Here is a 72,089-nt window from a genome sequence, read left to right as displayed (position 1 = left end):
GGAAGTGAGAGCTGGACCATAAAGAAGGCTGATCCCTGAAGAAATAATGCTTTTGAATTATGGTGAGGAGGCAAACTCTTGAGAGTCCCATGGACTGCAAGAAGATCAAACCTATCCATTCTGAAGGAATGCAGCCCTGAGTGCTCACTGGAAGGACAGACCTGAAGCTGAGGCTCCAATACTTTGGCCACCTCATGAGAAGACTCCCTGGAAAAGACCCTGATGTTGGGAAAGATGGAGGGCACAAGGAGAAGGGGACGACAGAGGACGAGATGGTTGGACAGTGTTCTCGAAGCTATGAACATGAGTTTGACCAAACTGCGGGAGGCAGTGGAAGACAGGAGTGCCTGGCGTGCTATGGTCCATGGGGTCACGAAGAGTCAGACATGACTAAACAACAAAACAACAACAACAATTACTGTTTCAAGTGGTATGACTCTGTGTGCCCTCCAACATTTCTCAGACAAAAATAGGGACGTCTCATTCCATAATAACTACTACTACCATACTACCAGTAGTAATTTGAAAGTGAGATGGCTTCTGTAAATCCATACCCACCAACATTTCTCTGATGAAAATATTTCTGATCTATTTACAGTGTCCTCCCCCCCCCCATCCGTCTGTAGATCCACCTTCAGTGTAAGGTAGCATTTTATGTTGTATGCTTACAACAATCCTAAGAGGGTGTTTAGGCTGATATATATTGATTGACCGAGGATCTACTCCCTGAGCTTCATGACAGCATGGATTAGAACTCAGGATTTCCTTGTCCAACATTCTGGAAATGAAACTAGTTAGAAGAAGAGTTGTTTTTGTCTCTAACAATATTATATATAGCAGCGTTAAATCAGGCTCTTCAAGGCTTTCGAACGCCTCAGTGCACCAGTAAGTAAGATAATCGGTTTGTGGAGAAAAATAGGTTTGAACAACACAAAAAATGAGGTTAGCATTAATTAAAATTACTCTTAAGACACAGAGCGTGCCCTAGCCTTGCATGATAATAAATAGCATATTAACAGGATTAACTGAACATTGTAATTACCAAGCATTTTCTGCTCTAATGATCAAAGGGGGGTGGTGGCCCAGAGTTCTACATTTAATGAACTTTAAATGTCACAGAGAGAACATGATAAACATAGGGAGGCAATAATGCTTCCACTTCATGGTTTGGGAAAAGAAATAAGAACCCTAGAATGCAAAACATGTACCCTCAGATTGTCCCCATGTTTTTGATAACATTCAAAGATGCAGAATGGAAAGGGGTATATAATTCTGAATGGAACAATGCCAAGGCTCCCCTCATTTCCCGCTTGTGAAGCATTGTGCTGTGCTGTATATGGAAGAGATTGGTCTTCAGTGGAAGAAAGGCACCACAAAGAAGGATGCTCAGACCAGCTGAGTTGGTAGAGAACAAGACTCTTAACCCCAGGGTAGGGGCTTCAAGTCCCACATTGGGGAAAAGATTTCTGCATCACAGGGGATTGGATTGGATGATTCTCGTGGCCCCTTCCAACTCTATAATTCTATGATTCTAGTCTAACAACAGTCACCCAAACAACCAGCTTGGGAAAGGAAAATAGTTTGGTGATACAGCCCATGTTTTCTATGCAGAAGAAGGCCACAGAATCAACCCTCGGCATTGCTCCACAATAACTAACTAATTGCAGGTTGCAGAGTTGGGAAGGAGCCCTGCCTAAGCTCCTCAAGTGTTGTGTGGGGCAACCCAGCCAGAAGAGTGGGGTATAAATAATATAAACCACAGAGCCTGGGGTTTGCTGATCAGAAGGTCAGCGGTTCGAATCCCCGCGATGGGGTGAGCTCCCGTTGCTCGGTCCCTGCTACTGCCAACCTAGCAGTTCAAAAGCATGTCAAAGTGCAAGTAGATAAATAGGTACTGCTCCAGCGGGAAGGTAAACGGCATTTCCGTGCACTGCTCTGGTTCACCAGAAGCGGCTTTGTCATGCTGGCCACATGACCTGGAAGCTGTATGCCGGCTCCCTCGGCCAATAAAGCGAGATGAGCGCCGCAACCCCAGAGTCAGTCACAGCTGGACCTAATGGTCAGGGGTCCCTTTACATATACATATACATATATTCTGTTTTACAATTTAGAATGCTCACTTAAACATCCCGAAAATATCAATGACTGCCCTCCTTCTCTTTCCATGGTTCATTTTGCATATCATAAATTCCTGCATATTTTACACAAACCAAACCATTCAGTATTCCATTTTTACATCCATCAAAACTTGTTTACACTGTTGAATTTAACTTAATCCTGCCATTGTTTTCAGGTGTACACAATCCCCCCCATATATTCAATAAACACTTTCCAATCTTCTTTAAATGTATATTTTTTCTTGTTCTCTTGTTCTATAAGTTAAATCTACGAGCTGTGCATATTCCATCAGTTTAAGTTGCCATTCTTCTTTGGTTGGGACCTCGCTCATTTTCCATTTTGGGGCTAACAAAACACAGGCCGCAGCAGTGGCACCTTTTTTTCACATCTGGGAATTTCCATCTGAATTATCCCCAACAAAAATGACTGGGTTTTTTTATAAAAGTACTTTAAAACATTTTTTTTTCAATTCACTATGGATTATTTCCCAATACTCTTTTACAGGTCCATCACATATGAAGAACGTTCCCTCAACCTCTTTGCATCTCCAGCACTTATCTGATTCAGTCTTATACATCTTAGCATGCCTACTCAGAGTTAAATACCATCTGAAAACCATTTTCAAGTAGTTCTCCTTCAAAGAATAGCATGCTGTAAACTTCAAATTGCTTTTCTTAAGTTTCTCCCAGTTGTTTGTTTGTTATGTGAAACAAGTAAATAAATTCAATGGGGTAGCCATCTTAGTACAGTGGTAACTTCGTTCTCAAACTTAATCCATTCCAGAAGTTTGTTCCAAAACCTAGGCATGCTTTCCCATAGAAAATAATGCAAAATGGATTAATCCATTCCAGACTTTTAAAAACAACCCCTAAAACAGCAATTTAATATGAATTTTGCTATCTAACGAGACCATTGATCCATAAAATGAAAACAATAATCAATGTACTGTACTATAAAAGATATAAGACAGCATTGCAGATGATAAAAAGTAAAATTATTATTTTTTCTTACCTGCACTGATGATAGTCATTATTTGGATGGGCTTTTATCCATTTCCACAGTTACACAATGAATCAATCAATCAATCAGTAGCTGAACTGGGTTCCACACAGTCACAAAAACAAATTAACTGAAAAAGCCTCAAAAACAAAAATGCAAAATAAATAGCAAAAACAAAAGTGCCAAACTTAAACCGTTCCGGAAGTCCATTTGACTTCTGAAATGTTCGAAAAGTAAGGCGCAACTTCCGATTGGTGCAGGTGCCCCGGAAACAATAGCCGACAGCCGCATTGGATGTTTGGCTTCTGAAATCGTTCGAAAACTGGAACACTTACTTCTGGGTTTTCGTCATTTGAGTACCAAGGCTTTTGAGAACCAAGGTACCACAGTATGCAGAAAAATATAAATCTTGTGGCACACTTGGGAAAACACCCCAGAGATCTGATGAAGTGAACTCTGGTTGACAAAAGTTTATGCCATTGGTGGGTATCCTATGGCACTCTAGGATGCTGTTGGACTCCAGCTACCATCACCTCTAGCCAGCATGGCCAATGGTTAAGGATGATGGGAGTTGTAGTTGAGCAACCATCTGGTAGGACCTCTGCTCTATAATCTCTGTATCTAAATCTCCATCTCAAGGAAAATCAGCCTTTTTCTGCTGTTGTTCCTAGAAGATGAGAGAAATATGCTAGATGACGTTGGATCACTTTATTTCACTCGTATAAATTCTCTCCTCTGACACCAGAAATAGGTCTTTATTTCATATTGTTGTTGCGGTTAACGTTTGTTAGATTTGCTAGTCACTTTCTGTGCAAAGGTCTCCAAGCGACTCAGGAGGCAACTTTTCTTTCCCTGACACCAAACGATTGTTTGAGAGTCAATACTGTATTCCACATTTCTAATTCGAGATTTAAAAATGGAATGCAGAATTGGTTGCCTGGGAAACAGGATTTTGTGTAGGTTTAAATCCAAAACAGTCTAACCTGAAGTAGTGAACTGATTTGTGCCTCATTCTCTGGATACATTCTGCACTCTAAAGTAACATATTCACATTTCATTCATCTGTAATCCCGAGGTCAAACTCTGATTTCTTGAATTCTGAAAATTGAGAGATTTCAATTAATTGAGGCTATTATTAGCACGATTGCTCTGAGTGACTGAGCACTGGTCTTTTGGAGCAAGACTAAATCATTACCCATAGCTTTTGTTGCATACATAATTGATCTCGATATTACTCATCACTCCAAAAGTGTCTTTAGTTTCAAAATAGAAATGATCCTTAATGCCTACTACATCTCAGAGATATAAAATGAGCAGCGTTTCTTTGCAATGAAGTAGTTTACTCAACAGATCAAAGTAGGCAGTCCTTCTGATTGTTTGGCAGGATGGATCTGAAATATTAAACGATAACGGCTCCGGAGGGTATCTTGGATCCTGAATGGTAGGGATGGAATTTTGTCATGTGAGTTATGCCCTGTGCAAAGCCAAGATTTGGGGACATCCTATACAGTGGTACCTCTAGTTAAGAACTTAATTTGTTCCAGAGGTCTGTTCTTAACCTGAAACTGTTCTTAACTAGAGGCGTGCTTTCGCTAATGGGGCCTCTTGCTGCCGTTGCGCCATCGGCACACAATTTCCATTCAAATCTCAACTCGAGGTAACTCTTCCAGGTTAGCGGAGTTTGTAACCTGAAGCATTTGTAACCTGAGGTGTTTGTAACTCGAGGTACCACTGTACCATTTTAATATGTGGCTCTTTTTTTGGGAGGGAGGGGGGTGTTATTGGATTATTGTTTTTATTTTGATCTTATATATTGTGATCTTTTCTGTGAACCACCCTGAGACCTCTGGGTATAGGGTGGTATATAAATTCTAATAATAATAATAATAATAATAATAATAATAATAATAATAATAATAATAATTTGGGGGTACTCTGCATCTCTCACCCACTATTCTGCTCAATTCACTATTTCTAGGGCTGCCATATGTCCAGGTTTTCCCAGACACATCCAAGCTAAAAGGCGTCCGGGCAGATTTTTGCCAGGGAAACCTCAACCATTTCGCCCTGCCCCACCCCAAAAGAAGGCTCGACAACTTTTTTTCACTTTTGGAAATATGGCAGCCCTAACTATTTCATAGTTGTGATACCCTATGGCTTGGTGCCCAGTGCGGTGGAACCAGTCACGGTGCTCTAAATCGGCATTTAACCCAGGCAACCAGCCTGCAGAAGCTGGAGCAGAAGGTAAGTCAAACCAGCTTTTCACCTCTCCTAGGTTGCACTGATATATATAGTAATGATAGATATACAACAGGTGTGATCCTATGCTGTGTTTTTGCTACTATTACTTCAACGGGGCAGCTGTGGACCTCCATACTTGTTATATATATAATTTTTATTAAATTTTCTGTTTTACAATTTTGAATACTCACTTAAGCATCCTTAAATTATCAATGACTTCCCTTCTTCTCTTTCCATGGTTCATTTTGTATAACATACACCCTTGCTTATTTTACATAAACTAAACCCTTCAGTATTCCATTATTATATCCAACAAAACTTCTTCACTGTTGAACTTACCTTAATGCTGCCAACGTTTTCAAGTGAACACAATCACCCCCATATATTCAATAAACGTTTTCCAGTCTTCTTTAAACATATGTTCTTCTTGTTCTCTTATTCTATATGCTAAGCCTGCAAGTTGTGCATATTCCGTCAATTTAAGTTGCCATTCTTCTTTAGCTGGGACCTTGCTCGTGTTCCATTTTGGGGCTAACAAAATATGGGGTGCAGTAGTAGCATACATAAATAATCTTTTTTTGACACCTGGGAATTTCCGTCTGAATGACTGGTGGTTTTTTTTTTTTTTTGAAAAGTACTTTTAAACATTTTTCCCCCAATTCATTATGGATTATTTCTCAATACTCTTTTGTGTGTTTAGACCTTTTTGGCAGAATTTAGGCCACAACTTTACTGATTACATCAGGTGAGCGGTTGCATAGGCTCTGGTTCGACTAGCTCCCTGCACCGTTGCAGGTAGCGCTGACCCACGGCACTAGCATAGGTCAGCCTAGGGTGAACACCTGAAATGGCGGAAAGCCAGGGACATGCTATGTCCACTACCCAGATGTCCCCCTGGACTCAGGCACGGGCACAACCACTCTCAGGGTTACCAAACCATTGAGTCCCTGGATTCCTTAACGGAAAATCCTTCACATAGGGATGGCGAGAACGTTTCCCCATCCCTATCACCTGAAGCAGAGCCTATCCGCAGCCTTACAAGTTGTGACTATTTGCTACCCGGCAGGCAAAACCCAAGTGGCACCAGCCAACCAGCCAAGTGGGGAAAATTCCTGCCGTGCCCCTGTCCCAATGACAGATGACGGCATAGCAAGGTCAAGCGCACAAGCCCTGAAAATAGGGAGAGGTGGGCAGGTGTTCCGATGCACTGACCAAAAGAGGAAGCTCTGAGTCACATGCAGGGGCATATATAGGTCCCTTGATTGGTTTGGCTAGCGTCCTATTGGTCTGATTCAACCCAGCGTCAAAAGACCTACCAACAGGGTGTTGTGGCTATCCAATTGTACCTACCCACAACACAGGCTTCAGTTGTCAGGTCGCACCGCAACACATGCCCTCTTTGAGGGAGGACACAATTTACCCTTTTACAGGTCCACCACATATGAAAAAATGTTCCCTCAACCTCCTTGCATCTCCAGCACTTATCCGATTCACTCTTATACATCTTAGCTAGCCCACTTGGAGTTAAGTACCACCTATAAATCATTTTCGATGAGTTCTCCTTCAAAGAATAACATGCTGTGAACTTCAAAACGCTTTTCCAAAGCTTTCCCCAGAGATTCAGATCTGTATTATGTCCTATATCTGTTGCCCGGTGCGTCATGGAGGCTTTGACAAGCCTTGACTTTTGTTTCCCACGGCCCTCTATACTTTTAAGACTCCAAGCTGCATCAGTGGTCAGGGATGATGGGAGTTGTAGTTCAGCAGCATCTGGAGTGCCACAAACTCTCTACCCCTCCTGGGGTATATTGTGTAACCCACGTTTTGCAGCCTCTTCCCACTCCTAATGTCTGAGCAATTTGTTGAGAGCCTAGTTGTTGCTCGGCTAAGTTACTGGTGCCTGCTGACACCACACATAGCGTCGATTATACATTAGTTAACATTTGATATAGAGCAAGATTATTAATTTCAATATAAAACAAATGCAAAAAAGGTGTGATTCTTATTTTCTTTGGGGCATCCTTATCTCACAAGTTATAGATGCTATCTGGCATTCTTTATAGAATGCTTTCAAAATGATTCACGACAAAAGTTACTTTATATTCAAATGTCTCAGCCTTTTTATCACCTTCCTGGCTTATTTTGTTTCCTTCCAGAAGTGCTGATATAACACTTAAAAGAGACAGACCAGAAACTGCAGCTCCAAACTTTCCAAGGGATTCAGACTGTACCCTTTTTAAAAAGCAATAGATCTGAAGTAAACAGCCAAACTTCTAAAAACTCCTCCCAAGCAAGATATAAACATGTCAATGTTAATTAACCTTTCTGCCATTAATTTCATGTGGGCAGACTGAGGAGTTTCTATTAAGAAATAATTTTGGTGGGGAAAAGGACACTCAATTATAAACAGAAAAAACTTGTGAGTAAGGAAAGGATTTTCTGTACTCTACCATTTTCTGTACTCTGCATTTCCAATCTTAAATTCAGTTCTCCACATCTCTGCAGCAATTTATGGGTCTATCGACCTATCTACCTATCATCTATTTATTTATAAAATCCTCATGTAAGCTCATCAGCATTTTAATGCAAAAGTCTCCTAATACACTGGTGTCTGCAGTTTTGACTATTGTGCATATTTTTGCAAGCAATTTCCCCTAAATATGCAATTCTTGCCCCCATAAAGAATGATTTCTCAGTATATTTCATCTGAAAATGTTATGTCAGTGGAGCACACTACCATTCATAAACATAGCAGTTTAAATTCCTGCGTAACTGCGGGTTCTTTTTATCTTTTCCAAATAGCCATGCTTCCAAATAAAAAGAACCTGCAAATGTGTGTGTGTGTGTGTGTGTGTGTGTGTGTGTGTGTGTGTGTGTGTCCCATGGGTCCTTTAACAGTTTGTGTAACATCTTAGTATAAGCCTCTGTCATTCAGTCATTCAGTCTCATATCAGGTTGATAGAGCAACTAACTGTTTATAGGCTGGTAAAACAACTCCAGTATTCATGTGATCTACCTCTATGTGACAAATAATTATTTGACATTGAACAGCCATTTGGGCAGGTGGTATTCCCGGAGAATGTTTTCATACGTGCAAGAAAATGCAAGCCCAAAAGCAACTAGAGGCTAGGAGATTAGCCAACCTGCACTTTCATTCATCTCCGAGTACATCAACAGGTTAAGTTGCCATTATCTAGAATTAGTTGAAATAAATGGAGATACAGTATCTGATCCTGTCACACCAGCTTGCATTTGAATAATGGGCTACTAACTGGAAATAGCAGAAAGAAAAACAGCTCACTGAGTTGCTGCAGTCTCGCCAAACCCTGTTACCTCTTCAGGGTTCCCCCGCTGGTACCTCCCACCATTTTTCTGCTTCCAACCAGTCCAAAATATATGGTGACCAATGTGTAGGATCAGTATAATATGTGCAGACTAGCATGCTCTGTCAGCATCCCGGTAGCCCAGTGATGTATCAGTTGCAGTTCCCAGAGCATCCTGAAGGGCAGCCCCAAACATGGAGAACATGGCAATAATACCGTCCGGATGAAACGAATGCATGAGTCTCTTGAGAGGCATCTTATATAGTAGTAATAGTAGAAGTAGTAGTAGTGGTAGTAGTAGTAGATCTGTCTGGATTTCCCCAGCCACTCTGGGCAGCTCCCAACAGAATATTAAAAACATGATAAAACATAAAACCTTCCCTAAACAGGGTTGCCTTCAGATGTCTTCTAAAAGTCAAATAGTTTTTTTTATTTCCATGATATCTGATGACGGTGTTACACAGGGTGGGTGCCACTACCAAGAAGGCCCTCTTCCTGGTTTCCTGTAACCTCATTTCTCAAAGTGAAGGAACTGCCAGAAGGCCCTCAGAGCTGGACCTCAGTGTCCGGGCTGAAAGATGGGGGTTGAGATGCTCCTTCGAGTATATCACCCACCTTTATCTTGGGGGAAAGGCAGGGGAAATAGAACCAGTTTTTAGAACGTGGCTTTGATTTTATAGCTTCTTCCCAGCATTTGACTTGAAGATCCAGAAATAAACTTAGCAGGGGCTATGTCGCACATTTTTGCCTGTTAGGTATAGTGCAGGTAAACAACTTTCAAATGGGAAAGGCTCCAGTGAGAGAGATCTCTATTTGTTTGTGACTTTGTATATGAGAGCGAAAGAAACCTGGAGAGAGCTTAAATCAATTTGCTGAAACATGCTCGCCACTAATGCTGTTGCAAAGCAGTGCTTTAATCAGTACAAGACTCTACCAATTTCAGATAATTGCTGTTAATCTTCTTCTAACAGAAAAAAAAGAATTGGAGCATGGGCTTTTATCAGTGTGTATGTAGCTTGATAGATGAACCTTTTCTGTTCTTTATCTTGATACCCCATGCACATTGACATGCACCTTCGAAGGAGAGGCACTCATGTTTAATTGCCTGTTCAGACCTTTAAAGCTCCCCCTTAAATAAATTCAGACAAGACTCAAATTTTGGTTTGGTTTTTGGCAGAATTTCGGCCAGAACTATTGATTACAGAAAGTGAGTGGTTGCATAGGCTCTAGTTCGACTAGCTCCTTGCACCCTTGCAGGCAGCGCTGACCCAGGGCACCAGCCTAGGTCAGCCTAGGGTGAACACCCGGAATGGCGGAAAGCTGGGGACATGCTATGTCCACCACCCAGATGTCCCCCTGGACTCAGGCACGGGCACAACCCCCTCACAGGGTTGACCAAACCACTGAGTCCCTGGATTCCTTTAATAGAGTACCCTTCACATAGGGATGGCGAGAGAGTTCCCCCATCCCTATCACCTGAACCAGAACCTATCCGCAACCTTACAAGTTGTGACGATTTGCTACGCGGCAGGCGGAACCCAAATGGCACCAGCCAATCAGCCAATTGGGGAAAATTCCTTCCGTGCCCCTGTCCCAACGACAGATGACACATTTCGGCATAGCAAGGTCAAGAGCACAAGCCCTGAAAATAGGGAGAAGTGGGCAGATGTTCCGATGCACGCACCAAAAGAGGAAGCTCTGGGTCATGTGCATGGGCATATATAGGTCCCTTGAAACGTTTAGCCTGCATCCCATCGGCCTGATTAAACCCTGCATCAAGGGACCTACCAATTGGGTGTTGTGGCTATCCAATCTTACCCACCCACAACACAGGGTTTGGTTGCCAGGTCTCACAGCAACACGTGCCCTCTTTAAGGGAGGACCCGATGAATCAGCCCATTAATTTACTCACACACTCAACATTAGGAAAACTTCCTTTCTTTCACATTGCCCTGTGGTTACATCTAGATTTTTTGAATGCATCTATTCAGTGCACCTAACATCCCCATGCCATTGAACACCCACGTGCCATTGATGGTTTGTTCCCATGAGAGACGCAAGGAATCCTATGCATCCCAATTAGTTGCCCCTATTTATTACCAGAGATAGACTGCATTTTCCTCATGTCTACTGTACCTAGTATATCTTTGCCCATATTCTGGCCTTTGGGGAGCATTTGGGTGTGCTGTTTTTAATGTGGGTTACTAGTTGCTATTCTTCAGGTTCCAGCTTCTCCTCCGGGGCTTTACATATTCATAAGATAGATAAAAAGAAAGATTTCAGCTATGAGACCTCAAGAGTTGAAAAAGACCCCACAGAGGCCTGGGACTTGTCGGTCCATTCCCAACAGGCTGACGGACTGGTGGCTGGTTCCCTCACCTGCTTGCTTGCTTACTTACTCCGAGGCCGCTTCAATTCCTGGCAGCCAGCACCCTCTGGCCAGCCACAGAGGCACCATTCACCTGAGGAGCTTGTAGCCAGGGCTGCTGCAACAAACAGCCGTGCAAACCTTTGGGAGGCAGAGACACGAGAGTTGTTGCCCACGGCACCCCTGACCACCCTTCAAGGCAAGCCAGGGTGCCATGGCACACTGGTTTAAAACCACTGCCCTAATCCCTACAGTCCTGAGACAAGGCGAGGCTGCCAATTTCCTCAGTTGCAAGTGATGATGGAAGGTACGGCATATTTCAAAATTTAAATGGATTATGTTGTACAGGCAGACAGGCTCCTAACTGCAATTCTCCTTGGACAGTTAATTGCCCAGGATTACGACACGAAATCCATGACAATCCCAGCCGATTCAGGAAAGCTGGAAGGTAAAGCAGTTAGCAAATAGCAATTAACCGTTAACCAGCCCGATTAAGAGATTTCCAAACTGATTAAGAGATCAGGAACAATTTCGGCTGGCCTGGCCAAAGCTATTTATTTCAGAATACTGTTCTGTTTTTGCTCCTGGAAAATGGCCACCCAGCTCCAAGTCCCCAACCATTGAATGCATCCTATTTGCCACAGTTATTGGATCATGTATCAGGGATGGGTAATTTGTGGCGCTAGGGATGTTATTGCATTCCAGCAACCATCACTCTCATCCAGCCCAGCTAAGGGATGATGGGAGCTGTGGTTCAACAAAATCAGGGGGGCATAGGGTTCCCATTCTTGATATAGAATGCTAAAAGTAGGCCTATATATATATATATATATATATATATATATATATATATATATATATATAATTTCATATTAAAAGCAACAACAAGAAAACTAAATTCAGCCTCCTGTTTTAGGAACCCACAGCTTCCCTCTGGATCATCAAGATGATTGACAACTTGAAGGCTGGAAGCTGATGTCAAGTTTTCATCTGTTCATAACCACATCTGAATAGCACCAACATAATAAGGTTGCTTTCCACCCCCCGTCTCTTTAATCTGTCTCCCAAACAGCAACAACCTTCCCTCCATTTTGACTACAGCAAGAGTTATAAGGTCCATTTTGTGCCTATTTTAAATTAGCCATAAAATCTGCCTGGGCAACAAAACCGAGTGCAGAGAAGCAGGCATGCAGCCAGAAATACAGTGCTAATTCTTTAAAGCACTACCAGTTCCTCACAGCAAACAGTGCGCTCTTGCAGCTTTCCTGCTTATAAGGCAGAGGAAAACAAAACCCCAGACTTCTGTCTCCAGCCTGTCTCTTTAGTCCTGCTTGAGTCTGCAAGTGTGTGCCCAATTTTCAAATAGCTAGTGAAACCAAGATTCACGAATGCCCATGGAGGAAAGTGTCAGTTTGCATTTCTTGGTGCAGAAAGTATTGATCGGATGTGTAGAGATCTTTCCTATTCTACTGAATTCAAGAGGGTTCTGGAAGCTTCTCTGTGTGAAAGAAACAACCAGAAGGTTCATGATATTTGGGTTATTCCTTCAGAGAATCTGAGTACAGCTGGCTTAAACTGGTTGCGTGTCAAGGTACTAAGACATTCCCCCCCCCCCAATAACTCACACATCACTCAGAATTTAAGTTCAAGGTTTTTGGCATTAATTTGGCCACAACTTTATTTAAATACAACTAAATGTGAGTGGTTGCTTAGGCATTGGTTCCTGCCATCTGCCCCCCCCCCGGGACAGATCTGACTCCCGCTAGCGAACTAGGGAAGCCAGTAGGTGAGAGCACCCCCTGAGAGAGGACGGGGCAGGGAGCTATGCCCTTCACCTCTCCCTCAGATGCTCCCTGAGGCTCATGCGCGGTCCTAGCCCCTAAACATGTGGAGCCCCAGGATTCCTTTAACGGAATACCCCTAAAGGCAGCAGCAATTTTGAGGGGCAGGCCCAGCCAAATCCTTACCCCTCCCCATCCAATTTGAACCAATGCCTAACCGCAACCTTACAAGTTGTGACCATTTGCTACGCAGTAGGCAAAAACCACAGGGCACCAGCCAATCAGCCAAGTAGACAAAATTCCTACCAGGCCCCTGCTCCAAAACAGGCGACCCCATGACAGGCATAGCAATGTCAAGCGCAAAGAACCCCTAAATAAAGGGAGGGAGGGTGGGAGATCCGTTGTAAGCAGCGAAAGTGAAACGCAAACTGCTTCCTAAGAATATATACTGCTATGGCTGTCATAAAAAATCACTTGCAACATAACAATTTCCCCAGCAACAGCAAAACCCACCAATCACTCATGTGGCCATCCAAACTGACCCGCCCAACAACCCGGGGATGTCTTGTTAACCCTTCTGCAACCCGAGCTCTCCTGAAGGGGAGAACTCACTTTCTCATATTTCTTTCCATCAAGGTCATGATAACCATAATAATAAGGCCAGAAGGAGTCTGGGTTTCTCTTTCTATCTCATAGTATGCTCAGTGTGAAGGGTTTAGACTTATATGTTATTGTAAGTTTAAGTTAAGTCTGCTGCAACTGGATTTCTTATGGAAGGTGCCAATCCTGAATGTATTGGATTTGTGGCCATTATGCTCATTTGCCTTCAGTAGCAGTAAAGCTCTGCTGGATGAAATACAATTGTCTCTGGTCTATTTTTTGGGAATCCTGCAACGTGTTTCAGTTTTTACTCTGCTAACTATATGTTGGAATGTGCTCTGGGTCAATATTGAGTAGAATTAAATGACAGAAAGATCCTCCGCTTGGTCTAGAAGCATTAATTGCCGAACACTGAACACAGGCAAGCAAGTTGTACAAAGAACAACACCTAGCTCTTCATTTGGCACCTTGCAAATAAGACGGTTACAAAAGTTGGGTGGCTCCCCTCCTTTCTGCCAAGCAATAGCAAGATCTTGAGGGGTTCCAGGCACTCACCCTGTGTCTGTGTTCTCTTCGAGAATTGAGACATGGTGGAGACTGACAGAGCTTTAAGAAACAGAGTTTATTCACCTATCTACACCTTCAGTCTAAATGGAGGGAGTCCAGATCTTGCACCATGGTCATTTCAAGAGGGGCTTGTTCCCCACAGCAGTGCAGCCCTAGAGTCCAAGGCATCTCTCCCAGCCAGCCTTCAGCCAGCCTGTCCAAGATGGATCCCAGTCTTTTCTCTCCCCTTCTTCTTCTGCGAATACCTTGCTAAAAAAAATTTCTTTCCCTGTCACTTCAAACATACACCTCATCACATTGGCAACATCTGTCTCCCCAGGTCAAAAGATTATTCTCAGATGGCCCATCAACCCCTTTTGTAATGTTCATTTGCTCTTTGCTAGGCTAACCAGGCTGGTTTGCATAAGCCAGCCCAGGGATTCCTGGTCTGACACAGTTCTGCGGCTCGTACTTTCATAATTCCTGTCTCAGTTGTACCTTGGTTCTTGAACGGAATCTGTTCCGGAAGTTCGTTCGACTTCCGAAAACGTTCAAAAACCAAGGCACGGCTTCCGATTGGCTGTAGGAGATTCCTGCACTCAATCAGAAGCTGCGTAAGCCGCATTGGACGTTTGGGAGCCAAAACATTTGAGTCGCAAGGCATTCACGAACTAAGGTACGACTGTATATTAAAGTGCTGTTCTTTAATAGATGCAGTTCCAGTTTTCAGCTAGAATGACCACTCCCCAAACTAAATGGGGAGAGACTTTTGCGTGGCAATACTTTAACTCCATAGCCATTGTTCCTAAGGATGGGTGGGTGTGCCAGTTTTGGTTTCCCTCATTTTCTCAATCTTCAGTTTCCCACATTTCCTTATCAACATGCTTTTTTAAAAAATGAGGAGAAGAAGTTCTCATGGAAATTCACCAGCTATTTAGTTCACATTTCTCCAAATAGATGCATCTTCCATGAAACAATGGTTTTTAATAAGTTATTTTCACTAATATAAACATACCTATCCTGAGATCTTAGTCTGAGGCCCTTCTCCAGGTCCCCACCCTCTGAGGAAGAGGAGAGGGTCTTTCCAGTTGTGGCTCCCCCATCTGTGGAATTTTCTTCCTCGTGAGGTTCACCTGATGCCTTCACTGATACCTGGTCAGCATCAGGTAAATACTTCTCCCTAGCTTTTGATAGACTATCAGGGCAATTCTATGCAGGTCTGCTCAAAAGTAAGTCCCACTGAGTTCCATGAGATCTACTCCCAAGTAAGTGTGGATAGGATTGCAGCCCAAAATGATGGTGTTTTGTTACCAGCGTGCTAATAACCATCTTTAAGCTTTAAGCGTGTTGAAAATTGCTTGGAGACCTTCAGGAAGCTAAGTGACTGACAAGTATAATAAAATGCATATTTTATGCACATTTCCTTTTAATCTACATATTTTGGGATACATTTTTGTATACATATGATATACATTTTGTATACATATGATATACATGTTTTGGATTGGAGAACTGCATCACAAAATTCAGGTAAGTGCAATTCTGAGGGACAGCTGTGTTTCAGTCCATATGGTGTTTTAGTGAGAAATAGATTGGTTTAATTTCTCCCTTTTCCCTATTCAACTATGTCTTCTGAAACACCCTACTCAAAGCTTCCAGAAAGATCTCCCTGGGGAAATGTGGGGTACATCTATACTAACAATAATAAAGTAGGGTCTGTGCACTGCTGCTAAGGAGAAAGTGATCTACGAAATCCGTAATTTTTGATCTCCTGCCATGTAAAATTGTTTTTTATATTTTTAAATGTCAGCCTCCGAAAAAGACATACATTTACTCAGTGCGTTGTCGATTATCTCGGTAATATATCCAAAATGGAGGGCACATTTGTAGCCATATGTTGCCCGTTCAATTCCTTTGTATGACTTCTGTAGGGCTGCGTCCAATACTTTATCCAAGTCTTTTCGATGCGCCTCTGGTAGTACTCTGGAGCACCATAACTAAGAATAATTAAATGGGAAGCCGAATTGGTCTGAAATAATGACAGATTGTGTAGTGACATTTAAGGTATCATTTGAGATGTAGCAAAGGGGAGGGGATAAATATAGGTCCCTGCAATCAGCAGAACATTGTGTGTTGGTAGAATAGCTATTAGAGGCATGAAGAACTACAGTTTGATTGAATGGCAAGATTTCTATTAAGCAGCAAGAAAACCTCCTAGGCCACAAAATGGGTAACAATTAAACCCCTCATTCCAAATTGCAGGTATGCATTTCTTGTTTGAGTTGAAATAGCATAGGGGAAGGTTTGGGCAGTCTTCGGCTGACTTGACATTACAGCATATTCTCAGCACCCGAGTTTCTGTGCTCTGGTCCAGCTTCTGCCAACCTAGCAGTTCAAAAGCACACCAGCGCAAGTAGATAAATAGGTACCACTGCGGTGGGAAGGTAAATGGCATTTCCATGCGCTCCTGCTTAAGCCGCGGTGTCCCATCACACCAGAAGCAGTTTAGTCATGCTGGCCACATGGCCTGGAAATCTCTCTGTGGACAAAATGCCAACTCTCTTGGCCTGAAAAGAGAGATGAGCGCCACAACCCCATAGTCACCTTTGACTGGACTTAACCGTCAAGGGGCCCTTTACCTTTACCTTTTAATTCAAATCTCAACACCTGAGTTCCTGTGCTCTTGTTTTTTGTTGACAGGATTCGGCTGAACAGTGTTACATTTAGTGTAATGAATCCAGGGATGTCATGGAACCTTCTTATTCATGACGGAATCCTGATGAATCTGCTGCCCTGGTGCTTCTAAACAGATTTGGACCAGACAGCCCTTCCAATGAAGAACACTTTCAGATAGAGGACTGTCTGGGGGAGGGCAGGGAGGGGCAGCTGCCCCCCCCATCAATAAAATTCAATAAAAATACACAGCAAAATGAGGTTCTGCTCCCCCTAACAAAAATCCTGGCTACACCCATGGGACTGTCCCCGTTAAACTGCCTAAGAAGCAATTGATCCAATGAAACAGGTAGCAGATCTTTGTGGTGTGCCCGGAACCAAGAAAATAAATAGAGCAGGGTATTCACAGATCTTACGAACGACAGATGAAAAAAAATGCTTCTTTCTTATTTATTATCTGGCCACAAACTGGTGCTAAAAATTACATGCTGCCTTTGCTAAAATGTCATGGGTGAAGTATGGCTTCACTCCCTAATGTTCAGAACAAATGTCTGCAATGTGGCAAAAAGTTAACAGTTCTGAGCGCTATGAATGCTGTCATCTGAATAAAGGCACTTGGTGCTCCTTGTGTCAAAAACTGTGCTTTATTCCAGCACCCTGTCAGTCCTATGGGTCGTACTGAATTTCCTTAATTTCAAATAGAAAGGCTGTGAATTGTCCTTTCATCACCAGAATTCTGATATAAGAAGTCTACAGGCAATCTTTATTAGCATATACAGCTTGTGTATTTGTTTTTTGTTCAATTTATATTCGGTCCATCTTCCTTTAGTGTTCTTTCTTCCTCTCTGATTTTCATTTCATGGATCATTGTGCATTTATTTATTTGTTCTTTTCTTTTTTAAAAAAATTCTCTGTTTGGATTTTCAAATTAAAATTTTAAAGAGATACAGGTAAAGGTAAAGGGGCCCCTTACCATCAGGTCCAGTCGTGTCCGACTCTGGGGTTGCGGCGATCATCTCGCTCTATAGGCCGAGGGAGCCGGCATTTGGCTGCAGACAGCTTCCGGGTCATGTGGCCAGCACGACAAAGCTGCTTCTGGCAAACCAAAGCAGCGCACGGAAACGCGTTTACCTTCCCGCTGGAGCGGTCCCTATTTATCTACTTGCACTTTGATGTGCTTTCGAACTGCTAGGTGGGCAGGAGCTGGGACTGATCAACAGGAGCTCACCCCGTTGCAGGGATTCGAACCGCTGACCTTCTGATCAGCAAGCCCTAGACTCTGTGGTTAAACCCACAGCACCACCATAAATCATAAAAACAAGATTCCAAGGAATCTCTTGGACTTCCATCCTCCCCTTTGTGGGTCCTATTATTAATCATTTCCTCCTGCATCTTTTATGATAATCCAAATCTTTTACATCTCCATTGTGTCCAGAATTCAACCTTAAACTACAAGTGATATTTCAATTCTACTAATGATTTTAACTGTTTACAATGGTCTTTAAGATAATTTATTTGTTATTTTCATTTTTAAAAATAAAATAATGGACCCCTTGGGGTAAACAGTGCATTATCTAATATAGGGCACCATTTAGGACTCAGCTATATAGCTGCAAATAAAACATTTTAGATGTGTTGTAAAGTGCCATATACAAATGTGGCACTAGTTAGCGACATTTAGCTATGCCCAAGGATTGTTTGAGCGCTTGAACCAATTTAACATCTTTGCGTGATGACAGTCCATGTTCCAATAGGGTGTGCAATGGCCAAAGGAGACATAAAATAACTGTGGTTCAGATTCGTTCCTCTCTAGCGGGAGTCTGCACAATGAGTCTCTGTTTGCACAATGGTGGGGTATCCACAGGGCCGGTGCTAGGGTTTTTTGCACCCTAGGCAAGATCACCTTCTGCCCCCCCCCCCCATTTCCCAGAAAAAAATAAAAGTGGAATAAAAAATAAAATAAAAATAAAATATAGAAAATAGAAAAATAGAAAATAGAAAAAAATAAAAAGTAGAAAAAATTAAAACCAGCAGATGGGGGCGAGAACCATCAGGCAAGCCAAAATGCTTGTGCTGATGGATTTCTCATCTTAGCATGATGTTGAATTCCACCCTATGTAGATGTTGAAGGGGGACATGCACAAACCAGCTAGATTTTAAAAATCAATTTCCCTAAAGCTATTCAGCTGCAAAATGACTGCACAAATGTGCTTTTAAATATGTACGATGGAACATGCATTGAAACTACAACTAATCCAGAATGCAGCAGCTAGACTGGTGACTGGGAGCAGGCGCCGAGACCACATAACACCGGTCTTGAAAGATCTACATTGGCTCCCAGTACATTTCTGAGCACAATTCAAAGTGTTGGTGCTGACCTTGAAAGCCCTAAATGGCCTCGGTCCAGTATACCTGAAGGAGCGTCTCCACCCCCATCATTCTGCCCGGACACTGAGGTCCAGTACCGAGGGCCTTCTGGCGGTTCCCTCATTGCGAGAAGCCAAGGTGCAGGGAACCAGGCAGAGGGCCTTCTCGGTAGTGGCGCCCACCTGTGGAATGCCCTCCCATCAGATGTCAAAGAGAAAAACAGCTACCAGATTTTTAGAAGACATCTGAAGGCAGCCCTGTTTAGGGAGGCTTTTAATGTTTAATAGATTATTGCATTTTATTTTTCTGTTGGAAGCCGCCCAGAGTGGCTGGGGAAACCCAGCCAGATGGGCGGGGTATAAATAATAAATTTTTATTATTATCATCAATGGATTGCGTTAATAGATGCTGTTTTGGAGATCTCGGATGAAGATTTTATAATTTTATTTATTGAATTTATATACTGCCCTATACCCGGAGGGCTCAGAGTAGTTCACAGAGAAGATCACAGTATATAAAATCAAAATAAAAACAATAAACCAATAACACTCCTGCAAAAAGGGCCACATTTTAAAAGGGTATAGGATGTCAATCAGATCAACCAAAGGCCTGGTTTTTGCGTGGCGCCTAAAGGTGTTTAATGAAGGCGCCAGGCGAATGTCTCTGGGGAGAGCATTCCACAGACGGGGAGCCACTGCAGAAAAGGCTCCTTCTCGTGTTGCCACCCTCTGGACATCTTGAGAAGGAGGCACATGAAGAAGGGCCTCAGAAGATGATCTCGGGGACCGGATAGGTTCATATGGAAAGGGGCGGTCCTTGAGGTGTTGTGGTCCTGAGCCGTTTAAAGCTTTACAGGTCAAAACCAGCACTTTGAATTGGGCCCGGTAACTAATTGGTAGCCAGTGCAGTCAGACCAGGATCAGTGCAATATGCTCAAACCGTCTTGCCTGGCTGCTGAATTCTGTACTAGCTGACGTTTCCGAACCGTTTTCAGAGGCAGCCCAACGCATCTTGGCTAAACAGATTGGTCTTTTCAAAAAACAAAAAAGCAAATGACCATGCGTTTGCCTAAGGCATCTGCTTGACAGTTGCTTTTCATGGGAGGCATGTAATCCCAAACCTTCTCATTTGACCAGTACTGTACCAAGGAGGAAGGTGGCAGTGCAGGAGGAAGGCTGCAGACACATTCAGAGTTAAATAATTGCTCCAATGCTGCGGCAGAGCTATTCTGCAGAGAAGGCAGACAGGGAACAAGCTGCAGTGCATACAGATGAAGGAGCAGGGATGCGAACACTGCAGCAGGAGCCTTGCATGGGGAAGTGCAGGAGCTCTCAGGCGCTGAGAAAAAATGTGTCGCCTTGAACTGTACCTCCAGCTTCAGAAGTCATGTGCAGGGGGCAAGGACAAGATTTCAGAACAACAGCAAGCGAGCAAAAGCAGAGAGCCCCAAGGCAGATTGTCTTGTGCATACATGCATGGACTAAATAAACCGGACAGATTATTATTATTATTATTATTATTATTATTATTATTATTACTCATCTGCAGATCTCAGGGCAGTTCGCAACATGATAAAAGCAAAAAATGGTCCTACAGGATGTTAGTTCTCATCTTGTGCGTCTCCAGATGACTCCTCTGCTTCTCTCTATCCTGGGACTGCCATTCCTCCTACAAATTTCTCTGCCATCTGCAAATGCCGCACAATGTCCCACTTCTGGTGCTCTGTGCATTGTTGAGCTATGACACCCTTTGCCAGCCTCGGTGCCCTTTGGATTCCTGATTGGGGAGGGGGGTTGTGTGTCATTGAATTCTACTCAATATTAATCCAGAGTAGATTCCAATGTATAGTTAGCAGTGTGAAAACTTAAACACGTTGCAGGATTCCCAAAAAAATAGACCAGGGGCAATGGTATTCCATCCATCAGATCTTTACTGCTGTTGAAGGCAAATGAGCATAATGGTCACAAATCCAATACATTCAGGATTGACACTGTCCATAAGAAATCCTGTTGCAGCAGACTTAACTTAAACTTACAATAAGTCTAAACTTCAACACGAAGCATACTTATGTACGGAACACTACACCAGAAGGAAAAGAGATACAGTACAGAAAAAGTGAAACCTGGGCTCCTTCTGGCCCTACTTTTATAGTCAGCATGACCTTGACAGAAAGAGATAAGAGAACCAGTTTAAACCAGCTGTAATCAGCTTCTCTGAAGGAATAACCCAAACATCATACGATACAATATGATACAATAATCTTTATTGTCATTGTCCCATACAGAACGACGAAATTGAGAATCTATATCAAACTTACAACAATCATCCGCCTATTATCCAAAACTGCATATCGACTTGCTACCCATCCCACCTATACATACATACACCTATACATAATTAACCCCCTAAGACTCTAATACCCCTTCTGATTTGCCCCCTAAACCGCTGATGCCCCACGACTGAATACAGACCCTCCCTCACAGACTGCCTTTCACTGCATTTAAAACCAGAATCGCTCTTGGGTAAAAGCTATTTCTCAGGCAGCTAGTCCTGGTCTTTATGACCCTATACCAGGCATCCCAAAACTTTGGGCCTCCAGATGTTTTGGACTACAATTCCCATCTTCCCCGACTACTGGTCCTGTTAGCTAGGGATCATGGGAGTTGTAGGCCAAAACATCTGGAGGGCCGCAGTTTGGGGATGCCTGCCCTATACCTCCTTCCAGAAGGCAGAAGCTGAAAGAGATCATTTCCAGGGTGCACACTATCCTACAGAAGATCTGCAGCTTTCTTATAGCACCTGGAGGCATAGATTTGATCCAAAGTGGGAAGAGTGTTTCTTTCACACAGAGAAGCTTCCAGAAGCTTCCAGAGCCCCCTCAAATTAAGTAGAATTGGAAAGATCTCTCACATCAGATCAATACTTTCTGCACTAAGAAATGCAAACTGACATTGTGGTGCAAAATGTCTTGCGGGCACCAGGCCGGTGAAGGCTGCAGCGTCAGAAGGAAATGTTGCCAGGAATGGGATGCTAAAATCACAGGCTGGGATGGGGAATGCCCCTGCCAGAGAGGCAAGGAGAAGTGGCTGCTGTTTCCGGGTTCCGGTGAGATTTTGCAGACCTCTCACGAGATTTTGCGGAAACCCAGAAGCGGCAGCCACACAACCCTGGCAAGCGAGACATCATGGAGGGGCAGTGAGGGTGGCACCTCGGGTGCTGAAGCAGGCCAAGTTGCCCCTGCATTTCAAAAACACGGGACTTCTGTTGGGATTACGTTTCCCTATTTTATCGGTTCCATTGAACTATCTCACAACATCATCTGACATTTGAAAATAAGGAAACGTTGAGGGAATAAAAAGTTTCTTATGCTACTATATAGTGCTCTGCTTTCAGCAACTAAATGAGCCTCTTTGCATTAATATAAGTATGTTGCCAGAAAAGGAATGCTGGATATACCACTGCTATCAAAGTTAGCGAGTCCTTTCAGCTCAAGGTTCGGATTAGCATGAACAGAAAGGGCAAAATTTGGATTCTCGGCTGTTTGCCCTGCGTGTAACCAGAGTCAACATAGCAGCTTTCAGATTCCTGTGGTGCTCCGAACTCGGTGACGTCTTAAAAAGGAAAGAGCACTAAAACAGTGAATGCCTCTGCGGAGCAACTGGAGCTATAAAAATGAAATAGCCCTTGCCAAATTTCTCTAAGTGATAAAAACTGCTTCACTGGACTGACTCAAAATGGGGAAGGATTTTATTTGAAAGGGAAGGCTGCAATCCACAGCTGGAAAGCAAGGTTGCTATGAAGCGAATCAGCTTTAGGTTGGAGCCCAAGGGTTTTGGGCCCCTAACTTCTTGTTAAACAACAACAACAACAACAACAACAACAACAACAACAACAACAACAACAACAAGTTAATCTGGAATGGTTAAAATAAGAAAGCATACTTCGATCTACTGCCATTGACCATAACTAGACTGGGTAGTTTGTTTCTAGTCTTTCGTGAGCAATTTCTGAATTGACTCATTGGTGAAGATGTCGATTTTTTTGGCTCTAATTACACAAAGAGTTGTATTTTGAGAGGTGGCGGCCTAGATCCCACTACTCAAGAGAATGTCAACCATGAATGTCCAAGTTTCGACCCCAGTTCATGGGTTCCTAAATATTTCCAAACCAATTAGACCCTTTCCTGTTGCAGGGCTTGAGAAGTTAATGAGTTTCCTCCACTGACTTCATTACTGGTGTCCATTTCAATTTGTCACTTGTAAGCTCTGTCAGTTCTAATATCCCTTTAACTCAAGGCCTTTCTGCACATTGCGCAGATGTCGTATGGATTGGGAACCGGTGGGGCGATGTGTGCATATGGGGGGGGGGTCTTTAAATGCAGGTTCCTGGATAACCCCATGACAAAACCCCCACAAAGTACAACAATAGTGGAATATATGCAATTACAGTGGTACCTCAAAAGACGAATGCCCTGCAAGATGAATTTTTCGCAAGACGAATTCGTCTTGCGATCTGATGGTGACTCGCAAGACGAATTCGTTTTGCGAAAAATTCGTCTTGCAAATCACAGTTTCCCATAGGAATGCATTGAAATTTAATTAATGTGTTCCTATGGGCAAAAAAAGAAATTTCGATGCATTCCTATGGGAAACCGCGATTCGCAAGACGTTTTTTTTTTTGCAAAACGAATTGAGTCACGGAACGAATTAAATTCATCTTGCGAGGCACCACTGTACTAGCTAAGCCTCTAAAAGAACAAAAGAGTGATAGAAGATATTGCTAGGAATGCATGCTTCTAGGTGTTAGGCTTTCCTTTTTCCTCCTATCAGTAGCGCCCTCTGCAACATCTTAGATGGGACACCGTTGCTCTTCCAAACACTGGCTCCTGTGAGGCGGAGAGGTTCGAGGTGGCCCCTGTTGATGTGCTCATGATGTCTATGTGTGTGGAGATCTCTAACGCAGGAGAAGCTTTCTGATGTTGGCTAGGACATCCCTATTTTCATTGGAGAAATGTTGGAGGGCAGGCAAACATTGCTAGTACAATTTAACTGCCAGACTGTGGAATTGAACAGGAAGCCATCTTGGTCCTCGCTGTGGGTCATCTCTTCTCTCCAGGGTGTGAGAAAATGCCTTGAGAGATCCATTTTGCTCTGCTTAGTGCCACCCTCCATTCGAAATGTTTCCATGTAGGGTTGCCATACATCTGGGATCATTTTGGACCTACAGCTGTCCATGGAGGCGCAGGTCAATTCTGTGTCCAGGGCAGCTGTCTACCAGCTCCATCTGGTATGCAGGCTGAGACCCTACCTGCCTGCGCACTGTTTTGCCAGAGTGGTGCATGCTCTGCTTATCTCCCACTTGGACTACTGCAATGCGCTCTACGTGGGGCTACCTTTCAAGGTGACCCGGAAACTACAACTAATCCAGAATGCGGCAGCTAGACTGGTGACTGGGAGTGGCCACTGAGACCACATAACATCGGTCTTGAAAGAGCTACATTGGCTCCCTGTACATTTCCGAGCACAATTCAAAGTGTTGGTGCTGACCTTTAAAGCCCTAAATGGCTTCGGCCCAGTATACCTGAAGGAGCGTCTCCACCCACATCGTTCAGCCCGGACACTGAGGTCCAGCTCCGAGGGTCTTCTGGCGGTTCCCTCATTGCGAGAAGTGGGGTTACAGGGAAGCAGGCAGAGGGTCTTCTTGGTAGTGCCACCCTATGGAACGCCCTCCCATCAGATGTCAAGGAAATAAACAACTATCTGACTTTTAGAAGACATCTGAAGGCAGCCCTGTTTAGGGAAGTTTTTAATGTTTGATCGTGTTTTTAATATTCTGTTGGGAGCCACCCAGAGTAGCTGGGGAAATGAGCAGGTTATAATATATAAATAAATATTATTATTATTATTATTATTATTATTATTATTATTATTATTACCTTATCCGGAATACTGCAGTCGGAAGCAGTGTCCAGGTGGAAATCACAAAAAATGCCTGGAAAATCCCGACGTATGGCAACTCATGCCAGCAGTGTCGGTTTGGGCAATTTTTGTTTTCCTTATGAATTAATTCCAAGGCGAGAGATTATCTGAAAGTACCTCTGAGGTGGTATGAGTCTTATATTCAGCTTCAGCTTAGGAGTGTGATTGAAAACAAAACTAGACTAAGCCTCCTTCGTGAAAAATGTCCTCACGGGCAAGAAAGTAAAACTCAATTGTGAAGCAACGGCAGTGCCAGTTTCCATCTTGGCTCTAGTGCCACCTGCTGTCGAAATATTCCTCCCCATTAAAGACAAAGATATTTGGGGTGAACGTCTTTCTCCTTGCAAATTTTCTGCACCCGCAAAGCTAACCTTTTCTTGCGAGATAAAGTTGTGGTTTCCCGTAATTTGTTCAAAATAAAACTCGGAAAAAATCATTATTTGTGCCTGCGCTACAATGGCTCTGAAAGTCCACATAATTATGGGCAACCCCAGAGATTGTGTTCCTCTTTCCCTGGCTAAACTTAATCCAGAATTAAATAGCCGTGTATCCTGCTGGAGTGCAAAGATCTTATTAATGAAATTAAATGTCGCTCTCCGATGCTAGGTAAATAGACATCTAGCAAGGAAGACATCATGAGCCTTTCCCAGAAGAACAAAATCGCAGGGGAAAAATATAGTGGAATAGACTTTGTTACTCCAAAATCTAACAAGCTGTGACTACACAGCTTCCCTTACTTAGGAGTAAGTTCCATAGGTAGGATTTATTTCTAAAAACACGCACATAGGATTGAATGTATCCCTATTGTGTTTTATAACTTCCTTGATATTGTATGTGGGCTGGAACTGGTCTGTGACCGAAATAATAAATTCAGTTCAACACATAGGATTGTGCTAGGTCAGTTAAGAAACCAAGTGTATTAAGTTAGCTTGGCTTTCAAAGGGCATCTTAGCCATAGAGGCTACTGGCGCAAGGCGCCATGGCGGCAAGTTCTGGAGGGCGCTGGAGGGTGCCTCCTCCCTGCCGTGCCGCACCTGGAGCCTCCTCCCTGCCAGAGGAGCCGCCTCAAGCCCCGCCAGCAGCACCGCCCTTGCCCGCCTCTTCTCGGGCTGCGGGCGCCGTTGCGGGGAAGCCGGCTGCGAGCCTCCCGTCGGCGCAGCAGCCAGGGCTCCCTGGATGGCAGCACCGCGCAGTCGCTTCTGCCGAGCAGGTGGAGACGAAGGTGGAGCACAGCTGACAGCATCCCCGCCCGTCGGGCCACCCCCTCCGGCAGCCCGCCGCACCTGGCCCTGCCCGGTGGAGCACGAGTCCAGCATCGCTGTCGTCGGTCCTGCCCGCGGTGAGCAAGAAGCAGAAGGCACACCATGGTGGAGGGGGAGGAGCGAGGTGGGCTGCAGAGGGGCCCGAGGGAGAGGTGCTGCCCTCCCAGAGGGAAACGTGGGGGGGGGGGCGCTTGAGGGATCCCTGGACCATGGCGCCAGATAAGCTTAAGACACCCCTGTTGGCTAGTTAGCCGTCAAACTTTACTGCAGATTCTCGGACTCCTCTCTGGCTCCTAATGAATCGTTTGGAATTCTTGGTCTCTTCTATACTGCAATCCCAAATCCTTGAAGGATTTTGTTACTAATAAGATCATTTCATTTTTCATTATTTATGTTGCTCCTCCGCCCATCCACAAAATCATGCTCAAAGAGACTTACCGGGGGGGGGGGAGCAGGAATGCATTTTAAGCAAACACATACTGTATATTTCATTTTGGTTTCATTTCATTATTGGTTTTTATAGTTTACTTCTACAGTTAGCTTGGCTAACTGTATAGTCTACAGTATACTGTATATACAGTATATTGGCTACAGTATATTCAAAAATTAATCATAATCATACACATAAAGGATTCCTTGAATCCTTGGACTTCACTCTGCCCCTCCATGGATTCTACCCACATTCCTTTTTTTTTTTACTGCATCTTATTAAATTCTCCATTTTCTAAATAAAAAAAATCCCTGTTATTCCATAGTTCTTGTTACATTACAAGTTCTGTTAAAGTTTTTAGCTGTTTACCGTGTTCTTCCAGGTAATTTATATATTTTTCCCATTCCTCAGTAAAAATTTCTATCTTCTTGATTTCTTCCCAGTGATTTTCGCCATTTCGGCATAATCTTTATCAACCATTCTTCTCTGGTCGGGACTTTTGTCTTCCTTCCATCTCTGAACCTAAAGTATTCGCGCTGCCATCGTCACGTACTTAAATAGTCTTTTCTGTTCCTTTGGTATTTCAGTACCTGAAATTCCTAGTAAAAACGCTTCTGGTTTCATTTTGGTTTTATGACCTAGGGTGGTTTGGTTTTTTTTTGTTCTTCCAAGGTTTCTATAAATCTTATTTTTCGGTTTTTCCAATTGACAGCAACAATAATCAAATACGATCACAGACATAGCTGTAGTTCTTTGACTTCCCTCTTGTCCTTCCTTGGTTCCCTCTACAAACATTTTCAAAACTGCATCTCTCCCTTAGCTCCTTTAGCTTATAACACTTTGTATTTCTTCCAGAGTCACATTTTAACTGCTAAATCTTAAATAAATCCTGCTAATGTATTTAATTGTTTACAATAATGTTTTAAATAATCCACATTTCTCCCCCAATCTTTGTTGAAAATTTGTTCTTCTTGATTTTTTAAATCTGCCATAAGGTTTGCCATTTTTGCATAGTCCATTAACTTTACTAGCCATTCTTTCTGCCTCTCCCTCCCTCTCCCTCTCCCTCTCACCCCCCTCTCTCGCACACACACAGTTGTGCTTTATTTTTCTTCATTGTGCAGAGAAAAACCAGGCAACATATCTCAGCAGGCACTGAAGCCCTGCCTGTGCGTTCATCAAACATCATTGCATCCTCTGCACAGAAATCCTTGGGAATACAGTATACGTCCATGTGACAAAATTTACTTCAAATTCCTTGCTCTCTGCATATGGCTGTAAATGCCCATGTACCGAGCCTTCAAAGGATAACCTCTTAAACCACTTTAGTAAACTGGGACGGAGACAGTTTTTTCTTTCTTTCTCTGTTGATAGTTTTCAGCTCATTGCATTTAAAAACAATATAAATGCACAGTTTTAACATGATTTGAATTCTCTGCACTGCTAATTACTTTGCCAAACTAACAAACTTTTTGTGTTCTGTTGACTTTGAGTTGTGATGTGGTTTTAAAGCAGAGGCCTAGGGGTGTAGGGGCCCCCGGGTGCCAGGGCACCCACACCACCCCCCAATTTGTGGGTGCTTAGCACCCACAACAGCAAACTCCGACACGGCCTCATGTTCAGCATCAGAGCCCTGGTGCATTGCAACCTCCCAGACGACGTCTGGAGACTAAGGGGCAAAAATAAAATAAAATACTTCAGCAAGGAATGAAGTTCAAATATTTGACTGTCCTACGAAATTTCATGGCCTGAGAATGTTCCAGTAATTTGGGTGTTCTGTGCCACTGCTTCCATTTCCAAATGGGTTTGTATTTTTCCTTTATAGGCTATTACAAAGGATGAATGGAAGCTATTAAGAGTGGCATTGTCTATCTTCTGCCTGTGTTTTATGTTCCTTTCTAATTTTAGGTTCCTGCTTTTGGAGATGTCACTGTAGCATTCTATATGTCTCCTGTTCCCAAACCCTCACTCGCCACCATGTGGCAAAACAAAGAAACATTCAAATTTGTAATTCTAATGTAGACATATCAACAAAATTGCTTTTTCTGTTAATCTGGTTTCTTGTAGCACCTTGGGGTAGCCTCTCCCCATCCTTGCAAATCCATCAATTTATAGGACTCTGAACATAATACCAAAAATAACCCTCACCATATCTGTTCTGCCCCACAGGGTTCAGTTATTTAGCTATAGGAAATCTGTATTAGTATCATGTAGAAGGAAAAAGGCTGCTCTGCTTTAAGAAAAGGTAGTGCCTTTACCCTTTCCAGACCTCAAGGCAGCCTGGGAAATGAAGGCACAGCAATATTTTAGTTTCTATTACCTCTTTCCAGAGCAGGGGGAAACCTCCACGGAATCAGCTATACAGCTGCAAATAAAACTATTTAAATGTGTTGTAAAGTGCAATATACAAGTGTGACATGATGTCATGTTTTGGGCAAAACCATGACCCCAGGGGTTAAAGCACCGAATGCTAATTTTCTAGGGTGCTGTGAAACGTAGGGTTTTCACAACCAAATGTTGCAAAGAGCCTTTTGCCAGCATTTGGAACAGCTTTGGAGTGACTCGGATGATGTCGGGTTTTCAGTGAAACCATGACCCCACATGATAGGCTTCCTCTGCCCAGCCCCTGACACTGGGGTTTTAGATGCCAAATGTTGCAGGGGGCCTTTTGTGGGTGCATGGCACCACTTTGGAATGAATCGCATGAAGTCAGGTTTTCGGCGAAACTGTAACCTCGCTGGTTAGGGCGCGGAGGACTCATTCTGTTAGCCACCGTCAAAAGTGGGGCTGTCACCACCCAACATTGCAGTGGGAATATTGCTGGTGTTTTGCACCACTTTGGAATAAATTGGACAATGTCGGGTTTTAGGTGAAACTAACACCACAGGTTAGGGTGCCAAGACCTCATTTTGTCGCACCATGAACCATGGGGTTTTAACTGAGCATTTTCCTGGCATTTGGCACTGCTTTGGGGTGAATTGGACGACGTCGGGTTAGCTGACGCATCATTGGACAGTGTAACTGAAATGTACTCGGAGTCGAGAGTGAATTTCATGCTCTTTATTCAGCTCATAGTCATCAAGGAGAAGAGGAGAAGAAGAAATGGCTCTTTTCCCAAAACCATCTGCTTATATACATTATTTACACAATGGGCCTTGCGTGATTGGCTACTTCAGGGCTACACCTGTGGGCCAATTATATTGTGGATTGACTTCTGCCTGCAGCCTGATTGGCTGCTCCTACAGGCCAATCACGTAGCAGATTCACTTCTGCCAGCCGCCTGATTGGCTGCTCCAGCAGGCCAATCAGGTTGCGGATTCACTTCCACCTGGAGTTGGATTGGGTAGCTCCCGCTGATTCTGAATCCTATTGTTCTAGGATTCAGCTCAGTACATAACAGTAACCAACCCCCTTCCTACCCAATACTGTACAAGGCATTCACAAAGGGTGCAAGAGCAAATTGCATCATCATCAACAACATCATTTTGTTTGTATGCCACCTTTCCACAGTTAAACAACGCTCAAGGCGGCTCCTGATAAGTTTGGCACTGGAAACAGAAAGGGTTTTTATCACAGACAAAAAAATCAGGCCTCGACAACTTAACCTGCAGAAAAACAAAGAAAAAAAATGGCCTGAGCAGGCCAGGTTGTCATCTTATATAGCTGCTGGGATTGCCAAGCCCTTGAAGCAATTAACCAATGAACTTGGGGGAAATAATTAGCATCACACGTCATGTGCATTGAAGTTCCCAAACCAATGAAACACAGTGTAAATTCTTAAAGCAGGAGCCTGCCATAAATCTCCATTGCTGCCTACTGGGTGTATATTTCAGCAGTTGAACGTAGGAGTTTGTGTCCATGCTGTAGTGTAGTGCTTATGTGACTGGCAAAAAAATCAGGCCTTGACGACATGAACTGCGGAGAAGTTCTCGAGGCCTAATTTTTTTGCCTATGATAAAAAACATTTCTCTTTCCACTGCCAAACATATCAGGGGAGGATTTGCGACAGTTTGGCACCATTTTGGAGTGAATTTGGATAACTTCAGATTCTTGGTGAAATTCTGACCTGCGGGTCAGGGATTTTTTCAAAAAAAGGTTTTTCCGCAGTTCATGTCGTCAAGGCATTTACAGCTTCTTTAGATCCAATCTGAGCACCTTTCCAAATCTGAGCCCCATATAGTAACCGTGCTAGGGGTTCAGCTTTAAACACTTTAAGGGTTGACAGCATGTGATTGTCACCTTTTGTATGGAAAAAGCATGCCAGAATTTTGGCGATGGAGGCGCCTTTTCCTTTGCATATTTCTGATGTGCTCCCCATGACCCTGTTGACGGAAAATAAGATCGAGGTATTCAAAGACTTTAACTTGTTCGATTAACTGATTATCCATAGACCATCAATGGGCCAAATAATTTCTTGAAAACACCATCTTTTTAGGCCCATTTTTGTTTGAGATGGAAGTACCGCATCATCTGCATATAATAATATAAAGATGGCTTTTGTGGCCAATTTAGGGACATGATACTCTGGGGATGTGAAACTGGACAATATCATTTATATATACAGTAGTACCTCTACTTACGAATAACTCTACTTACGAATGGAGCTCCGTCCGCCATCTTGGATGCGTTTTAGATAGGATTTTTTCTACTTACGAATTTTTAGATAGGATTTTTTCTACTTATGAATTTTTTCTCCCAATGCATTCCTATGGGATTCGACTTACAATTTTTTTTCTACTTACAAATGTGCATTTGGAACACATTAAATTCGTAAGTAGAGGTACCACTGTAAATTAAACAGTGCGGGAGCTAGGATACAACCTTGCTTAACTCCCTTTGTGGCTGGTACAGATCCTGTGAGCTGCCCATTTGCAGAGCAACACACTTTCAATGTTTCCCAGGCTCTGTATTCCCTCCTCCATCACTCTTCTTCAGGGCAGTCTCGAGCAGGTCGGGCGCCCTGGCGCTGAGGGGTGGAGATCGCTCCGCGCCCCGCTCTCGCAGCGCGTAGCATGGCTTCCGCGCGGCTTTGCCGCGCAGCACCCCGCCTACTGGCCCGGTGCCCTGGCGCCCCGCGCCACCGGGACTCTACCTAGAGCCGGCCCTGCTCTTCTTATTTCTAGTAAAATGGTTGTCAAATCAGACTTTGTGTCCCCTTCTGCAATAGATCCTTTTTTCTGACTTGGTGTTGTACATGGGCCTAGAGGTGGGTTTTTTTTTTGGCCTATATTAGCCATAGTTTTGTCAGCAACGATAGAAGCAGACACACACAGACACAAACACAAACACAAACACAAACCAATAACAAAGAGAGAGAGAGAGAGAGCGCTCCTTTCTTTTTCTTTTTTGCCAAAGTTTGTAATTATATCCAAATGCCACTAGGTGGAAGGCTTTCCTTTATTATAGGGAAATACTTTTAAAAAAGAAGAAAACCCCTGCAAAGTCTACAAACCCAACTTTGTCTCATTTTTAAAACTCAAACAGAGGTTTTACAAGTTTCCTTTTCCTTTCACCAAAAACAGTGTCTCTCAGCAGGGATCCGGCTTGGACCGGTTCAAAATGGTCTGGGCTGGTTCCAACTGGCCTAGACCTGTTCCAACTGGCTTAGACTGGTTCAAACCAGCTTGGACTGGTTCCAACCGGTCTGAACTGGTTCCAACCGGTCTGAACTGGTTGCAACCGGGCTGGACTAGTTCCAACAAGCCTAGACCTGTTCCAACTGGCTTAGACTGGTTCAAACCAGCTTAGACTGGTTCCAACCGGTCTGGACTGGTCCAAACCAGCTTTAACCAGTTCCAACCAGTTTTAACCGGTCGCAACCGGTTGCAACCGGTTCAAACTGGTCTGAACTGGTACCGGTTCCAACCAGTCTGAACTGGTTCCAACCAGCCTAGACCTGTTCCAACTGGCTTGGACTGGTTCAAACCGGCTTGAGCTGGTTACAACCCGTCTGAACCGGTTCCAAGCAGTCTGAACCAGCTCCAACTGGCTGGGATCGGTTCAAACCAGCTTTGACCAGTTCCAACCAGTTTGGACCGGTTCCAACCAGTCTGAACCAGTTCCAACCAGCTTTGACCAGCCGCAACCGGTCTGGACAGGTTCCAACCGGTCTGGACCGGTTCAAACCAGCTTTGACCAGCCGCAACCGGTCTGGACCGGTTCAAACCCGTCTGAATCGGTTCCAACCCGTCTGGACCGGTTCCAACCCGTCTGAACCGGTTCCAACCGCTCTGAGTTCCAACCGGTTCTAACCGTTCTGAACCAGTTCCAATTGGCTTGGACCAGTTCCAGCCTATCTGGGTTGGTTTCTACCAACCTAGACCTGTTCTAACCGGTTTGGACTGGTTCAATCCTGTTTGGACTGGTTCCAACTGGTGTGAACTGGTTCCAACCAGCTTGGACCAGTTCCAACCTCTAAATGTTGCAGGGGGCAATTTGCAGGTGTTTGGCACCATTTTCGAGTGAGTTGGACGTCAAACGTTTGACAAAACCCATTAGGACGCCGGGGGCTCATTTTATGGCCGACCTTGAAACGTGGTGTTTACACGGCCAAATGTTGCAATGGATGATTTCAGGTGTTTGGCACCATTTTTTAGTGAATCCGATGACGTTAGATTTTTGGTGACACCTTCATACCACAGGTATGAAGGCCAACTGTGGAACATGTGTTTTGTACAGTCAAACGGTTCAGGGGACCATTTAACACTGTTTTCAACAGAATCAGATTTTTGGCCGTGTAAACCATATGTGGTCCAATTCAACTGATGTCTCATGGGAAAAGCAACAAAATGGGAAAATAACTTTCCTGCTTGTATATGTTGACAATATACAAGCTGAGAACTATATACAAGCTGAGAACAAACAAGATTGTTCAAAAATTCTTGATTTTCCAAAAGAGAAAGTTTTGAGAATTTACGGTAGATCAAAATCGATGAATTAAAATTAGGCACATTGAGAAGGGGATTGTAAGAAAAACACTGGGGCCTAATTTGAACAGTAGAGTGCTTGGTATCTGGTGGGTGGGGCTTGTGTGCTTGGCTCCGCAACCAGCCCCTCCCTTCAGTGTGTGTTCAGTTAAGAATGTCAATTAAGAGGGAACCAACTCTCTCGTTTTGTTTCTTGCCTCAGGCTTGCCTACTATTGCTGTATTTAGTTTCTCTTGTTATGTCCTTTTGTTCAAGTGCAACCTGGGTTCATCTGTGGCACCAAAGGCTTGGACACAGAGGCTTCAGGATTAGAGCAGGCCTGCCATAGAAAGGTTTGGTGAGAGGGATGGAAATGAAACCTTGTAAAGTTGACCTGAATTGTGAAATAGCCCAGCTGGGGCCCACAAGCTTTGGAAGTAGGTTTGGGATGCCTCAGCTGGAGTAGGCTCAGGTGAGGGTTAGATGCCTCATAATGCCCAGAGGATATAACAGGAAGACCGTCCTGGCCAGGCCTGCGTGTCCTGGTCTACAGTGAAATGTGGGTTTTGCACCGCCAAACGTTGCAGAGGACAATTTGTAGGTGTTTGGCATCGTTTGTGAGTGAATCGGATGATGCTGGGTTTTTGGCAAAACCGTGACCTTGCGGGTTAGGGCGACGAGGGCTCTTTTTATGGCCTGTTCTGAAATGTGGTTGTGACACCACCAAACCTTGTAGGGGGCTATTTGCAGGTGTTTGGCGCCACTTTCAAGTGATGGTCCCCTACAACATTTGGCAGTGAAAACGCTGTGTTTCAGCGCATTCCACGGCATGAGCCCTGGGTCGTGATTTCGCTGAAAACCCGACGTTATCCGATTCACTTCAAAGCAAAAGCCCCCCTGCAACATTTGGCAGTGAAAAACCCCATGTTTCACAGTGCCCGACAAAATGTGGCCTCGGCAGCCTAACCCGTTGTCGTGGTTTCGCCTGCAAACTCCGGCAAAAGGCCCCCTGGCTCAGGAAAGGATGAATGAAGAGATAACCAATACAACGAACAGACTTCAAAAGGAGCTTGACATAATCAAGACATAGATAACACCAGCAATTTTCAAAAGAAATATGGCTAATAAAATTACATGTCTCGGCTGAACAAACATAGCTAAACAAATATATTATTAGTCAGTATTGAAAGCAGAAATTGTTACAGGGGTATAGAGAATCTTTGCATAGGAAGAACACCTAGTGCGCAAATTTCATAGAATCATAGAGTTGGAAGAGAACACAAGGGCCATCCAGTCCAACCCCCTGCCGAGCAGGAAACACCATCAAAGCATTCCTGACAGATGGCTGTCAAGCCTCCGCTTAGAGACCTCCAAAGAAGGAGACTCCACCCCACTCCTTGGCAGCAAGTTCCACTGTTGAACAGCTCTTACTGTCAGGAAGTTCTTCCTAATGTTTAGGTGGAATCTTCTTTCTTGTAGCTTGAATCCATTGCTCCGTGTCCGCTTCTCTGGAGCAGCAGAAAACAACCTTTCACCGTATTCTATATGACATCCTTTTATATATTTGAACATGGCTATCATATCACTCCTTAACCTTCTCTTCTCCAGGCTAAACATACCCAGCTCCCTAAGCCGTTCCTCATAAGACATCGTTTCCAGGCCTTTGACCATTTTGGTTGCCCTCCTCCAGACATGTTCCAGCTTTTCAATATCCTTCTTGAACTGTGGTTCCCAGAACTGGACAAAGTACCCCAGGTGAGGTCTGACCAGAGCAGAATACAGTGGTACTATTTTAAGGGCTTAGGCCAGGGGTTTTCAAACTTTGTGGCAGTGAGCATCCTTAGATCAAGGCTGATGTTGCCACTCCTAGCAGAAGCCTCAAGGAGGCAGCAAAGGACTTATTTGCTTGCTACTCTCATCTGTTACTCAGATGGAGAAACTCACAACAAGAAAAGTACAGTAAGGGATTATAGCTGGATCCTAAGGCTGGTTGGTTCCTTCATTTCTCCCTCCCTCCCTCCCTCCCTCCCTCCCTCCCTCCTTCCCTCCCTCACACACACTGTGCCAAACTTCACTCTCCATTATTCAGTACATGACAGATACTTGCAGTCTCATCATAAAGTGCTTTACAGCAGAACATCATTAGCAGCTGTTGCAATATGTGACCTTACTCGAATGCAGCATAACTTATCCGAGGGGATAGGCAGTGACCTTGCGGAGAACCAACTTGGCCCATTTAATCTGATGAGGTTAAATAGATTAATTTCCCCTTTCTCTAGGGTCTGGTTCTGTGCTGCACCCCACCCCACCCTCAGGTTAATGAGAAAAGATAAGACAGTGTTTTTGCTATTAATAGAGATTGCTAGAGCAAGTAAAATTGAGAGTGCAAACAATCTTTTAATAAATTCGCCCAAATGCCTTCTGTACTGCTGCCCTGGTTTTTGCATCTAATCCGGCAAGGGATGATATGAACAGATTATTAGGATTTCTGCTGACCTTTTGGGCACCCCGTGGCATGTATAGACTGTAAATGGAGGAAGAGTTGATGCGCTTAGAGAGCAGATCTGTCTTTGTATAGAAGTGTTGAGAAGGAGGCACTCCAAAGTGTCTCAAGAAAGTGCTGAACAGGGCCGGAGGCAGCTGCTTCGGGCATCATATTTGAGGGGGGCCGAGTGCACAGAGCTATGTATGTCATGTGGCCTGGCCTGGACCTAGCCTCAGGAAGCACGCCAGTGCAAAAAGATAAATGTGGTGGGAAGGTAAACGACATTTCTGTGAGCTCTGGCTTGCAAATAGGAAGGTTGGCTGTTCAAATCCCTGCGACGGGGTGAGCTCCCACTGCTCTGTTCTAGCTCCTTCCACCTTTGAAGGTGACCCGGAAACTGCAATTAATCCAGAATGCGGCAGCTAGAGTAGTGACTGGGAGTGGCCACCGGGACCACATAACACCAGTCCGGAGAGATCTACACTGGCTCCCAGTACGTTTCCGAGCACAATTCAAAGTGTTGGTACTGACCTTTAAAGCCCTAAACAGCCTCGGTCCTGTATACCTGAAGGAGCATCTCCACCCCACATCATTCAGCCCGGACACTGAGATCCAGCACCGAGGGCCTTCTGGCGGTTCCCTCACTGTGAGAGGTAAGGTTACAGGGAACCCGACAGAGGGCCTTCTCAGTAGTGGCACCCGCCCTGTGGAACGCCCTCCCAGCAGATGTCAAGGCAATCAGCAACTATTTTACTTTTAGAAGACAACTGAAGGCAGCCCTGTTTAGGGAAGTTTTAAATGTTTGATGCTGTACTGTTTTTAATATTCAGTTGGAAGCCGCCCAGAGTGGCTGGGGAATAAATAATAAATTATTATTATTATTATTATTATTATTATTATTATTATTATTATTATTCCTGCCAACCTAGTAGTTCAAAAGCATGCCACTACTGTGGGAAGGGAAATGGCTTTTCTGTGCACTTTGGTTTCCATCACAGTGTTTGATTGCGCCAGAAGTGGTTTAGTCATTGTCACAGGGTGTGCGTTGTGAGTACTCTAGAGTAACGACTCTGCACGTTCTTGCCTTTTCATGCTTTTATTATGTGCAGTCTATTTACAGTGATAAAGCTATACAGGATACATCCTTCTAGTCCGAACCAGAACCCTGGAATGGTGCGCTCCGCGTCTTCTTCCAGCATAAGAGTCTGGGCATGCCAAATCGCCTTCCGCGTTTTCTCCTGCGTAATTCCGGAACCGGAGGGGAAAAGGGCCTCCTTTCCCTGTTTTCCTTCTCCCCCCTTTCCCCCTCGCTCTCTTCCTCTCCCACGTGTAGCAAGGGCTCTCCTATGCTGCCAGAGCCCCGTCTCCTCCTTTCTCTTTCCTCACTTGACTCTTCCCCCTCCCCGCTGGCACTACTGCTGGTGGAGGAGCTGCTCCTCAGGATGGGAGGGGGCTCTCTGTACGCTTTGCCCCTTACACTCATGCTGGCCACATGACCTGGAAAGCTGTCTGTGGACAAACACTGGCTCCCTCGGCCAGTAAAGCGAGATGAGCTCCACACCCCATAGTCACCTTTGACTGGACTTGACCGTCCAGGGGTCCTTTACCTTTTTACCTTGCTGTGTATGTCATGTGGCCTGGCCTGGACCTAGCCTCAGATGCAGCAACCATGTTGTCTCTTTGCTAGCCACTACTGAATGAGCCCATCTTATCTTTTGCCTCAGGCAGCAAAATATATTGGGCCGGCCCTGATGTCTGAGGCTTGAAATTATGGTAGGCAACATAGGAATATATTAAAACAAGAGGGAAGAGTGTATCAATTAAAATAATTTAAGGAATTATCAGGAAAATTATCAGGAAAACAACACGGATCCAATACCATCATTTGAATGAAGTACAGTATTTAAGGAAGATAGGATACAAGAGCTTGGGGAACAAACATCACGACTGGAGAGAGACCTGTTGGAAAGTAATGTTAAAATGTTGTTCAAAATGTAGAAGATAGAGACAAAGGATAAACAAGTAAAATCCTCAACGATACATTGGGCAATAGATATTGGTCATAATATAGATATGGAAGCATGGGAACGATAGTGGAATATCACCCAGAGATGGAAAGAAGATAAAGTCCCTACCCAAGAAGAATGGCAGATCAAGTTGATGTATTATCCAAGGGGCGTGGGCGCGATCACCCACCCCGCCCCCAAAATGCGCCCCCCACCATGGAGTGCGTGTCATGCCCCTCCTGGAGGCAAGCCCCGCCCCTGGAACGCGACTGAATAAATTTAATCTGAAAAACCACAGAGAGAGAGAGAGAGAGAGAGAGAGAGAGAGAGAGAGAGACTCGTGTCCCCTGCAAGACCAACTTTAACTTTCATTTTTCTGACATTGCAGTCCACAACAAGCACTTTTGGACAGGCTAGTGCAGCAGATCTCAGGTTCAGGCTGTTAATCGACCATCACAATAACCCTGGAGCAAGCAGGCCTTTCTGAATTGCTCTTATGGCTTTTGATTCTACCTGGAGCTCTTAATTCAATTCTCCAGACACCTCTCTAAGGAAATCAATTAAGCTTGCAGAATTGCCGTTTCACTCTTGGCTCACAAAGGGCTGGAGCTGCCTTCCTGGTGCTTATGTGCAGCTTCCACGAATGGTGAAAGATAGTGGGCTTTGCAGAGACCTTTGCTCCCTGTAAAGCTCAGTTTACATGTTCAGTTGGACACACAAAGGCATAAATCACATATGTTCTTAGAAGATGCAGGAATCCTGACAGCTCAAGGCTCCAAATAGTAGGGAGATGTGTTTATTCAGTTTATTAGTTTATTCAGCTGAACACTGAATTTGAAGCCTCCTTCAGACATCCCCACTCAATGTGGGAAGATTGTGGGTGGGGTGGATGGTTTGTGCCTTTTGTATAGATTGATTTTGGAGTTGCATACTAAGGATGAACAGGTTAAATCTGTAATGATATATTGGGCAAGGGATTTGGGACATAATATATTGCTTTCATCTTGGGAAATGTTACGGGAAACTGATTTGATATTTTCGGCATGCTGCACGTTGAAAGAAAACTATAGGATGTACTGTTGGTATCTGACTGCTAGTAAGTTAGCAAAAATGTATAAGACAGGTGCAAATATCTGCTGGAAATGTAAATAAAAAGAAGGCTCCTTTTTATCATATGTGGTGGTCTTGCAAGGTAATAAAAGCATTCTGGGAAATGATATATAATGAATTAAAAAAGATGTTTAAAATAACTTTTATTTTTTTAAAAAAAAAACCAGAGGCTTTTTTTATTAGGAATTGTTGGTGCTGATATTCCAAGGAAGCAGGAATGAGTTTTTATGTATGTGACGACAGCTGCACGGATGCTGTTGGCCCAGAGATGGAAAGAAGATAAAATCCCTACCCGAGAAGAATGGCAAATTAAAATGATGGACAATGCTGAAATGGCAAAATTGACTGGAAAGCTCAGGAGCCAAGAAGATAAGGAATGGGAATTTTTTTACAATTTATCTTGGAGACCACTGTAAACAGATGAAAATATTAGCAGGATTGCAATAACACTTGTAATGCAATGAGAACTATGGAGACAATAGAGTTATAAAAAATATGGATTACCAAAAAAGATGCAGTAGAAAAGGTTTAATAACGGAACCCATGGAGGGGAAGATGGGAAGTCCAGAGATTCGGAGGAATCTTTTAATTGTGAATGTGTGTTGTGGCACTTCTGACACCGTGACGAAAGCCAGAGTGCAGAGAAACGCCGTTTACCTTCCCGCCACAGCAGTACCTATTTATCTACTTGCACTGGCGTGCTTTCGAACTGCTAGGTTGGCAGGAGCTGGGACAGAGCAACGGGAGCTCACCCTGTCGCAGGGATTCGACACAATTCAATCCTCATCGCTCGAACTTGCAGTTGAGCCGACTAAAGCACGGGACTTACGTAGGCAGGAAACACGCCATAGACTCCTCCTCTTATGGTGGGCATCAAACCACTCCTGCAATCTGCCCAATCTGCGTGAGTGAGGTGACACCAACACAGATTGTCCAGCCTCCCCCTTTCCCCCTGAGATTGTGTCTGAGATCTGTGCCTGTTATTCCTGCCTTCTGTCTCCCTGTGAATTAATGAGAGGCATTCTAGGAGAGGAGGGGCTCGATTTCCCCTCTGCCTGTACAGAAAGCAAGCCTTTGTCCCTTTCTGTCTCCCCTCCCCCTATCTCCTCATCTTCTCCTCTTTCATTCCTGACATGACCTTCTGATCTGCAAGCCCAAGCAGCTCAGTGGTTTAGACCACAGCGCCACACGCGTCCCATGCTAGCAGCAATAGCAACATCTGGAGAGCCCAATTTTTCCCACACTTGTCTTAGAATTAAGTGGAAGCCATAGAGCCAGGGTAGATGGTAGATGGTCTGTCTATGATGGCACATTGTAGAATGCCACATTCAGTATCTGGTATTAGAACTCACACCTCTCAACACACACAACACCAACACCAACCAACCTGAGGAAAAGTGAGCACAGTGAACCTCATACAACCTGGTCGGCAGAAGGTAGACTGGGATCTGCTGGAAGATCTCTTGGTGACTTGAAGAGGATCAGCTGGGGTTTCCAGCTTGCTGTTGTTTAGCAATGGTAGCAACAACAACAACAAAAAAGATGATACCACCAACAATATACTACTGAAAAGGAGAAAGTGGGAGGTCACCAGGAGTGCATTTTTGTATGGAATAACTCAGTTTCATTCTGGTTTTCATACACAAATTTCCTGGTCCAGAATGCTTTAATGCTAATGTCTATTGCATCCTGGCTTGTACACACACTCATGCACACAAACACACACACACACACACACACACACACACACATTTAATGTGTATTAAATGATTTTGCATGCACCATGAGAATAACTATTTGGAGTGGAGCAATAGTAGGCCAGGGCAGGGTTGTGTTTTTACTTCCTCCTGCCCCTTCTACATTCCCTGGAGCTCACTGAAGAGTTTCTCCTGATCTAAATCAGAAGTACTGTTTTGGGGGGCAGGGGGCGGGCGGGTGTGGAGGACTCCCTGGTCGTGAATGGGGTAACTGTGTCCCTGAAGGACCCGGTGCGCAACCTGGGAGTCATTTTGGACTCACAGTTGTCCATGGAGGCGCAGGTCAATTCTGTGTCCAGGGCAGCTGTCTACCAGCTCCATCTGGTACGCAGGTTGAGACCCTACCTCCCTGCGCACTGTTTTGCCAGAGTGGCACATGCTCTGCTTATCTCCCGCTTGGACTATTGCAATGCGCTCTACATGGCGCTACCTTCGAAGGTGACCCGGAAACTACAACTAATCCAGAATGCAGCAGCTAGACTGATGACTGAGAGTGGCTGCCGAGAGCACATAACACTGGTCTTGAAAGATCTACATTGACTCCTGGTACTTTTCCGAGCACAATTCAAAGTGTTGGTGCTGACCTTGAAAGCCCTAAATCAGTGTTTCTCAACCTTTTTTGGGCCACGGCACACTTGTTCCGTGAAAAAAATCACGAGGCACACCACCATTAAAAAAGTTAAAAAATTTAACTCTGTGCCGCCCTATATTGACTATAATTATGACTGTAAGAAACACTTGCCAATTGCTGTGTTGGTTGCAATCTCCTGTAATAAGGCTTCACAAGCCGTCCGGCGGATCAGTATTGTCTATTGGCGGCCACCAGGCTCGTTTGCACTGAGCTTTGGAAAAGAGGAGGAGAAATATTGCTTTTCGGCAGGTCAGCGATGTTTATTGGCGGCCACCAGGCACGTGACAATGCAAATCGCTCTTCTCGTCGCCGCATGTCGCGGCACACCAGCCAGCGTCTCGCGGCACAGTAGTGTGCCGCGGAACAGCGGTTGAGAAACGCTGCCCTAAATGGTCTTGGCCCTGTAGACCTGAAGGAGCGTCTCCACCCCCATCTGGTGGTTCCCTCACTGTGAGAAGTGAAGCTACAGGGAACCAGGAAGAGGGTCTTCTCGGTAGCGGTGCCCGCCCGATGGAACGCCCTCCCATCAGATGTCAAGGAAATAAACAACTATCTGACTTTTAGGAGACATCTGAAGGCAGCTCTGTTTAGGGAAGTTTTTAATGTTTGATGTTTTATTGTGTTTTTAATATTCTGTTGGGAGCCGCCCAGAGTGGCTGGGGAGACCCAGCCAGATGGATGGGGTATAAATAAAAATTATTATTATTATTATTAGGCAAGGGCAGGGTTGTACTCTTACTTCTCCTGCCCCCTCTAAATTCCCTGGAGCCCACTGAAGAGTTTCTCCTGATCTAAATTGGCCACTGAGATAGTGGCAGAAGCGTTGATGTACAACAGGGATCAGCAAACTTTTTCAGCAGGGGGCTGGTCCAATGTCCCTCAAACCTTGGGGGGGGCAGACTATATTTGGGAGGGGGGGGTTGAACGAAATCCTATGTCCCACAATAACCCAGAGATTCATTTTAAATAAAAGGACATGTTCTACTAATGTAATAACACGCTGATTCCCGGACCCTCAGCGGGCTGGATTTAGAAGGATTGGGCCTCATCCGGCCCCTGGGCCTTAGCTTGACTACCCATGGCATACAGTATGCACAAAACATTGTTTTCTCCAAGGAACACTGGGCAAAGTGACTTGCCTCTCTCACTTGCTTCTCTGTTCACATGTTAAGCCAAAATCCCATGCCGTATGCTTTGCAGATACCTAGACATCTGGAGGAACCAAGGTCATATTTAGGACTCCTGTCTATATTCTGAGGAATTTAGCTGCAGGCAAAAATGGCATTGGTAGTTCTCTTCTCTGCAGCTGCCTCTTGTGAACCATTTCTTAGTGCAGAGCTCTAATTAAGGATCCACAAATGCCATGATATCTAACCAACTGGGTACTTATCAGATCCCATTTAACACAATTCCTTATCTTTATGAAACAAAACACCTGCGCAATGCTGTGTAATAGGGATGCGTTTCAGATTCAGGTGAATTCCAAATCCCAAGTCAAGGCAGGGAGCCTCGGAGGGATGGGGGCTTGCCAGAGGCAAATCAGAATCGGTACAAGGCAGCGTTCTGCCCCAAAATGATTCCTTAAAAAGAAAACAACAACCAACCACCAAACTTTAAAGGTGCCCAACAAAAAAAAAGCCTCTAAACCTATTTGCCTGTCCTCTTTGGGCTGGCATTCTTCAGAGATGCTAGAAAGCCTGTTAGTATTGCCCACTTCTGTCAAAACGGGGGGGGGGGGGAGCTATAGTCATTTTTAAATGTCCCAATGCAGGGGAATGAAATGAGGCAAACTCAGATTGATCCTGAGTCAAATTGGGCAGCCCACAAAGCACCTTGGGCTGAGGTGGGCTGTTTTTTGAAGAGCTGAATCAGGGTCTCTCTCTCCCCTAAATTTTCTGCTTTACATTTTAGAATATCCATTTAAACAACCTTAAAATATCAATGACTTCCCTTCTTCTCTTTTCATGATTCATTTTGCATAACATAAATCCCTGCATATTTTATATAAACTAAACCATTCAGTATTCCATTATTACACCCATCAAAACTTATTTACACTGTTGAATTCATAATGATTTTTTTTGGGGGGGGGAGAAGGGGAATTCAATACTCCCCCCCCCAAAAAAAGCCGGTTCCTTTTTGATGGGGATAATTCAGACGGAAATTCCCAGGTGTCGGAAAAGGTTATTTATGTATTTATACCCAAAATGGAAAACTTTAACTGATGGAATATGCTCAACTTGCGGACCTAACATATAGAATAAGAGAACAAGAACGTATGCTTAAAGAAGATTGGAAAATGTTTATTGAATATGTGTGTGGGGGGGAATTGTGTACACTTGAAAACATGGGCAGCATTAAGATGACTTCAACTGAATCAGGCTTCTTAACAAAGGCTGGAGTTTTTTGTTTTTTTCCCCCAACAGTGCAATATGTAACTGGCATCCTATGTAAACGGCCCCAAGCTCATCTCCAGTTCCTTTCCAGCAGGTTGAAAAGCAAAGAGAGAAGCATTATATATTGCAGAAAAATAAAGGGGAGAGGGAAAGAAAGCCCCAAGCTTTTAACTTTGAAATCCAATTTCTGAGCAATTTCCTTTCCCTACACGTTAGGGTGCTCTGAGGAAACATTCAAAAGATGCAGGCTTGCTCAGCCTGACCCCTTAAGCCCTTAGTATAGAGATGATAAATGGCTTTTCATTCACTAAACACCAGTGATAGAAGATGCTACTCCCAATGATAGCACAGCGGTTTATCACGAAACCTCCCACAAACTTTGGACTGAACCTAAGCAACTGAAAGAAGAAAGTTGTCTTTCTGCCCCCGCATGACACAGTCCTAGATGGGATTCCTAAATCACACTATCTCTAACAGAACTGCAGTATAATTCTCCTGCAGAGATGGAAAACTATGCATAGAAAAATTTGCACATATAGACTTGGGGGAGGGGGATATGATGCATTTGTGACTGACCTAAGTATGGTCAAGAGACAGAACAAAAAGACCATGGAGTTTTTGTTCTTCTTTATTAAATTTGTATACCGCCCTATCCCCGCAGGTGTTATTATGTCAAGAGACACAACTAGCATACTATCTGTGCTAACAGTATCATGAAACACAAATTATTTTGGGGCAGTGGATCCAGCCTCCAAGGAAAGCATGGCCCGCTGCTGTGGTGGGAGTACTGCCGTGGCATGCTCCTTTGAGGCCAGATCTACCGCCTCCTCGGCAGCCCATATCGCCTCTACAGCAGCCTCAGGAAAATGTGGAGGTTTCATTATATATCATTTCCCAGAATACTTTTGTGACTGTCACAGGGGCCGGAGTGGGCTACTTCAGAGTAACGACTCTACACAGCTCTGCATTTTATCTTTTTATTGGTGCTGCGTATTTACAGTGCTAAAGGCAGTGCTATTTACAGAGACACATCTTATCCACTTGAATCAGAACCTCCGAATGGCGTTTGGCGCGTTTTTCTCCAACATAACAACTTGGGGAGACCCATCCTCTTCCCCCTACGTTTTCTGCGCAATTCCGGAGTTGGGGGGACAGGTCTGCCCCCTTGCTTCCCCCTTCCTGTCCCACCTGGGATGCTGGCTCCGCTACCCTGTCTGAGCCTCGGACCCCACTTCCTGCTTCCCCACTTGAGACGGAACTCTCCCTGCTTTCCCCTGCACTCGGGGATGGGCTGGAACTCAGGAGGGGAGGGACTTCGCGATATCCCCTGTCCCTCACAGTGACTTTACACGTCCACCACATGTGATAAAAGGTGCCTTCTTTTTCTTTACATTTCCAGCAGATATTTGTACCTGTCTTATACATTTTTGCTAACTTAAAGGTAAAGATAAAGGATCCATGACAGTTAATTCGGTCGCAGACAACTCTGGGTATGCGGCGCTCATCTCGCTTTACAGGCCAAGGGAGCCGGCGTTTGTCCACAGACAGTTTTCCGGGTCATGTGGCCAGCATGACTAAGCTGCTTCCAGAGCAGCGCACAGAAATGCTGTTTACCTTCCCGCTGGAGCGGTACCTATTTATCTACTTGCACACTTTTTGTCGTGCTTTCGAACTGCCAAGTTGGCAGGAGCAGGGACCGAGCAATGGGAGTTCACCCTTGTCACAGGGATTTGAACCGCCAACCTTCTGATTGGCAAGCCCAAGAGGCTCAGTGGTTTAGACCACAGTGCCACCCGCATCCATTTTTGCTAACTTACTAGGAGTTAAATACCAACAGTGCAGTGGTACCTTGGGTTACAGACGCTTCAGGTTACGCATTTTCAGGTTGTGTACCGCAGGAAACCCGAAAGTAAGTACCAGAAATGATTACTTCTGGGTTTTGCCACTTGCGCATGTGCAGAAGTGTCAAATCGCATCATGCACGTGCACAAACGCGGTGCTGCAGGTTACGAATGCTGCGAGTTGCGGACGTGCCTCCGTCACGGATTGTGTCCGCAACCCGAGGTTCCACTGTACATCATTTTCATATAATTCTCTTTCAACGTACAACACAGGCTTCCTTCCACCCCTAGGTGGGAAATGTCGCCATGCCTTTACAGAACAATATGATTGATTGATTGATTGATTGATTGGTGCTGCCACATTGGGAATACTGTGGTGGAGCTGTGGTTTAAACCACTGTGCCTCTTGGACTTGCGAATCGGAAGGTCAGTGGTTTGAATCCGTGCGACAGGGTGAGCTCCTGTTTCTCTGTCCCAGCTCTTGACAACCCAGCAGTTCAAAAGCACACCAGTGCAAGTAGATAAATAGGCAGGAAGGTAAACGGCGTTTCCGTGCACTCTGGTTTCCATCACGGTATTCCGTTGCGCCAGAAGCAGTTAAGTCACACTGGCCACATGACCCGGAAAGCTGTCTGTAGACAAACGCCGGCTCCCTTGGCCTGAAAGCTAGAGGAGCACCGCAACCCCATAGCCCCCTTTGACTGGACTTAACCATCCAGGGGTCCTTAACCTTTACCTTACCTATATGGCATCCACTTAATTCTAAGACAAGTGTGGGAAAACATGGGCTCTCCAGATGTTGCTGCTGCTACTATTCCTATTATCCCCAGGAAGCATGGCCAATGGGAAGAATTCTTTTCACTGGTGCTAGAAATAAAAGGAAGTACCTGTTTCTCCCCCACATTTCTAAACCACCCCCTCATATATTTTCATCAGACAGATGGACCATCCAAAAAACTAAGTTAAATTACACAGTTCTGACTGTTCAAAAGGGATGTTATTGGAGCTGAATACACACCTGTAGAGGATTTTGTTTAAACCTGTCAAATCCCTCTCAGAATTTCATTGACACGCCTAACATCTGAAGGAGGTGCTTCATCCTCTTCTGTAGTGCAACTGAATATTCATGATATGGTTTTGCGAGGAAGCAAGTCAAAAGTATTTCATGATGAATGACTGCTACTGTGTCCTGCATTTTCATACGGCTGAAATTGACCATGAACTGCCCGATTTCATGCTGTCCGTGTGCATTTCAGGCTGCATCTGAGGTGCGGGCAGCAACTAGGTGAGATGCCCACAGTCAGGTGCCGAAGGAGTGCAGGTGACTCCCCTGAAAAGCCTTTTGTGGGTCAGTTACACGGACTGAGTGTTACAATCCTTATTGAGTTATTGTTTGTTACTATGCTACCGTATTGGCTCGAATATAAGCCACACCTGAATATAAGCCGCAGCTTTAAAATTGGAGGGGGGGGTGGAAAGTAAAAATACCCGAAAATCAGCTACTTCCTTCCTCGCTGCTCCTGGCTGCATACTGACGGGGGGAGCCCCCCTGTGTTGCTGGCAGCCTTTCCCCTTCCTTGCCCTCTGTCCCTTCTTGTCCTTGGGGAAGAGGACAGGGGACTACGCACGCAGCCGGCACCGCTTTGCCTGGCACTGTTTGCCCCCTGCTCCTGGCTGCATGCCATAAGGTCGTGAACATAAGCCGCATTTTAGCTTTTCACGGTCGAAATTTGGGGTGAAAGTGTGGCTTATATCCAGGCCAATACGGTATGTATTTTTGTGTTTTTTATATTGTGAACCACCCAGTGAAGTGCAGTTTAGATTAATAATAATAATAATAATAATAATAATAATAATAATAATAATACAGTGAGCAACAATTTCTGAATCCTTACCTGTAGAAGTGCCTGTTGAGACTGACACCGCAAAATATAGAGTAAATTCAGAGGGAGGCAAAAACTTCCTCCAGGTCTCCTGATTACCGGTTCTGAGATGAGGCAAGAATGCTACAAATGCTCCGACTCACAAATAATTCCTTTAAAATTGCCTGCTGCTTCTGCCAGCTTGTTATGTCACATCATTTTATTGAGCAATAAGAGCTTTCTCTCCCGCATAGATTCAGGAATAGACAAAACCATGTACAAAAGTTCCACTGACTTCAAATACCGTCACACGTTTTACAAAAGGACAAACGTAGCAGTACAGTACAAAAGTCTTCTCTTGTAACAAACAGAGCAAAACAATCCTGGTTTCGGTTAATGTACTTCGTTGACTTCTACGATCTGATATAGCTGTGTTAATTCATTTAAAAGCTGGTCATAGAGGAATATAATAATTGTAATGACAACAGACTTCCAGAAGGTTGTGCAGAGTTAATCAGACTCAGATTGCGCAAATGTATTGTGGTCTGAACCTAAACTAAAACAGACCATTAACAATGCAATAATATGCATGTCTACCAGGAAGTAAGCCCTCCTGAGTGTGATAGGAGTTTCTTCCAAGTAAGTGTGAATAGTCTGAAACTACGCAGTCTGAAACCAAGTCCTAATAGATTCTGTGGCATCATTCTGGGTAAGCTTGCACAGACACTGAAGCAAATGTTCAGGGATGATGGGAATCCAACAACATCCAGATGGCCACAGGTTTCCCATCCTTCCCTTAGAAGCTGAAGGCCCAAATATGGCCCTATCTTTAAACCGCCTTGGAAAGTTAGACTAAGCAGGGATCAAAGCCAGAACTCTTCTGCCCAAGTGCAGAAACCCTTCTTTGGGTTGCTTGTGCATAATGCACCTTAAAACATGTATACCTGCATCTTATAAAGCACAGCTTTAAAGGAAGTTTGAAGAACCCAATAAAGCAATGCCTACATAGCCCGGGAAACATTTTGATCTGCCATATCATGAATCTCCTATTAAAAGAGTTACTTTAGATGTATGGATTTGAGTCTAAAATGTGAAGGCTCAGTGCAGCCACATTCTCATATAAATTCAGCCCTGTGAATAAATCCGTTTCACCAGCCCAAGGATTATTCTTAGGGCTGAACCAAAAGGAAAGCACTTTTCACTGGAGTGTTTTTCGACTGCAAGAAAGCACTATGTTTTCAGCCATTTTAGTTCAGAGAGATGCTGCAAAAGGGAGCAAAAGGCAAAAGCTCATTCAGAGCAAGGTCATTGTCCTCACTTTGTTATGTCAAGACATCTTGACATAGGATCACTTTTTCCAAGACGATGCCCTTTGTTAAATATAGCAATGAAGCATTTGCCAATTGGCTAGCAAACAGCCCTCAAATCACCGGCAAGAAAAGGTGGGCAACATTGGGGGGAATTATTTTGACTGCCTCTGAAAGCACTCTTTGTGGTTGTACCTATGCATAGCCCTAATCCTTTGAACAAAAACCAAAAATAATTATCTTGCTAGAGGTCCTCTGAAGATTAGGTATTTTTTCCTTTAAGGATTGGGTATTCGCCAAGACAAAGTACCACTATCATAGCTATTTTATACAAGAAGGTTTCGTTCTGGATCTCTGTCGTTCTTACTACCATAGCCATTGGTCCTTGCAATCCTGTTGGATCTCGAGTTCCTAGGACAAGCACCTGGCTGGCACCCCCGGTCCAGATTGAAAATGTTAACAATAGGAGGTTTCAGACAAGCTACTGAAAACTTTGGGACATGTGATTTACAGATGTAGGCATCCAGCTTCCCCCTCATTTGCACGGGTAGGTTACCATTATATCAATCACTAAAAATCCGGATAACTCAAGAGACCGATTGCGGCAACATGTCCCTGCTCCATTTATCAAGAACACGAAGATACAAGAAAAAAATAACATTCCACCCGTGAGTCTGAACTGGGCCAAAGTGCTGCATTTTTTTGTAATAAAATAACATACTCAAGTGGAGAACACTATTACAGAAGAGATTGTTTTTTGACAGAAAGGGAGCTTGGTTCCAGAAATTCTAGTGTCCATCAGGAAGAAACATATGGAGTTGCTGGGGCATGTACAGAAAATACAGGAAGCATATGTGAAGCATAAATATTTGATCCATAAAGCATCTTGCTGATCTTAGACATTCGTCAGCCTTCTGTTTGTCCTAGAAAAGCCATGAGTTTTCTTGAAGTTAACCTAAGGAAAAAACAAAACAAAATCGGGAAATTCTGGCGACAGTCAAGATGGAATCCCGTGTTTGTAAGAATAACATTTTCTTTTATTAAGGACTGGGGGGGGGGCTTTTAGAGTGCCAAGGGTAAATAGTATAGTCTCATAAAAGGGAAACTGGGATGTAGCAAATTCAGGGCGCTTGTGTGGCTGCACAATTTCATTTCCCAGTGATTTGTCCAAAGTCCGCTTTGGAGGCCTAATCCGGCCCACCGGTCTGTTTAATCAGGCCCCTGTGGCAGTTTACTTTCTGGTGTAAAATCCTTTAAAAAACCCCTCAAAAACAACTTCAATTCTAAAATAAGCTCAACAACTCCAACCCTTAAAAAACCTCCACAACTTTGGTTGGCCCTCTGGTCAGCCCCCACGGCCCTTCGCGTCATCAAATCTGGCCCTCTTTGAAAAAAGTTTGGACACCACTAGCCTAAGAGAACATGGAAAGTTCTTCTGCCCATGCGAAGAAAGAAAAGAAAGTCAGATGAAACCATGAGGTCACACACCAAAAAGGAATCTTTGCCGTGAGGAGATTTCTGGCCAAATTTCACTTTAGCCTAATGCAATCCACCTCTGTCACAGGCATGGCGCTAGTTCTGATGTCGGTATCTACGCTAGACTTGGCTCCATGGTAGGTGGACCTCCACCTGAGCAACATGATCTTCTTGAAGTACTTTATGGTGTTGTTCTTTACTGTTACGAAGCACATGGTGTTTATCATGCTGTTGCTCATGGCTATGCATTCCACTATGTAAAAGGCGGTAAGGTAATGCTTCTCTTTCACAAACACGGTGGGGAAAAAATCACGGACGATTGTGAATCCGTAGAAAGGTGCCCAGCAGAGGACGTAGGCTGTCAGGATACACATCAGAACCAGCACTGTTTTCCTCCGGCAACGGAGCCTCTTCCGGATCTGTTCCGTCTGAAAGCCTGGGACCGTTTTGAACCACAGTTCTCGCGAGATCCTGGCATAGCAGAGGGTCATGGTGAGAACGGGTCCGACAAACTCGATGCCAAAGATGAAGAGGAAGTAGGATTTGTAATACATCTGCTGGTCGACAGGCCAAATCTGGCCACAGAAAATTTTCTTTTGGTTTTTGATCATGAATAATTCGGTTTCCGTCGCAAAATACGCTGATGGGAAGGCAATGATTAGAGAGACGATCCAGACAACGGCAATCAGAATGGTTGCTGTTTGGTAGTTCATCCTGGGTTTCAGTGGGTGAACAATGGCGAGGTACCTGCAAAAGACAGATGTTGTTTTCAAATTCTTATTAGCTTCATGCATTTGTTTATAGCTCAGTCAGAAGAGCATGAGACTCTTCAGGGTCATGAGTTTGAGCCCCATGTTGGGCAAAAGATTCCTACATTGCAGGGGGTTGGACTAGATGGCCCTCATGGTCTCTTCCAACTCTGTGATGCTATGATTAACCTTTTTATATGCAATTTTCATTAATGCACACATTTTTGCAAGCAAAATGTTCCCTAACATAATACATTTTTGTATGCTGATTTCTATTATACACACTTTCATCTAACATTTTGTAACATCGTTGGGCAGGAGAATGGCATTGCAAAATTCTGAAGCTCCAAATTTTGAAGGATAGCTGTGCTTGGTTCTCATATTGTTTCGGAAAGTGCAAATTCGATAGCGCAAATTTGGATTCAAATGGTACTGAATTGAATTTCTCTTCCATAAGGACACGAGTATCGACAGGTGTCGGTGAAGATAGAAGCTGAGGATTGGGTAACTGGAGAGCAGGGGAAGAGGGAGGGAGTTGGGGGGGGGGGGTAAAATCCACGGGTATAAGAAAATAGCATGTTTTAAAACTTTTTTAAAAAATCCAGATGCAAAAATGCTTAAGATGAAATATTTCAGCTTCTGTGACTTCAGTTTCTTAAAAATTGTTCTGCAGGTGAACTGGTAATAGACAAAGCCATTTCCCGTTCCCGGGGAGATGTCGTTGCAGGCTGGGAGCAAGCCCTCCCCACGCGCGCTGGGTGGGATCGTCCTCAGCCACATCACCCTTAGGCCGTCCAAATCGGACGGTCTGGGGGCGTGGCACAGGCTATTTAAACTGCCCACGTCCAAGGACTTGCCCCTGTTTTTCTCCCTCCTCGGCCAATTCTCCCTCCCTCCCTCCCTTAGGTTAGGCTCTTTTATTTCTTGACCTTGCTGTGGACCTCGGTTGATCTCATTGGTTGTCCAAGGGGCCTGGCTGGAATTTTTCCACTTGGCAAATTGGCACCAGCCATTTGTTTTTTTCGCCTACCTCATAGCAATCGTCACAACTTCGTAAGGTTTGGTGGTTAGGCATTGGAGTATTAGGTTGAAGGGGAGGGGAGGTAGTGGCCATCATTTACCGCTCCTAATTCAAGGGTATTCCGCTAAAGGAATCCGGGGGCGTGGTCTCCATCCGAAGCCCCAGACAGGGGGCTAGGGCCATGGCACAACCCCTAGCGGTGACCCTGGGGGAGTCCCTAGTTGATGTGCATCAGCAGGGCTCCCCCTGCTTGGTTAACCCTTCCAAGACTCCTGCGGATGGACAGGAGTCAGATATAGTCATGTGGTTTCCAATGCCTAAGCCAATACCACTCACATTCTGTAACCAATAAAGTTGTGGCCTTTTTCACCCATTAACCAAAAATACTGTTTCGTGTGTCTTTATTCCACTCCCCGGGAGGGTTTGGGACCTGGCCACGCAACAAGCAATGCATGGAAGTGACAATTAGGATGGTGACAGTTGTTCCACCAATGCTTGCAATCGACTTCTACTAGCTCTTGAAGGAGTATCAGAATGCACTTTGATTTTTAATTCCCTTTCTAGGTTACCACGGGCCTCTTATCAGAGAGGAGAATGCTACATAAAACCATCTTCAAAGCTACATTGGTGTTTTACAAAGCCAGGCTGCCCATTCCCCCTTCAACTTTCACTTCTACTGAATTTTCTTCCCAAAGCCCAATACTTTGCATTCTACTAGTCTCACTACCTGCCTGAGAAACATGTTGTTTCTCTTTATTTCTGCTTCAGAATTAAAATCTTGGACATTTCTCAGTGTAGTTCTTTTTCTGTTATGTGGCTGTATAATTATATATTAGTGTGGCCTATTACAATGGAGGGGCATTAGCTGTAGATTTTCCATTGCTGTTACAAGCCTATGTTTTTATATAAAACATTCAGAAAATAAATTTCTTTGGCATAAAACATAGTTGCAAACATAATATTGGTCTCTCCAGAGCTGAGTCAGGCTGAGAGAGAGAGAGAAGATTGCTGCTCTTCAGATTAATATCCCATATTGCGAAGATATGGCTGTTATCACTAAACAATAGTCTGTAGAAATGGATTTGTCAAAGGGCATTTACGTTTATGCACCAACAGGTCTGCAATATTATTGGTAATTTCAAAAGACGCCAAGAACCCCAAAGACGCCGTTCTGACCTGTCAAAAATAGGTTGTTATGCAAAGAGGAGGCAAAGTTTATTTGGCTGTGGGGGCACTTTCAGACTGTTGAGTGGGATTCGACCACATGCCAGGAAATTCAGATTGCACAACCACAGTTGATTAGTACAACAAATCTGCTTTCACTGCTTTGCACTGGAAAAAGTGCTTTGAGGCAACATGGTCTAGCCTACCCCCCCCCAAAAAAAAAAATCAGGATAAATGATCAATAAGCAAGTTGCTTGGAAGTGCCCTTCAGTACAAATACTAGTTATGTGACCCTCAAGCTCAGGATGTTTTTAATGTTTGCCATTTTTTAATGTTTTTTATATGTGCTGGAAGCTTTTCCAGAGTGGCTGGGGAAACCCAGCCAGATGGGCGAGGTATAAATAATAAAATGATTATTATTATTTTTTTTATAAAGGAGCATAGACTCTGCCAATTGCTGTGTGCTTCTAGTTCTGCTTGGCAATTTTGTATATTGATGGCATACACTATCCCCACCAGCTCCTTAATAATAGTTGTTGCTAGTTCCCAAGGTATATCTTTCAAAACATGCTCAGGTGTCGCACTCAGAGAGGATATTTGTTTTAAAACTTCAAGATGACTAGAAACTTGTTTTTGAAATAAAAGGATGGCTGGATGAGCCACATGCAGCAAAAGCTAGCTTTGATTGCAGACATTTGACCCCAGGACTGAAATCCTCTGCAGTGATTATGAAGTGTTCTCGTAAATTGAAAAAGAAATCTTTTTTTTTTGCTTCTGCTGAATCATGCTTTGAATTGGAGACAAAAAATAATCCACTGCAATGAATCCTTGCATGCTCACAAGCTAACCTGCAGAGCGATTTTTAATATTAAATAGTAATGAAATGAACTGAAATCAATCCTAGGCATTTATTTACTGTATCTGGATTTTTGTTTAAATAAAAGATTAAGAGATAAGGTATTTCTTTCATGGCTTTTAAACCTGCTTTTGGTACCCCTTCTCTCTCTTTCCTCACACCTGAGGCTAAAACAGCCTGGAAAGATAGAACACAGGGACCTGGAAGGCTAATTCGTGCAAAACAATGGGCTGTCTGAGAAGGTGTGCAGGGAAATGGAAATCCCTCTATTGATACAGTATTGCAAGCCCCAGGGCTGAAACAGGTTGCCCTTCTGCCATGAGAATGCTGATAGCCAAATGGTGGAAGGGAATTACAATACCAACTAAAATGGAGTGGCGAGCGAAATTATTTGATTATGTAGAATTGGCAAAGATGACAGGAAAAATTAGGAACCAGACAAACCAAAAGTTCAGTGCTTTTTTTTTCTTTTTTTTTAAAAAGTTTAGAGGTACTCTCATTTTCCTACTCATATTGAAATACTGCCCCTCAATGAGGCCAAACTTAGATTCACAAAATGTTAAGGGGTATGCATCCCCCCAGAAAAAAAAACACTGCAATGGTTTAACAAAGAATAGGATATATGGCTCCCAAGTTGCTAGTCATGTGGAAATGTCTGCATATGCTGATCCTTAAGCCTTCCTTAAGGCAGGGTTGAGTCCAAGCGGGAGGGGTGAGGGTCTTTGAAGCGGAGCGGAGACGGGGAAGATGGCGTTGAACAGGATTCTGGGTATTGCAGCTGTCAAATTCGGTCACCCCTCTCTGTTCATTAATAATGGTGTCCTGATTCTCCCCCCCCCCTATAATTTTCTATAACATACCAATTATATTTAAAAGAACGTTGTCCATATATGAAATCTTTGACATGCTTTGATTAACTCCTGCAATGTTATATGCTACAAAAATTATAGGTAATTAAAGGTCATACAATATGCAGTCAACAAGGAAACGAAGGACCCATACTGAGGAAGACGGAAGTCTTAACGTATGGAAGGATTTTATTTTATATGTAACATTTTCTTTGTATTTGATGTGCTTTGTTTTTTCTTTTGTTCTTTTTGCGGTGAATGGACTTAATATATAAAATCAATAAAGATTATATTGCAGAAAAAAGAAAAAAGAAGAATCAGGTTGCCCTTTGCTGGGAATAGAGTCTGCATCATCCACTCTGCTAAGCCAAAATGTCACGAAGTCCTTTCACCTCAAGCCTCTGAGATGCTGGGAAGTGTTTACACTGTGAAGTGTGTTGCATTTTGGAGTACGATGTTCATAGATTCTGAAGTGGAGAGACGACTTGAGTGCCCAATTAACTGTCCAGTATTTAAATCGCTAATGTGTTTTTAAAGGGAAAATCTGTTTGGATAATGACGATCTTAAGCAGGAATATAGAATTCTTGGTGACTCCTAGGGATGAGGGAGAGACTGGATTCCATTCACATTTAAAGGTGAATCTATCAAGTTTTCACTTTCTGAAACAAACCTAGAACCAAAATGAGCATGCCTTAGAAGCTCACAGAATTTTGCGATGCAGTTCTCAAAGCAATCGTTGTTGATAAAAATGCATATGTTAGGGAATAGTGTGCATGAAATATATTCGAAAATATATTCCGCAATATAGAACCAAAAGACGCATGCCTTAGAAGTTCACGCAATTTTGCGATATGGTTCTCCAAGGAATCATTGTCGGAAAAAATGCATATATTAGGGAATGGTGCACATAAAAATCAGTACATTACTGAAAATAACATCCAAGATTGCATTCTCTTAGGGAAATTTGCCTGCACAAATGAATACATTAGTCAAAATTGCATATATAAATGAGTTTATTAGGAGAAATTTGCACCAATGCTGAGGATTTGAAGAAGAAGGAAAAAACAAAAATTGGGTGGAAAACTGAATTTAAGACGTGGGAAATGAGAAATTGGCAGATCCTACCCTCTCTAGCTACAGGCAAACCCAATTCCAATGATCCTCCTTACCTGTCCACAGCAATCGCCAAGAGCGCATTGGTGGAGACGTAGAGTGAGACAGTGCGCAAGTAGTTGACCGAGGCGCAGAGCACATGGCCATGCTCCCACGACAGCTGCCGGACCACATAGTAGTCCATCTCAAAGGGGCAGCAGACGATGGCCACAATGAAGTCAGAGATAGCCAGGTTTGCAATGAGAAGGTTGGTGAGATTGCGCAGCTTCTTATATCGGGCCAGAGCGGCGATGAAGACAAAGTTGCCGATGCCACAGACCAGCATGATACCAACCAGCGCCACACCAATGACGATCTTAGCGGCAAAGAAAGTGCGGGTCTTGGTCACGTCGTCACCGTCGTCCAGGGGTAGATCATAGTCGTTGTAGCTGAAGTTGAAGGGGAAAGTGTAGTTTGGGTAGAAGGGAAAGTCTCTGCTGAAGTGGCTGTATATTGCAGCAAAGTTGGTGCTGGCGAGCGTGATGTTGGTAGGGTGCCCTTCATGCCTCATGATGTTGCTCTGGTCAGTCTCCTCTTATCTCACGAGGAAGCTGTTGTGAGCTTAAGTCTTCTCCCAGGAAGGTCCAGCCAAGGAAGAGAGCTTACACTTCTGCAAATTGGGATCTTTGACAGCAATCCAGCCATTCCTCACCTTTTAAAATCAGAATACCGTGTTTCCCCCTTTTTAAGACGGAGTCATAATATAAGCCATGGCAGGATTTTAAAGCCTTTGTAAAATATAAGACATACCCCGAAAATAAGCCATGCCTGCAGGGTCGGCTCCCAGCAGCGCTGGGCATGGGAGAGAGGAGACTGAGCAGCCACTGTGGCATTGCGCTGCCAGAGACTCGCAGCCACTGAGGAGCTTGCGGCGCCGGGGCTTGCAGGCGGCTCTCGCCTTGCCGCCCTTTCTCCTGCTCCCGGGGGAGACGTGGCTTCTATTCCCCATTGCCAAGGAAACAGCCCGGGGGAGAGACGCCAGAGCTGAGGCGCCCCCCGCCCGCGGATCCCACGTGCCGCCGAAAACGGCAATGCTTAGGGCCCCCCACTCCTCGCCCGAAGTGGAGTAAGGCCCCCCGAGCGGTCCAGGGCTTGCTTCCGAATGCGCAGGGACAGGACTGCGCTGTTAAACTCTTTGCAAACTCCTTGCCCAAAAGAAAGCTGTCCTGCAGAGTGCCGGATCGAGGAGCCGGTCTGCAGAGTCAGCGCCCAGCAGCGCGGCGCTGGATTGAGGAGGCGGTGCTTCGTGCGGAGCTGCTGGGCGCCGACCCGGCAGGCCGCTTCCTCGATCCGGCGGCCTCCCGGGTGGGCGCCCAGCAGCGCCGCGCGGAGCACCGGATCGAGGAAGCGGCCTGCCGGGTCGGCGCCCAGCAGCTCCGCACGAAGCACCGCCTCCTCAATCCAGCGCCGCGCTGCTGGGCGCTGACTCTACAGACCGGCGGTGCTCCGCGCGGCGCTGCTGGGCGCCAACCCGGGAGGCCGCCAGATCGAGGAAGCGGCCTGCCGGGTCGGCGCCCAGCAGCTCCGCACGAAGCACCGCCTCCTCAATCCAGCGCCGCGCTGCTGGGCGCTGACTCTGCAGACCGGCTCCTCGATCCGGCACTCTGCAGGACAGCTTTCTTTTGGGCAAGGAGTTTGCAAAGAGTTTAACAGCGCAGTCCTGTCCCTGCGCATTCGGAAGCAAGCCCTGGACTGCTCGGGGGGCCTTACTCCACTTCGGGCGAGGAGTGGGGGGCCCTAAGCATTGCCGTTTTCGGCGGCACGTGGGATCCGCGGGCGGGGGGCGCCTCAGCTCTGGCGTCTCTCCCCCGGGCTGTTTCCTTGGCAATGGGGAATAGAAGCCACGTCTCCCCCGGGAGCAGGAGAAAGGGCGGAAAGGCGAGAGCCGCCCGCAAGCCCCGGCGCCGCAAGCTCCTCAGTGGCTGCGAGTCTCTGGCAGCGCGATGCCGCAGTGGCTGCTCAGTCTCCTGCTCTCTCCAGTGTCCAGCACCGGCGCAGCTGGGCACCGACCCTGCAGGCTGCCTCCGGAACCCAGCAGCAGCAACGCTGGCTGCCGTAATTACAGTTAAAAAAAAATTAAAAAGACACCCCCCCGAAAATAAGCCATAGGCTTATTTTCTTGGGTAAAATAAATATAAGACGGTGTCTTAAAATGTGGGAAACACGGTAGAACACAGAATCAGAGGGAGCAGCAAATGTATGGGAAAGCAGAGGCATTCCTGTGCCAAAGACTTCTTTTTGAGAGCCACAGATCAGGAAATGAGTAAAGCTTTGGCAGCCCATGTGTAAACATTTCCAACTGCTCTGCATTTATATCCCTTGCAATAAATATTTGAGATGAGCAGTAGCATTTTGAAATAACATATTGGGGTAGGTGAGAGAGGTAAAAACAAATATTTTCCAGGTTAGGCTATGCTCCTTCTATTCTATCTATTTGTCTAGCAATAATATAGAGCTGGGTGAAGCTTCCAGATGTTTGTGTTGTCACCAATACTGCCTTGTTAATGGTTGCCAACACAGTAACAAATTTACTCAGCTGCCTCTCTGGAAATTGCCACTAGACTGTGTCATCTCACTTCAGAGCACATGTCATGGACTTTTCCTTCAATTCTTTTGCAGTCTGCTAAGGGCTCAGAGAAAAACAGCATCTTGAGAGAAAGTGCATCTTGTGCACTTTGGAATGTTATAAGCACCAGTAATTAAATTGAGTGGAAGCAATCTCACGCCAACAAGGCTTTTTATTATTTTGGAAATGGTTAAACAGATACACAGTGCCAGGTTAGCAAACTGTGCAATGGCATAAGCTTTGGTTTGGGTCAATCACCAGAACTGATTTTAGGCATGCATCTAAGGATAGGTTCGGGGATGCTGGGAAACTTGCAAGGGAGCAGAAAAAACAAATCTGAAACCACAAACTTCAGGGGATTGTTTGTTTTTTGCATGTTCACATTTGGCAGATAAAGGAGTCGTATCCATGTCTGCATATGTCAATGGGGTGTGGCTCAGCGGTAGAGCATCTCCTTTGCATGCAGAAGGTCCCAGGTTCAATTCCCAGCATCTCCAGGTGGGGCTGTGAGAGGCCCGTCTCTGAAACCTCAGAGAGCTGCTGCCAGTCAGTGCAGACAATATTGAGCTAGATGAACCTGACAGTGTAAAGAAGCTTCCTACATTCCTCGATAAAATATAAATGCTCACTGAGCCCTGCCTAGGGAAAGGTTTTCCCATTCCCAACAGTGACGGTGGACATCTGCAGGACTGGATGGGCACATAAATCCTGGAGCAGTTATTGGGGGGCAGTTGTATGAATGAATGAATTTATTATTACGGTCACAGACCAGTTCCAGCCCACATACAGTATCAAGGAAATCATAAAACACGATAGGGATACATTTGAATTTGCAATCAACTATAACAGGGACAATACAGATATAAGAACAATTATAAAAGAACAATTATAAAAATATATAAATATATAAATTAAAACTAAAATACAACCTAAAATGATTGTTTAAGGTCATCATGATAGCACCACTTGTTCCCTGAGTTTTATGGCAGTCGCACAGAATTTGGCTACTCTTAACGTGATCTCAGGATCCTTGTCCTCTACCAGGGATTTTAGACATTGAAGTTTGGATTCATTTGAATATTTTTGCAAAACAGGGGTAATGAATACCAAACATATATCCCCATAAAAACGGCAATGTAACAAGGCATGGGAGACAGTTTCTACCTCCATCAAGCCGCAGGGGCAGATTCATTCCACGTATGGTTTACCCTTGAATCTGCCCTGCAATAAGGCAGATGGTAGCATGTTGAATCTAGCGAGGGTAAATGACCGTCTGTACTTAGGTATTTGTAATTTTGACAAATAATTTGCTGGGGAAAATCTTCTCCCATTATCTTTTATTGCTGGGTGTTTATTCATCTCGCTCACGTGATGGATGGATCTGCAGTGCACAGAACTGACTGACTTGTGCAATTCAGGCTTTGTTTTTAACCTGTGCATTGCTAATTCACATGGTACGTATCATTTACTTCTGCGAATAAGTCAGAAAATATTCTTTCATTCGCAAACATATGAGATGCAAACTTCTGAGTTTGGTTTGGTCCTATTGAAAGCAACTTTATTTACAATGCAGACTGGCAAAGTGCTGCCTTTTGTCAGCTTCTCCTGGTTGCTGACCATGCCAGCTTCACCAGGAAAAGGGGAAGAGGACAGAGGGGCATTTAAATGAGCTTTATCTGCTTAATGATTGGAGAGTAAAGTATAATCGGAAATAATAATAATAATCAGGGGATCCCTTTCCTCTTGTTGAAAGGTTTATTTATTTACATGTAGCAATCAACAGAATTTCTCCATACCTGCTTTGCCTTTAAGCACACCATCATACTTTCAAATACTCTGAACCCATCTCTGGAAATTGACCTGCTTCTTAGGATATTATATTAGGATGCCAAGCTGTGTGCACAAAAATGCCAAAGAGCAACTGAGAAAAGGCAGCTGTTGGCAGTGGCTTTTTAACAATGCCCACTACACAGCATGACTTTCTTTTTAGACAGCAAAGGAAAGCCCGCACAACAGGGGAGATCAGCTCCCGCTTGCGCCCATCGAACAGTGTTTTTGAAGAAGCACATCAGTGTTCACAAGGCAGCTGTGCTGATGGATTTTTTTCCCCTTCCAGAGGAAACTTTTCCGGGCAAAGTTCAATTCTTTATCATGTTTCAGCCTTCAGAGGTACAAATGCACAAAAATCAGCCTGAAGATACTAACAACGGCGATGATTGATGATACGTAACGCAGAATAGAATCTCTGAGGATTTTTGGTGGTTCACTGAGACATCGTTTTTTTTTTTGTTTTTTTTTGTGGGCAGCCCAATAAACTGATGTCTCTGAGGTCCCACGGTGCTTATTGCCTTTTTGTTGCTGGAGACTAGCATAAATCTTGTAACTGAAAAGTCTTCAGAATGCCAGCTGAAGCAGCTTTACATGGAAGTAAGTTTCATGAAAAACGACGAGACCTTCTCCACCCCCACCAAGGAAATGTGTTAGGATCAGGGTGTAAATAATTTCTAAGAATCAATCCAGGACAATGTTTGGGGAGGTGTGTCTGCCAAATTGCTGCAGAAGAACAGCAGAAAACATCCAAGCCCAAAATCAATTGATAGGTGCTGCTATTCATTCATTCATTCATTTGAAAAAGCAAATTAGGTGTTTATACATTTTCCAAAGCAGCTTCCTGTACCTTTGCAAAATAAAAAATGTAGCATTTTTAAAAAAGTACAAATCAGACTTTACCTGTTCCAAGGCTATGCTTCATCTCTTTGATGCTGTGCAGAGATGCTGAGTTCTTAGTATGTTACACTCCACAGAATGCTTGCAGTCCTGTTGGAAGCACAGCACTGAAGGTTATCTAGTGATGCTGTGCAGGACTAAAGACGGAATCACACATCTGCCTTGTAGCTGAGAGAAATCAGAAGCCTCCCTCCCTCTGTGGCTGGCTGCATCTAAATCCTTTTCTCTGTGGGAGGCATCTCTATGCTTCCTGTGCAGATCTAATTTTAAAGAGCCAGTCCGCAATAAGACACACACCCATTCACTATGTGTGTCTGGGTATACAGAGCTCTTTATCTCCGAATTCGTTATATGAAAGCATATTGCAAAACCTGATCACCGTGGGCTGCACAGATCATTTCATTGGACAAATACAAATTAAGTGGATCACTAGGCTCAATGTTATCAGCTACCCTTCTCCCTTCCCTCAAAACAATTGCCCTTCTCACAGCAGCTTTGATTGTGTTATGGTTTCCCCAACCACAGTTCTCAGCAACTGAAACTATTTTAGAGAAGCGTTGAGATTTCTAGGGTTTCTGCATGTTGGTAGTCACTTGGAATATGGTGTGACTGGGCACCCAGCATAAACTGTATTCTTGACCTGAAGCACCTAAATAAATAAATATTAGGGTACAGAATATGTATGTGAACTATGGGCATAATCCAGCTGAAAACAAGCATTTTAGTGGGAGGGACGGACGGACTTGAGAGTTATGCATATTGACCTCTACAGTCACTTACTGTTAAGACAGTGTTCATGGAAGACAATCTTACTCTTATTTTTTAAAAAAATCAATCTTTATTGGTTTAAAACCAACATAGACACACAAAGAAAACTCAGAAAAAGAATAAGAAAAAAGAACAAAAAACACACAGCACATCTCTTACAAATAAAAATAAAGAAGAAAATAGAACAGTACATTGCGAATACACCAAAGTATTTCAGCCATCAACTTCTGACTTCCTTGATATAGGTTCTTTGTTTCTTTAATTACTTGCCTCTGTTTTTCAATAAACTTAGTCTTTATTAAATCTTTATACTTTATTCAATTCCGAGAGTTATTCAAAGCATTCTAAAGTTTTAATATGGGGACACTGTTCTTTTAAATATTGTCTATAAATCTCCCATTCCCGTTTAAACTTTTGGGTCGATCAATCTCTGATCTTTTCCATCATATATGCTAGTTCCATATATTCAAGCTGTTTTGCTTGCCACTCCTCTTTTTTTCTTTTCTATTTTTTACATTTAGGGGTGATTCTGACTTAGTCATAACCCAGTCTAATCCCACAGATGGTAGCTTCGCCTCATTGGCTCCTCAGCCAAGCACATACACCAAAGATCTGAACCTGCGCTTCCTCTCGTACTGAGCAGGATTACAATCGCAACAACACATCATCAGCAGGGTAAAACTAACCTGTCTCTTGACAGTCTAACGGTTGCCAAAGAAAAAGAAGAAATTGCAAATCACACAGAGGACAGAGAGAAGCTTCAGTCACTTGAAAGGGCCATCCCTGTTTGGATGCAGTGTCCATGGGGGTGGGGGAAATGGGGAGGGTGCAATTGCCACCAGCTGCTAGGAAGCCAGTCTCGGTGACTTTATCTACAACAGCCTGTACCAAATTGCTGTCCTCCAGATGTTTTGGACTCCCAGATTGGGGAAAGCTAATCTTCAGCAAAGCTGTTAAGGCGAGCTCCATTCAAGAGCAGGAATGAACAGCACCATCCCAATGGCCGAATGGGATTATGCTATAAAACACCTGGCGTGAATATTAGGAAAACAGTACATTTCCCCCTGGCTGGGTGTGTGTGTGTGTGTGCTTTTCAAAAAATACAGTGGTACCTCGGGTTACAGATGCTTCAGCTTACAGATCCTTCAGGTTACAGACTCCGCTAACCCAGAAATAGTACCTCAGGTTAAGAACTTTGCTTCAGGGTGAGAACAGAAATCGCAAAGCAGCGGCAGCAGGAGGCCCCATTAGCTAAAGTGGTACCTCAGGTTAAGAACAGTTTCAGGTTAAGAACGGACCTCCAGAACGAATTAAGTTCTTAACCTGAGGTACCACTGTATTTGAAATTCTGTCGACCTGCTGTTTCATACCCATGGCTAGCTCAGTTTGTATGGAAGAGGGAGGCAGGTGCCTCTGATGACAGACACTGGACTGTGTGGATGAGCCACAGAGCTTTCGGTCTTTCCTGTGCTCTGTCCTGCCACCTGACAGGCTTCAGGGAATCTCATTCCTCCCATGGTGGCAGCCAATAAGGAGATAAACAAGAGGAGTTCTTACCAAGTAATTTATTCCACAATTCACAGAGAGAGATGAAGGAATGCAGCCTTCCTAAGATAATGGTGTTGCTCCGAGTAAAGTCCAACCCCCTCCATCTCTCCTATTTTACGTCACTCTTGCGTCGGCTAATCTGAGCCTTCTGTCTCTGAGCTTTCTGCTCTACTACCCTCAATGCCCGCCTGGTCCAAGGACACTGAGTCTGTCAGCTGTCTCTCCCCTGGTGTTTTGTCTTCCTGCTGTTCCTTGTGGAAATGTTAAGGATCGTAGGAAAGGATATATTGGATAAGTATTACCCTTCCCTCACTCACGCTAGTAAATGATGTAGCAGAGCAGATTCTCCTTCAATATAGCTGGAAGTTAGTTTGCGGATTCATTTGAATCTCTTGTTAAAGATTATTTCCTGGTGTCCCCTTTAATCCATTAGAATCTTTCTGAGTAAAGTAACAAAAAGTTTACTCACATTTCAGTTCACGATTTGATCCCTGAAACATAGGCTTTACTTGGTAGTTACACGATAAACTGTGAGTTCATCTCATATGGAGACTGAACTCATGTGCTGCTGGCTGAAATTACATTAACACAACAAAATGGCTGCAGGAGACCAGCAGGGCAGCAAAAAACAACAAGAAAATAGAAAGACAAAACAGACTGAGAAAATGGCTGCATGACTCAGCTCTTTTAAGAAGTCAGCCAGGGCAATGCCCATCTCCCATATCACATGCAGGGAGAGGAAGCTCCAGACCAGAGGAACAGGAAGTTACACTGACTGGATGTTCCCCTTCCTGTGCCCACTCTAGGGAAATAAGGAATGTTGCATTTGACTGCACCACTGGATTACATCCCACATTCCTCTCCCAATATTTCCCAACTTCCCCCCTTTGCAGCCTCTGAACTATGACCTTCTGCAAACCACTGTTCTAAATCTATACTGTCTTTCTGTTCTCGGGAAGGTTCGGGGGTGGCCCCCACCATTCCTACTCAGTCCAGCCCCTGACACCACCATCTTTTAAACAATAATCAACTTGCAGACCCTCCAGCTTCTATGCACAGAACAGGAAGAGGCAATACTGTGTTCTTTTTCTTGGTTGGCCAATACTTTGGGCCAGCACAAATAAGAGCCCCGGTGGATCAGGCCAGTGGCCCATCTAGTCCAACATGCTGTTCTCATAGTGGCCAATGTAATGACCATGAATGGCCTGCAGGCCGGATCTGTGCACAACAGCCTTCTCCCTTCCTGTGGTTTCCGGCAGCTGGCATTCAGAAGCACATTGTTTTCATCAGCGAAGGTTAGGGGTGGGTATTGCAGTCATGCATCTGTTCATTTCTCCCCCTCACTTAATGGTACTAATTGAGCTACCCAATTAGAATCATTAAGCATTAAGAACTCCCTCCTCCCCTTCCACGATCACAGCAAGAGACAGGATTAGATACAAAACATTAAATGGCAATGGCTGCTGTCCTCACCTCAATTAAATGGAGTTCAAGGGTATGCACTTTCAGCAACACAACTGCACAGTTATAATTGGTCAGCTTTGATAGGTTGCCACTTGCTTCATTGTTTTTTCATACTGGAATAAATTTGTACTGGTAAACATTGCTTAACACTTGCATGGAACCTGATTGGCTCGCAGAGCTCCTGAACAACCATGAGCAAGTGAGTGGGGCTCTGCACAACGACTGCAAAAATTGTCACCATCTCTAGTGGAAGTAGAACATAGCTATCAGTTAGGAAAGCTATCATGACAAAGGGACATGGGTGGCACTTGACTCCAATGGCTGTGGATGATGAACCTGGTGGAGCGCAAAAGGCGATGAAAAGCAAACTTTTTGAATTTCTGGTCCATGGTCTCTCCTGGTTTCGGAGGCACTGGTACATCTCCTTACCAATGGTGCAAGGGAGCCATTGCTCAGACTGTCCCCCATCCTGCTAGATATACACATGAGGAATAAAATGAGTTTAGCCTCATATTATCATGCATTTGTTGAACCTTCTCTCCATCAGAAAGATCATTCATACTGTAAACATCAGTCCATTACAGCTGGATGCCTTTTGATATTAAAAATAGTAGGCTGAATAGATCTCTGTGTACTCACTTGAAAGGTCAATCTTTTTTTCATGGTGCAACAATTCTTGCCAGCTCATATGAATAAACAAGAAAATGGTTGATGGGACTGGGATTGAGGAGCTGTCAGAATCTAAAAGGAACTGTTTATTTCTTCTGCCACTGGGCATTCTAATATTATGTTACCTTATGATGAATTCTTTAGCACACTGACGTCAGTGACAAAGGCTTCATCCCTGCTCCCCCTGCCCTCCTTTGCCTTTAGACCAGCTCTGAGTTTGCCATGTTCAATAACTCCTGGTGACTAGTGAGATTGGATAGCTCTGTTTTCTGAAGGCTTAGCTAGAGATGTTTTGCAAAAGTTTGTAAAGGCAGCCCTCCAGGCAATTTTGGGCAGGTACCAAGAGAACTTAGTGTACTCCAAGTGAACTCTTGCATATTTGGGCCATAGGTGTGCAAGGCCCTGTGCCAACTAAAAACACAGAGACTTTCCTCAGGTGGCTTAGAACAGTGATGGTCCTCCAGATATCGTTGAACTCCTGTTCCTGGCAGCCTGAGCCAGGGATAATAACATGGAGAGGGGACAAAAGTTGAGCATCCCTGGCTTAGACCAACCTTCTACCACTTGGTGCTCTCCAAGCTGTTGCGTGTCGAGGTCACAAGACACCCCCTCAATAATTCACACATCACACAGCAATTTAAGTTTAAGGTTTTTGGCATTATTTTGGCCACAACTTTATTTAAATACATCCAAATGTGAGTGGTTGCTTAGGCATTGGTTCCTTCCATCTGTGCCCCATCCTGGGACAGATCTGACATCCCTAACCATCTAGGGAAGTCAGTAGGTAAACACCCCCTGAGAGAGGATGGAGCTGTGTGTCAGGCCCTTCACCTCTCCCCGAATGTTCCCCGAGGCTCTTGCTCTTGCACGGCCCTAGCCCCTTGTGGGGGTACAGACGAGAGCCCGTCGAGCCCCAGGATTCCTTTAACGAATACCTCTATGAGCAGCAGCAATTTGGAGGGGTAGGCCAAGACGCATCCTTACCCCTCCACCAACCAATTTTAACCAATGCTTAACCACCAACCTTACAAGTTGTGACGATTTGCTACAGGATCTGTCCTTCCAGTGAGCACTCAGGGCTGATTTCCTTCAGAATGGATAGGTTTGATCTTCTTGCAGTCCATGGGACTCTCAAGAGTCTCCTCCAGCACCACAATTCAAAAGCATCAATTCTTCGGCGATCAGCCTTCTTTATGGTCCAGCTCTCACTTCCATACATCACTACTGGGAAAACCATAGCTTTAACTATACGGACCTTTGTTGGCAAGGTGATGTCTCTGCTTTTTAAGATGTTACAGAGCTGCAATTCCAAGCACACTTAACAAAGAATCCTAGGACTCTTTGGCCGAAGTCATGTGCTCTAAATTACTTTATGCAGCCACCAAGTAGGGTTATTGATATGACTGGATCTATCGGTGTATTTTAAAGAAACTGAGGTTTGTTTAAAATGGCAGGCATACAAAGAAATGGCAAACACAAACACAAATTCTTAGCTAACTGTTTTCAGGAACCAGAATGGATTATGCTTATTGAATGTTCTGTGAATTGCTGCATGTTTAGGGATAGCAAATTTTATAGGGATAACTAAATTGCAGTCTAGGGAAACTGTTGATCCTTTCAATTTCTAGCAAACCTGGAAGTGGTTGAGCAGCTTATTATCACTAAAAACGACAAATCCCAGGGCACACTAGTAATTTATATAAAATATAATTGCCATCCTTTCAGTGTTATTGTTTTGAATTCTTAACATTTCAAAGCACAGGGAAGAACGCTGGTACAATATGCTGAATGCTCAATACAAGAGTGAATAAAATATATTGATTGTTCAGCAAATGTGAGGCAGTGAGGGAAATTAATGTGCAGCTGCATTATTTTGTGCCTAACCCATCAACCATAAATATCAAGTTGTCTTTCCTCCTGGTTTATTGTTCATCCACAATGCTTTCTTCTTTGTTTTTAATCCCCCTTTGTTATGCAAGAGCGAGGTGCTGTTGACTTTAAAGAATTTCATCGAGCGCAACTCTTTCTTTACAAAGAAATGAGACTATATTGTACACCAGGCATAGGCAAACTCGACCCTCCAGATGTTTTGGAACTACAAATCCCATCATCCCTAGCTAACAGGAACAGTGGTCGGGGATGATGGGAGTTGTAGTCCCAAAACATCTGGAGGGCCAAGTTTGCCTATGCCTGTTGTACACTAAATATCTCAAGGCAACACGTACTATAACTTTCCCATTGGCCACCGTTTTCTGCTGAATACTATTTAATTTTTAATTTTTAGGAGAAATACTGTACCTCCTTCCCATTCGCCAACCCCTCCACTTACCTGGTGCTTTGCCTTGAATGCCTCACAGGGTTATGAGGTCAACATGCATGGCTTTCTGCCCCCCCCCATTGGACTTACTGCTTTCTGAGAGGAGAGGTGATAGCTCAGTGGGAAAACCCATGACTTACATGGTGACTCTAGGTGCAATCCCTAGCATCTCATGTTAAAAGGGATCTTGAGCACAGAGGGAAAGATGCCTTTTGCTTCAGACCTTGGACAGCTACTGCCAGTCATAGTAGAGAAGAGTTTCTCAAACAGTGAGCCAGGACTCACCAGCAGGTCTACTTTCTGGTGGGCCTCAGCAGCACAGCCTGCCCAGGAGCTTCTCACTTGCTTGCTCACTCCCTAGCCATGCAGTAGCCTTTTTGATGGACCATCAGTATGCGGATGATACCCACCTCTACCTCTCTTTTAAATCAGAACCAATGAAGAGTTTGGAAGAAGAAGAGTTTGGATTTGATATCCCGCTTCATCACTACCCTAAGGAGTCTCAAAGCGGCTAACAATCTCCTTTCCCTTCCTCCCCCACAACAAACACTGTGAGGTGAGTGGGGCTGAGAGACTTCAGAGAAGTGTGACTAGCCCAAGGTTACCCAGCAGCTGCATGTGGAGGTGCGGAGATGCGAACCCGGTTCCCCAGATTACTAGTCTACCGCTCTTAACCACTACACCACACTGGCTCTCTCTCATGAAGGTGGTGAAGGTCCTGTTTGAGTATCTGAAGACGGTTGGAGGATGGATGGTGGCTAACAGATTGAGGTTGAATCCTGACAAGACAGAATTACTGTTTGGGGGGGACAGGGGGTGGGCAGTTGTGGAGGACTCCCTGGTCCTGAATGGGGTAACTGTGCCCCTGAAGAACCAGGTGCGCAGCCTGGGAATCATGCCACACAAATGATGTGTGTAAAAAAATTATTCTTATTTGTTACCTTTAAATTTTTATCATTTTCTTATTTTATCTCTGTTAATGATCAGAAAACTCTTGAAAGGGGCAGGGAAATCAAACTGAGATGTGTCCATTTATGCATTTGTCCTCATTCCACCCATTTTGTGCATATTTTATCTTGCTATAAGCAAAAACTTTGAAGAGAAACTCCATGGACTGATGAATAGAAAGCAAATGGGACATTCTTGCATTTCATGTCACAAACATATATACTGTTTGCCCTAGTTTTCAGAGATGGTAAGCATTTGCTGTTTATGCACGAATGAATCAAAGTGTAGCCTTCATTTTGGCCTCTGGATAAATGTTCAGAAGAAAAGTATCTGGAAGCAAATGTGCTTTCCCCAAACATAGCGATAGATGGTATTAGTGGAAAAGTACTGTACTGCTCATTGTGAGCCCAAGTTCCCTTTTAATAAAGTCAAAGCTGTTGACACTCATTTTTGTTTAGCTCTATTCCAATGTACAACTCTGGACCAGGTGGTTGACAAAGAATGCATTTGCAACAATCAAGGACTCACACAATTGCTCCGAGTGGAATTCAAAGCCACACTCTTACAAATGTAATATCTGTGTATATCGACTTGATCCCCGCTCCCTCTGTGCACTCTTCTGGGGGATCCCCCGCCGCCGCCAATTTCAGGAAAGGGACAAGGCAAGAGAAAAGCTCTCTTTTGCACAGCTTCCACTGATGGGGGTCCCAGCTCCTGCCAACCTAGCAGTTTGAAAGCACACCAGTGCAAGTAGATAAATAGGTACCGTTGCGGCAGGAAGGGAAATGGCATTTCCGTGAGCTCTTGTTTCTGTCACGGTGTTCCGTTTCACCAGAAGTTGCTGAGTGCAACAACCCCATAGTCGCCTTTGACTGGACTTAACCATCCAGGGGTCCTTTTCCTTTACCTTTTTACCACTCACTGTGTCATTTGTAATCTTTTAAAATATTTGTACCCTGGTATCATTACAAATGGAAGTCGTTAATATTGGAGTTGTTGTATAAGGGATTGCTATTTTGACTGGAGTGTAACTGAAATCAATAAGATTTTTAAAAATGACAAATGACACAACTACCTGGTTGTAGTTTTATAAATCATTCTTTCTCTTTACATTTCCAGCAGGTATTTGTACTTGTTCTATACATTTTTGCTAACTTACTAGGAGTCAGATATCACCTGTACATCATTTTCATATAATTTTCTTTCAGCGTTCAACATGCTGTAAATTTCAAATCCATTTTCCATAACTTTTCCCAATCTGCAATGTTGTGCCCCAGATCCTTTGCCCAGTATGAAACAGGGTTTTAATACATTTAATGCATCTGTCTTGTTGGTGTACAGAACAAATGAATTTACTCAGTTCAATTTACATTTTATTGGAATATTTCAGTTCATTGCAGAGGGATATCAGTTTATTTTTAATTGTTTTTCCATAGACTCCCCTGAGCCAGATAGACACACTACAGCAGACAGGGCCAGCTCTAGGTAAGGTCCCGGCGGCGCGGCGTGCCAGGGCGCCGGGCCGGGAGGTGGAACGCTGCGCAGCAAAGCCGTGCGGAAACCAGGCAGGACGCTGCGAGGGCGGGGGCGCTGGAGCAATCTCCGCACCTCAGCGCCAGGGCGCCCAACCTGCTCCAGACTGCCCTGACAGCGGATGTTTGTTTCCCCCTTCCAGCACACTCTGTCAGTTCTGGTGAGCCTCTTCTTTGGCCTCCAATTGTGCATTGACTGAGGGCAGCGAATGTCCCTGGGTATTAGTCAGTGGAATATTTTCTGGCTGTGGAGAGTGGAGGAGTGGGGGACAGAAAACCAGTGGGAAAGTGAAATGTCATGGCTGCAATCCTGAATTGAACCACTTCGTATTGCAACATTTTGTTGCAGAACCTACTGGCACTTCATACTTTCTTTTTTTGGCCTTGACCTTGTTTATTTGCTAATCCATTTCCACAAGGCTAGTAACTGGTGACCCTGTTAAAACTTTAATCTGTCATTTCCATCAACATAGCTGACACTGTCCTGCTTATCGGTATATACGAGAACCACTGCTGAGCTCTAAAAACCTTTCTAGGGTGGCATTTAACATATTGAGCTTCACAATTCATAAATCCTTAAAAATGCTGTGCTTTGATAGATTTAATGTGTGGCTTAATTCAGGAATGTCTAAATCACTGAAATAGCATAGATGGGCTATTTTTGAATGGGCATATTGAATTGTTGTTGTTGTTGTTATTATTTATACCCTGCCTTTCTCCCAGACCAGCACGTAAGGCAACCCACACAAATTAAAACAACACAGATAAAATACAAAGAGCTTAAGATACATAAAAGATAACAGTTAAAAAGGTAATTAAACTCTAAAAGGTAAAGGGGCCAGTCGTGTCCGACTCTGGGGTTGTGGCGCTCATCTCGCTCTATAGGCCGAGGGAGCCAGCGTTTGTCTGCAGACAGCTTCCGGGTCATGTGGCCAGCATGACAAAGCTGCTTCTGGCCAACCAGAGCAGCGCACGGAAATGCCGTTTACCTTCCCGCTGGAGTGGTCCCTATTTATCTACTCGCACTTTGATGTGCTTTCGAACTGCTAGGTGGGCAGGAGCTGGGACCGAACAACAGGAACTCACCCCGTTGCAGGGATTCGAACCGCCGACCTTCTGATCAGCAAGCCCTAGGCTCAGTGGTTTAACCCACAGAGCCACCTGGGTCCCTGGGTCTAGCAGAGTGAAAACAATGGAAAAAACAAATGGATTAAAATAAAGAGAATAAAAACAGTACAGCACAGTTAGAAGCCCTTTCCTTAAAAATAAAAAAGTCAATTCCCAAATGCTTTTCAGA

At 44.2% G+C, this 72,089-nt stretch overlaps 1 protein-coding gene across 1 annotated transcript; it reads right to left on the bottom strand.

The window, feature by feature from the left end:
• Positions 1-47,857: 47,857 nt before the first annotated feature.
• LOC118081777 (prokineticin receptor 2-like) lies at positions 47,858-56,890 on the bottom strand. The gene is made up of 2 exons (XM_035108196.3): positions 56,271-56,890; positions 47,858-51,209 (listed from the first exon to the last, which is right to left on the bottom strand). Exons 1-2 carry the CDS (start codon positions 56,762-56,764, stop codon positions 50,516-50,518), a joined length of 1,188 nt encoding a protein of 395 aa, XP_034964087.2. The 5' UTR covers positions 56,765-56,890; the 3' UTR covers positions 47,858-50,515.
• Between the last annotated feature and the right edge of the window lie 15,199 nt (positions 56,891-72,089).

This window comes from Zootoca vivipara, chromosome 3 (genome assembly GCF_965207765.1).
Source record: "Zootoca vivipara chromosome 3, rZooViv2.hap1.1, whole genome shotgun sequence".
Lineage (NCBI taxonomy): Eukaryota > Metazoa > Chordata > Lepidosauria > Squamata > Lacertidae > Zootoca > Zootoca vivipara.
Note: the sequence above shows the minus strand (reverse complement) of the source record. Positions and strands in the feature narration are given on the sequence as shown.

What these genes read in the sequence shown, in the direction of transcription:
- LOC118081777 (XM_035108196.3), bottom strand. Translation starts at nt 56,764, where the DNA reads ATGAGGCATGAAGGGCACCCTACCAACATCACGCTCGCCAGCACCAAC. An exon ending in TTGGCGATTGCTGTGGACAG is followed by an intron (nt 51,210 to 56,270) that starts GTAAGGAGGATC and finishes TGTCTTTTGCAG; the next exon opens with GTACCTCGCCATTGTTCACC.